At 38.6% G+C, this 61,757-nt stretch overlaps 4 protein-coding genes across 10 annotated transcripts; 2 read left to right on the plus strand and 2 right to left on the minus strand.

The window, feature by feature from the left end:
• Window positions 1-5,915: 5,915 nt before the first annotated feature.
• On the plus strand, window positions 5,916-30,133 carry LOC112455552 (transcription factor hamlet-like). Its single transcript, XM_025017558.1, has 2 exons — window positions 5,916-6,874; window positions 27,515-30,133. The coding sequence occupies exon 2, from the start codon at window positions 27,565-27,567 to the stop codon at window positions 28,924-28,926; it is 1,362 nt and encodes a 453-aa protein (XP_024873326.1). The 5' UTR covers window positions 5,916-6,874; window positions 27,515-27,564; the 3' UTR covers window positions 28,927-30,133.
• A 12,477-nt stretch (window positions 30,134-42,610) lies between these two features.
• Window positions 42,611-46,829, minus strand: LOC112455550 (polypeptide N-acetylgalactosaminyltransferase 3-like). Of its 5 annotated transcripts, none has more exons than XM_025017551.1 (12): window positions 46,698-46,827; window positions 46,450-46,608; window positions 45,361-45,721; window positions 45,173-45,282; window positions 44,922-45,102; window positions 44,652-44,821; window positions 44,389-44,556; window positions 44,201-44,300; window positions 43,668-44,077; window positions 43,411-43,553; window positions 43,054-43,320; window positions 42,611-42,973 (listed from the first exon to the last, which is right to left on the minus strand). In XM_025017551.1, exons 3-12 carry the CDS (start codon window positions 45,486-45,488, stop codon window positions 42,842-42,844), a joined length of 1,809 nt encoding a protein of 602 aa, XP_024873319.1. In that variant the 5' UTR covers window positions 45,489-45,721; window positions 46,450-46,608; window positions 46,698-46,827; the 3' UTR covers window positions 42,611-42,841. The 5 variants fall into 5 exon arrangements, with proteins under 5 accessions (XP_024873319.1, XP_024873320.1, XP_024873321.1 ...); XM_025017552.1 differs by having other exon boundaries at window positions 46,712-46,826; XM_025017553.1 differs by lacking the exon at window positions 46,450-46,608.
• A 73-nt stretch (window positions 46,830-46,902) lies between these two features.
• LOC112455548 (protein transport protein Sec31A) lies at window positions 46,903-53,093 on the plus strand. Of its 2 annotated transcripts, XM_025017547.1 has the most exons (15): window positions 46,903-47,036; window positions 47,318-47,520; window positions 47,590-47,909; window positions 48,013-48,116; window positions 48,214-48,459; window positions 48,529-48,807; window positions 48,911-49,282; window positions 49,394-49,514; window positions 49,606-49,914; window positions 50,000-51,111; window positions 51,250-51,339; window positions 51,795-51,863; window positions 51,942-52,175; window positions 52,293-52,364; window positions 52,426-53,093. In XM_025017547.1, the coding sequence occupies exons 2-15, from the start codon at window positions 47,318-47,320 to the stop codon at window positions 52,612-52,614; spliced, it is 3,720 nt and encodes a 1,239-aa protein (XP_024873315.1). In that variant the 5' UTR covers window positions 46,903-47,036; the 3' UTR covers window positions 52,615-53,093. The 2 variants fall into 2 exon arrangements, with proteins under 2 accessions (XP_024873315.1, XP_024873316.1); XM_025017548.1 differs by lacking the exon at window positions 51,250-51,339 and having other exon boundaries at window positions 46,904-47,036.
• A 108-nt stretch (window positions 53,094-53,201) lies between these two features.
• Window positions 53,202-56,213, minus strand: LOC112455549 (integrator complex subunit 10). 2 transcript variants are annotated; one of them, XM_025017550.1, is made up of 8 exons: window positions 55,920-56,213; window positions 55,649-55,716; window positions 55,331-55,574; window positions 54,751-55,258; window positions 54,365-54,678; window positions 54,095-54,259; window positions 53,766-54,024; window positions 53,202-53,515 (listed from the first exon to the last, which is right to left on the minus strand). In XM_025017550.1, the coding sequence occupies exons 1-8, from the start codon at window positions 56,115-56,117 to the stop codon at window positions 53,376-53,378; spliced, it is 1,896 nt and encodes a 631-aa protein (XP_024873318.1). In that variant the 5' UTR covers window positions 56,118-56,213; the 3' UTR covers window positions 53,202-53,375. The 2 variants fall into 2 exon arrangements, with proteins under 2 accessions (XP_024873318.1, XP_024873317.1); XM_025017549.1 differs by having other exon boundaries at window positions 53,202-53,542.
• Between the last annotated feature and the right edge of the window lie 5,544 nt (window positions 56,214-61,757).

Below are 61,757 nucleotides of genomic sequence, written 5' to 3' on the forward strand. Positions count from 1 at the left end.
ATCAAGTATTTTGTAACTCACAGTTCCCGCATTTTAATATTATTCAAATATATGTACATTCATAAACACGCTCGATAACTGCCGAAATGTAAATGGTCTATAAATCTAAACCAATGCAATGGTCGAAACGTCGTGATGATTATAATTAATAAAGGTGGCCAGTTAGATCGAATAAAACATCTTTATTGTTAATTATTTATTGGCAAAGCAACGTTTCTGATTTGCTCTATAAATTTATTTTCGCAGAGAGAGAGAGAGAGAGAGAGAAGAAAGAAACACAAAAGTGTCGTCTTGAAATAAATAGTTAGTAAGCATGCGGTAAACATTTTGCGGGTCATTCCCGTCCAGTTCCGAGATCCTTATCGAATCGGTGGACATGCCTCGATTCATCATCCGGCCGCCAGAAGTACAATCCGTGCGCGCGCGAATCGCACAAAGAAGCGTGATTGCGTGCCGCGTAACGCGAAGAGGTGTAACGAAGCCGCCCGCGGACGCCCGCTGTATCGCTGACAGTTACGTAGGCATGCATTATGCATTTTCGCTCTACGCGCGGCCGTGCAGCGTTCGTACACAACGCGCTCCTCCCACTGAAAACGCGACGGTGTGGTGACCAATCCAGAGAGAACAGAAATCGCGTCGCCCCTTCCGCGTCAATATCTTACCGCGGTGCATAATAAATGCACTTGCTCGTCGAACACACGCGGACGAATCCTCGCGCTCGCCAGCTTAGAGATGCGCTGTTTTGCGTATCCTTACTACGGCGCCGCGAACACGATTTTACACATCAAAAAACGGTATATTTCGAGGAAAGGTTTTTATTAAAAATTGAATTTAAAAATATTAAATTATATTTTGCTGCAATGCGGAAGCAAGCAGCCTGGTATCAATAACGAATAACGAATAGTCCAAAAAGAAAGAAAGACAAAACATACCTACGATGTCATTGTACGCTTTCGATAATTAATATATACCGATATTATATTCAGATTCAGGATTTGTACAGATATTATTGCGAGCATTAATAATTACGATTGAATTTTGCACAAAGCTTCTCTCTTCGCCCTCGTCTTTTTGTAATTTCCCTGGAAGCATCGGTAGAATTTAGATCGAAAATTGTGCAAGTGGCAGGATTTCACCAACAATGCCCGGACGAACCAAGTGAGATCTTTGTACTTTTAACTTATCTGGAACGTCGTTAAAGTAAGATTTAAAGCAAGCCGGTTACAGCGTTGCGCCCACGGGAAGTAAATTGGCACGAAAATTACAACGAGCTGACGAGGATTCGAACAGGATTCGAGCATCGACAATAAAGACGAGTTTGCGGCCGTCGAGATGCCCCATAGTCGATGAAAGTCGAGAAGGCGTTACGATATCTCTATTAGCACATCGAGATTTAAGTTGCTTGCTACAATAAAGCCTTAAATCTGCTGCTACAAGAATTATCCTAGTGCCCAGGGCTCATTTCTAGATTTGATCGTGTATTATACGTTTATTGCACGATACGTTCTATGTGAAAATTATTTTTTTAAAATGCATTTAAATGATAAAATACACATAAAATACTGATATTTTTTCAACTATTTTTGTAATATATAATTTTTAATGTAATTTTTCGTGCTGCTCTATTCAATCCTTGTATGATCGCATCTCGAGGTTCGCTTTTTACAAATATTTCAAGAAATAGAAAATTTTCGACGTAACAACACTCCCAGGTTGGTAACGTAACGAGACGCTGGAGCGATCCTCGCTCGGTGGATCCCGGATGATGGGGCTAATCTCTCGGGAGAAGAGCGTTTAGGATGATTAACTTTCACCGCGACCGGCGCGGCGGTGAGCGAGGCTTCCGGTGCGCGCACGCCATTGTCAACGACGTTCTTACTGGGGCGACGGCTATTCCGCGTGCGTTTGTCGCGGCCTTTATCGCGACATGCACGACACCATCAGCCACATCATGTCGTGCCGTCCTCGCCGATATTCGTCCGCGTAGGCGTTTAATGATGGGTTCCGCGGCGAGCGCCGTGGTGTGCGTGCCCGCGTGCATGCACGCCGTCAACCCCGTGGTGAAGAGGTGTCGTCGTATGAGAATAGAATGCCTCAACGGGGAGCAAGAGGGGAGGGGAGGAGAATCCGTCGCGACGCGGTCGCGAATTCCGACCCGCCTCCATAAGCCTCAAATATCACGATCGACGACCCTGAAGTGACACCAACACGGTGAACCTCCGTCGTTCATCCGGTTCTCTCCGGAGAGGCCTCGTTGAGCAACGAACCGGGCGCGAATGAACGTCGCGAATAAATTTCGAACGCAGAAAATCGATACAATACGCGTGACACAACAAAAGATTCTGATAAATGGTAAATCGGTTACTTCTTTTTCTTTTTTTTCACGAGAGAATGCGACGAAGGTACGGCTACATTATGCGCGATTTTGTGACTATGCAGAATCGCAAGAAGATCCATTGTCGGTGCAATTCGTTGTAACGGCGGTCATTCAAAGCGACATTCGAGCATTGTGACGTTGTGCGAGCGGGGCCGGCTTTTAACGTCATCAACGACATGATGACGGCGGCCGCGTGCCGAGTTGAAGGCCAAAATTTGTGCAGGTTGCAACACGTCGCCAGCGAGAGAGAGAGAGAGAGAGAGAGAGAGAGAGAGAGAGAGAGAGAGAGAGAGAGAGAGAGAGAATCGCCGACGAAACGGACGAAACGGCACGACATTTAACGGAGAAAAGCTGCGGCGAGGGATCAGAGAGCGTCTTTTTGTCCGGCAACAAGAGGTCGCAAAAAAAGTCATCAAACCGTGAAACCGGGGAAGGCTCTCCGAGAGCGGCTCACGTTTCTCCGCTTCTTCCTCTTCTTTTTTTCCCTCTCTTCGTTCTTTTTAATCCCGTCGTAACGCCCTGACCAGGTAACTGTGTCAGGACCGTTGTGCCCGAGATCACCGACAGTTGCGCAACAAGGCGGAGCGTGGAGATCCACGAGGATCCGATGATCTAAGGTCTCGGGGCGTATACACCGGCCTCCTCGATTTACTCGCCGTGCTTGGTTTCTCGGGCAACCTAAAGCTAAGAAGCTAACTAGAGATTGACCCAGAAAGTTGCAACTTGAATAAAGTTGCCGTCAAGTACGCCGTAGCAATGATGTATAGAAGTGACTAGAATGAGTGAATGCAGAAGCTTGAAAAGTTACACCTGATTAAATCTGATTAAATTATATATTATAGAAGTCGAGAAAGTATATTTCAAGAAAAATTCTAGAAGAACGCGAGCATCACAATTAGCAAGAATCTATTCCGTGATCAATGACAAGAAATCAACCTCGTAAAATTAAAATCTAAAAAATTTTAAATAAATTATAACATTAAAATTATAGAATGTACTTGTTTTATCTTTTTTTTTTATCTGTAGTAAAACATTTCCACTCTATTTTAAATAGAAAAATCTTGCTTTATAGGAAAAGTTTTGTGACAAATATGACGAAGCTAAATAGGATGAAAAATGTGTAAAAAATGTTTCCCCGAAGTATGACGGAACGAAGATGAATAACTTAGTAAGATTAATCAGGTCATTAATACTCTCATTTGCATAAAATCTTGATTTACTGCGCTCTCATGACAGAATTGCACGATCTAATCGCGCGATTAAAACGAAATTTCAAAAAAATTCCATAAACATAGGATAATACAGCGATTACAACCGATAAACTGTTTGAACCGTCAAGAAACATCTTTTATAAATTATAATTTATTAATCATACCTTATAACTTTATTCGGGCTGTAAAGTTTTTATCGCAACTTTTTACCATACATATTGTATATTAATCTCTAAATATTTTTACTGTCAGTGCAGAGTCAATACTAATCATAGCATTAGTTTGGAATAATCATTATTTTTTATCAATCTCGGTATTTCATCAAAGACTTCCAAGAGTTACGACACTGATCGAAGAGAAAGAGTTGAAGGCATTTAAACCAAGCAGGGTACGATACGGTAACGAGTTGATCCGGTCCTAGGATAACCAGATCGTCATCGTGGAAAACTGGAGAGTACCGGAGCAAAATATCACGTGGTGGGGTACTACTACACAATTCCAGAAGTGAATTAGCGTCAGGAGGTGAAGAACGAAACGGGAATACCGCTAGTACTGCGATGATGAACGATGAGAAACGGTTTCCATCTTTAATGGTAAACTTACGTCAATGGAAATGGAAATACCGACACACTCGTGATACAATTGCGACAATACCAAAATCGAAACGCAGCGGACTGAGCAGGAAGTCAATAGATAACGCGACGACAGGACAACGAAGTAAAACGCGTAATCAAACCAAAGAAATATACTTGGAAGCTAACGATACAATGCAAGAGGAGTCTCAGGCCTATCGAATGTCCTTTATCCACAGACAGTGCCATAAATTCGGAGCCGATTTTACCTTAACAGAGATAACTTCACTGGTAGATCATTATTCGCTGATATTTGTTAGTTGTGACATCACGAATTTAAAGACAATTTTTTGATATCACTCAGGCAAAATTTAAATAAAATTAACGGATACTTAAATGAGATAATTAAGCACACACACATCAACAAAAATTCTCGACAATAATCCATTTTTTTATACAAATGTAAAATTTACATTGCCTGAATATGAGAGTATTTTTAATACCATGTGAAGAAAATATCAAAATATGAAATTGTCTAACAATTGCTAAAAATCATAATTGTCTAATTAAATATTTGTATGTATGTATGTATGTATCTGTATGTATTTTGTCTTTTAATCCTATTATAAATCGCTCAAGTTTTATCGAGACGAATGCGGATGAAGAAAAAAAAGAGGAGGCAACCGAAAGAACGAATATATTCGCGAGCGATGGAGCGGTAGGGTGTCGATACAGTTGCAAAGGTGAATTAGTTGCCTGGGAGGTTGCATCGCGAGTAACGATAGAGAAGAGATAGTGACTGTGTTCGATACTCTTCGTCCCATCCCTCCTTCCTGCCTACCTCTCTCTCTCTCTCCCTCTCTTCTTCTTACTCTTTTTTACCCGTTCTCTCCTTCTCGCTCCTGCGAGAGCACGTCGGCTGGCTGGGAGGATTCCGGTGTGTCGGTGACCATCGGGTGGGAGTGGTGCACCAACACCATCCACCTCCTCTCTTCGGGGTCCAGATCGGGGCGCACGGGGAGTGGGAAGGACAGTCAGAAGAGTGCCGGAGGAACCTAGCTAGGAGGAAACGTTGGCTAGAGGGAGAGACGTCCTTCGCCGATGAAGTAGGAAAAGGAACACAATGAGAGCGAAGGGGGAAGGAGGGGGGCAGAAAGAGGAGAAGGGGGGAGGGCAGGTCGCGTGCCGGCGTGGTGCTACTCCGGAGCTGAAAGAGAGGAGAGCACTTACCTTACCGACGTCTCTCACGGTTAACACGCAGGGGAGCTCCTTCGCTATATTTCTCCGCGTGCGTTCTCACACACACAGGGAACGGGCGCTTCAATATACGTATACATGCGCGCGCGCGCTCGCACACAACGGCGCGGTTTCCCCTCCCACCCTACCCCGCGTGTGCGGACGTCTCTTCGGTGTGTTTCCCCGGTGTGTGGCTCACCTACCTACCTACCTACCTACCTACTTACTAACCTACCCGCACCGCAGCCTACGGATTCAGTCTCCCCGCCCAATCGACGGTACCCACGACGGTACGTACTCGCGTGTTTGTGTACGTCGCGGTTGTACGGTGTGTGCGCAAGACGTTTGTACGCGGCATCGCCCGCTTCACACATCGGCACACGGCTTACTCACCACCGTACGGACCACTCCGCTCTCGTCGCGTCTCACGAATCTCCTCCGAGAGCGCTCACGGTTTCTCGCTGATATTCCGCCTCGTCCGCGGCGCGAAGGAAAGAGAGAGATAGAGAGAGAGGAGGGGAAGGGGGAGGGGAGGGAGATATCACACGCCTCGAGAGAGGACCTGGACAACGGAGCACGGGTACCAAACGATCACCGGACGGTGGTGAGCAACGTGGTTGGCTCCTTCCGTCGCTCCTCCCGTGAGAGAAATCAACAGTCAGGACTCGACTGTCCTGTCGACACGACACTCGCGCGTTTCGATACACATCCGGGCTCGGCACCGAGGATTGACAGTGTGATCCCACAGGAATCGATCATCCTGTAGAACAATCACCACGAGGGAACCGTTAATAAGGTCGATTGTCGCCCTTTGGCGTCTGATCGGAGCACGAGACCAGAACGAACTCTAGTCAGAAAGAATAAGGAGAGAGAGAAAGAGAGAGAGAGAGAGGAGAGAGGAGAGAGGAGAGAACTGTCTCTCTGAGAAAACGGAAGGCTGTCTGGTGCGGTGTGTGATATACTAAAAAAAGGGACACGCGTCGTACATTCGCCGGAGCGGGAACGATCGAAACCGTTATCCGAGCACGTGGTTGCGGTACCACGAGGTGCAAGAAACGAGAGGCTTCCGGTTGGGATCCTGGATGTATTATCGTTGAGGAACGATCCGGTACGGCTTGGCGGAATGTTCGTGCGGACGTTCCAGTATCTCGTATTCTCGTAAGGGCCGACGTCTCGCGCACGTGGAAGGGCCCCTTCCACGAGGGGAAAAAGGGAGAGTGATCACGAGTGTGAAGATAGTGTGTTGTTATAAAACAAGTGTGTTCCTTCTACATCCATCACCCTTTCTTTCACCACTCCTCCCCCGGCGCAGTCTGACTTTCTCCCTTTCCTCTTCTTTTCCTTTTCTATTTCTTTTATCTCTCTTTTTCGTTCGGATTGCCTTATGAGCAGAGCAAAGGTGGAAAAGTGCCGCGAGTCAACGGAAGTACAGGAACCGCTGTCACCCTCGGCTTCAAGGTCGTGGCATGACGTATAAGGTAAAGCGATTTACGATTTTCTCTCTTCCCGTTTGTCGTCACGACGCCGGGATGCGGTGTATTGTTATGGTATTCCGAGCAGTGCTGCTTCTGAATATTTATGAGTGACGCGCGATCGGTATTTTCCAGAGGAGAACGAGAGCGTTTATAAACCATTTCTATTAATATTCCCGACATGATAATCTAATCGTATGCCAAATTGCGTCAATAATAATCTTTAAAAACCAGTTTGAATGTGAAATAAGATAGAACTTAGCAAACATCAAGTAACATGCAACTTCCAATTTCCTACTCAAACAATATAAATGCAGTATAACACATAAACACAATAATTAAGTATTGAAGAAGTTATAGAAAAACATACAATATTTTTTGGAAAAATTTAAAATGGTGCGATGGTTTACGTAAATTTATAATTCGCAAAATTTAAAGCATTTAATCTATCTATAAAATTAATTTGATGAATCTAGTTTTATAAGTTGAAATCACAATCTCGTATTCCTGTCTTCTTCTCTAGATAATATTGTAAAATGAACATTTCACGTTAATTTATAACTGTTTTTAAAAGTTTACAAACGGAATTTCAACGTTCGCAGTATTTGGATTCTGAATATTAAAAAAAATCTTTACGCTAATCGAAACGTTAACTCTCTCGGTTTTTTCTCGGTTGGTTCGGCCGTGCGTCCAACGTCGTCGACGAAATCTCGATTCGTACTCCTGGCGCCTGCGTCCCTCGCTCCCGGTAATTACAGAGTTCCTGTGAAATGCAGACACGGTGTCGCGTGCGCAGCAATCTGCGAACAGGAATATTGAATAGTAATATAGGCGAAGACACGGAGAGGTTTTCATTTGAATGAAAACAATCGAACGCTCACGAGTATGACCGCGGAAGTTGTCCGATAATTTGTCGACGTACGTTTATCGTCTGACAAGTGTGCACATTTTGCAAAAGTAAAATATGATAATAACTCAAATTAATTAATAGAATACATTAATACATAAATATTTATCTCTTACTATTTTTAGTGCCTTATACCATATATTTGTACATGCCTCGATATTTTTATAAAAATTATTAAGAAATCAATTAATCACCAATATTATACTTTGTAATATTTAGATATACAGATTTTTCGGACATTATCTAGATATCCTTTCGGATTATTTCCCGCAACTTTAGTAGCTAATTAATAACCATGAATTCAAATAGTAACTGACAGCACTAGAATTTACTAAAATACTTGTAATTATGAATCACGCTCGCATATTTTCTTACACGCGTAACCATTGCAGATTGACACCGAGAAAATCTTAGGTAACGCAATTAAAAGGGACACAAAGTCACGCCCATAAATTCGCGCTCTTCATAAGGTTCCGCGCGAAAATGCGTTGGTCGTCTAATTCGTTTCGAGACCAGTTCTGAAGCTGCGCTTGCGATTCCGCGCAAGAGCGAATCGCCCACGCTCGTCCTTATATCACCGAACGGTTCGTTTTGCCGCCCAAGAAAGCAGACGTTGCAAAAGCTATGTTCCTGCGTCATCCCTGCCGTTTCCTCGTTCATAAATTTACGTGCCTCCAGGCGCGCGCGACTGCGCCCATTCGAAGGATAGAGAACACGTGAGATTATCCGATACGCAAGACACGAGAGACCCCGATAAATATGTTTACGTTGAACTGGTCAAAACAACGAAAGCCACCATAATGCAAACGCAAAAGTGGCGGATGTCGAATCACGCGACATTCACATTAGTTACGAAATCTCCTCTGTACAAACATATCTGAGATATTTAATTATTAAGTGCCAAAAATAGCTATTACAAATTAAAGCTCTTACAAATTGTAGTCGCTGTGAATATCGCAATTGGAGAAAAAAAAAGAATATTCCTCGATGAAAACTAAAATCAGATTTCGCAAAGTTGATTTAATTTTATTTCTCTCTCGTCAAAAATCTCTCTCGGAGAATAAAGACGCGAGTCAGAATATTCGACTAAGTGGCACACGAGATATATACCAGCGATGCATTATTCATAGCGCACAGCTTGCGTCGATAACACACGCAATGGACGCGCTACCGAGCGTACGTACATTAACAGTTAATTGATAACAGGTAAGTCGAGTGCGGGACGCGGTGATTTTTGTTGCCGCCGAGCGATGCCGATCTCGATATAGACCGACCGACAACGCCGTTAACAGTTATGTGAAACCAATGCGGCCGAGAGCGGCAGGCCGCTCTTGTCCCGTGGCCCATTATTTTCCTCTCCCTTACTCCGTTGCTCGTGCTGTTGTCCGATCCATCTCTGCCTCGCTATCGGCAATTTGTTAGAATCGGCTTCGTACGTGCGCCGACGCACCCATGACTATCCGTACGCGATAAATCGCAAATTACGACGGGCGAGAACATCGCGCATCGCACGAAAGTAATTGTAAATAATACGCGCTGGATCTCCTCCTTTCGCCTATGGGAATAACGATAATTTGTACGACTGCGCGGCCAGAAAATTTGAAGAGGTAAATCTACGCGAGTATAACGAGTAAGATCTTCCAGACGTAGATCTTTCCCTCGCCGCGAAATAGATTGGCTACTTATACGAGATCGATCAGAGGAAAATAAATTCAGAGCTACAACTAATAATAAGAGATCGTGATAATAAGAGTCGCATTCATAGTCAGCGCGTCGTGAATTGAAATCGGATTTTGCATAAAACCGCTAAAATTTCGTTCGTTTTCATCAATTTACGTAATCGTATATTATTTTATGTATGAAAAAGTGACTTCATTATGTGTGAAAAAGCAATTAAATGTAGAGTCGAATAGAGCCAGAGATATCGAGTCAGATATGGTTTAATACACAAGCCATACATAATGACTCCGTTTTTCTCTTCAATCCCATCCTTGCAAAACCGAACGGAACATGGCAGTGTCAAGCGATATTACGCGAACGACATCGGGGGATCCTACTTCCTTTTTTTCCATTTCGTTACTCAACAATCCGGGCAAACGTATACAAGCGGTAGGCCGGTATTTGAATACGCGGCTATTACGGAGAGCACGACAATCATGAGAGATTCCCAGACGTTCGAACAATGTCCTCACCTCGATCCTGGACTGGCGCAAACGGCAATAAAACGGGCCTCGAACGACATTACCGTCACCGAGTACCGGCCATTAAGAACTTCTCTGCCGCGGTGATTCTATCAACCGGTGTCTTCCATAATCTGCAGTGATATATATACACACTGTCTTTATATTAAATAGTTATCACACATACATCGCAGGGTGATATTTAGTGCGTAATTAAATTATTTTTTTTTAACATTTATATGTGTTCTTAGTTTAATATTTACATAAAATCTGATAGTTTTTATTTTATATTTATAAATTAATTTATTCTTTCTTGAATTCTCCAGAAGAAAATTTAATGGAAGCTTTATATATTAGTACTACTGTTAAAAACAATTTATCCTTTTTTATTCTCTGTTAATTTTATTCTTAAAATACCTTCTTATCGCTGATTATACTTCAATATTTTTGACAAAGCCCTCTTTCGAGGTAAGGCTTCAATTTAAAGTTTCTCCATTGTTCATATATGCATATCCTCACTATAAACAATTCTTCACTTTTATAAAATTAAACAAAATATTTCAAGTCTAAAAAGATTATAATAATTTGATTTAATATTTTTATTAATGCTAAGGATAAAGGATAAATTGTTTTTAACAGTAGTCAACTGCATGTCGGCAAATAAAATTATTGGAGTAAGCGCAATTTTTTTACGACGTAAACAGATTCACTTTGTGATGCAAAATGAGCGTTAAAGAACGAACTTACATAAGAAGTCGTTTAAGAGGGGAAAATTGAAATAACTTTAATCGTCTTTTTACCTATGGCTATAAATGTAAATTTGTTTCGCGAGGAGGACGGGATCTTCGGTGGCATAAAGCTGATGCGTGGGCTCGCATGCCGAGTCTATTTATACATTCTCGCGCGTACAATGGACTCGCTGCCTTTAAATTAAATTCGAGCAGTACCGCAATGCCATTGTTAAATTTCATTGCCGTCCAGAAACTCTATCTCGTACTATACAAACAATCCACGTGGACCGAGAAAATTCCGGTTAAACGAAATTTATGATTCACGATCGAATGACAGTATACGTTTCCGTAATGAGCAATCACGATAAGCCGTTTTACATATAGCATCCGCATCTCATTAATAATAGCTAACGATAGGGTCGATAAATTTAACGTTATCTCACGATGTGCTCGCTCGCAGGAAAATAAGCAAACATTATAAATATATGTGTGTTATGCAAACCAGTTTATGAAGAAAATTATGCGCGTAATCCGCTAAAAATATCAGACTGCGCCAAAATCCTCATAAGAGATCGATCATAAAAGGCATTTATGCTCCGGCGGTTTAGTCGACTGCGTAACGGTTCTTAAACGCTCCTAAAGATTCAAGATAGAGCCGAGTCCTCTGTCTCTATTAATGTTGATTCTGCAAATTACGAATTAGCAATTAAATGTCCACTCGTGACGAAAATGAAAATTTACAAACTGATTCGACGTGAAAGATATGCAAAAACACGGGGAATCCGTTGCGAGCACGCGTTGCATCTCGCCGAAAGATCCTTCAGCGGCGGCCCAAAACACGAAGCTGACGCTTTTACGACCAAGCGGCAATCGTTGAAGATTACTGCGAACGTGTGATTTTTTTTATTTCGGCCTTGATTTATGTCTTGCGTCGAAAAGACGAAGTGCATCATTTAAGCAAACTGCATATCAATTAGCCGTTCTCGCCGAAAAAAAAACATGCAAATTATAGGCCGAGCCGTGCCGGCGATCTTCTTAACTCACGAAAGCACAAACAAAACACGCAACTTTGTGCAATGAATTTTTCATCCAATTTTACGCGAGGTACGTTGTAGTACTACAAAAAACGCATTGTCCGTTATTTAATTGTAGTGAACGGACGCGACGCCGCGACGTTAGCCTTGTGGCATGATAAAACTGCTGCATCGACTGCATCTTCGAGTGGACAATATGCGGTGACCTTGTCGGTGTGGAAAGATAATTGTAGCGCCTCGAGATGGAAGCTTAAATTTGAGGCCACAGCCTACATTCGTGATGTAAGAACGACGAGATAACATCGTGCGGTGCGTAAAGTGGCAAACGGAGATGTAAAAAAGGGCCGGACAGTACCTACGTGCTTTATTATTCAACGCGTATGTATGCGCGCCACCACTTATCCCATACACGCTGACCCTCTTATTTCATCTCGCGATTCACCACGGCCTCCTCGCCTTGCTATCTCGCTTAATCGAACATCTTAAATCGTATCATACAACTAAATAAACATTTAGCAATACCATCGATTGTGATATATAATTCAATCTCGTGCAATTAAATTGCGCGGAAAGTACGAATACAACTTGTACCAAAATTAATGCGAGAATTAATTTAATTTAATTGCTCGGTGACAATTTGCGACTGTATTTGCTGATTATGACCGAATTTTATGAGTCATTTAATTATCGATAATTAGGCTGCAGTAATCGAGCAATAATTCATTCGATGCGTACACGATGTTAGTTTCACTTTGGATGAATAATCAAATATATTTATATATTGCATTTACATTTTCTAATAAAAGATTGAGACACAAAATTCATTCAATAAGAATATAAGGCCAAAATTATAATAAATATAAAAGGTAGAAAAATATACAATTATATATAGATTAAATAATCTAAAGCTATAGTAGCCAATTAAATGAAAGCATTACGTAAATTTTGGCGGAAAAATAAAAATTAAAACAGATCAATATTAAAATCCAAAATTCAATCATACAATGGTGAGCAGATTCGATCGCGTGCGCATCATGTACGCATGTTTCTGAGTTTGCTTAATCAGCCCTCCATCATCGCTGAAGGTTGCGCACACTTGTTACTTCTTGCTCGTCATTGCGAGACGAGCCGCCTTCTGCCTTCGCATTGTTACATGCGAACATAATCATGAATTGAAATCGAAACCAGCATCTTAAGACGGTCAGTCATCTGACAAATTGAAGAGGGTATGATCGTGTACGCTACAATTTCGGTCGCTTGCTCATTAGTGATCTTTTACAATCATTATGTTGAACACGATAAACTTCAGTTAAATACAAATCTGAGAATATGAAAGACAATCGTCTTAAATATAAGTAAAAGTTTATTTACCACCTTGAGATATTGTAACTCATTTCATTTGCCTATCTATCGACGCACATAGGAATGTAGTGGACGTTACGAGAGCGCCGATTTATCAGGCTGGAAACGAAAATGTTCTCACGATCGATGCGGTCTATTAACGATCTACCTGCTCATTAAAAGCGCAGAAAATCTTTGCGAACGTCACGGCACCCTTCAGAGAGGCTGTGTTAGCCCACGCATCCTTTCACCAATTTTCGTTTCGTGCATCATTAGGCGGCGGCGACCTTGTGATGCTATACGAATACCATTTCGTTCCAAGGTTGCAAGGGCACTAGTAATTTAGGCATTGATTAGACCTAGGCGTGTCATGTAATATTTTACTATCGAGCACCTTGCTATCACGGCAACTTTTGACAAATTCTACGAAAAATTATGGCTAGTGGCATTAATATAATGACCAGGAAATACGTTTTGCTTTTAATACAAGAACAAGATTTATCTTTTAGTTTTGCACGATAAAATTTTAATCAGCATCTTTCTATATTTAAATTTTTTATTTAAAAAAATCGTAGATTTGTACGAATCTAAATACGAATATAAATGCTAATCAAGTATGTATTGATAATATCAAGTATGTATTTGATAATAATTTTAACGTATTGAATATCTCTAATCCAGATTCTTTTAAGTACGACAAGTACAAGTTAATTTTTTCAAGTAGAAATTAGTTATTAAACATAAATTTGTATAAAAACAAACTTTTAGTTTAATAAATTTTACTATAACTAACTTTTAAGTAACTTTAATCTTAAATCTCAGTTTTATCAATGTTTTACTAATACACTAAGTTCCTAATTATATATAATTACAACATGATTATGCCATTGTTCATTATTGCTTAAATTTATTTTTATATCCTTGCCAGTTTTTCTTTCGGCGTTTTACGTTCTTCATAAAATTCTTTTTTTCACAAACCTAGAAGAGAAACTTCAAATTTCTTCAATAAATTGCAAGATGTTCGATTTAAAATATATAAAAAAGCATTTTTTTATATCTAAAATGTATTTTCTACTCGCAAATGCATCGCGAGAAAAGAAACGTGACGATAACTAAAAGGTCGTCGGAGCGCAGAAAGAAATGGGCCACGAACAACGAGGCTGACAATGCCCGACAGTGTAAGGTCCTCGCGCTCTCGTCAGAGAGAAGGAAAGAGAAGGAGGAGAAAAAAGACGAAGAGATGGTGTTGACTAACAAACGATGATTTCGTCGTACTGCGTGAATATTTCATGAGGAAACGGTCGGAGATGCCGCGTAGAAGTTGGGCGGTACGGTGAACGAGATCGGCGGATCGGCAGACGATCGAGCGTGGAGAGGAGACGAGATAGATGCGTTACGACGAAGGGGACGACAAGAGGGAACGGTACCGATCGCGGAAGAGGACGGAAGACAGATCAGGGAAGGAGGTGGAAGTGGAAGGGAGGTTAAAGAAAGGGAATCAGGCCAACGGCTGGGCAATAACCGGCCCCAGAGGAAAATTCATGAAAATCTATTCCTGATTTCGTGGCCGATCGTTGTATATATTTATGCGCAATATGGAAGAGTCCGTGTAATCCTGTTGGCGATTTCAAGCGATCGAGGAGGGAGATTCCTCGGTTTTCCTTGTACGCCTAGCAAAAAGTTGCGCACCCCGACCGATGTGGCTCGTTTCAACGAAACGATTTCGCGTAATTTAAAAACGCGATAATTATTTAATTACAAACCGAGAGTAATTCGCTTATATTTAGTTTAACGAATGAAAGCATACGCGCCACCGTAAATGTATATTTTAAACGTTATAAGTGTTCGGATTTGATAAATGTTAAAATAATTTTTAGTAATCGTTGTAAATAACATTTCTTGATGCGAGAATAACAGAAATTTATATTATTATATTTATTTTATATTTATTATTATTATTTTATTAATTTATTATTATAACTTCAAAAATTAACACAATGTTTTGATGAAACTTGGATGATCCTATATATATGCTTCTCGAACTGAGAGAACATATTAATGAATCTATAATACATAAACCATCGAAGGGAGTTTATGTTAATTAAGAAGATCTTTTCTCATTAGTAATCATTATGGAAGGCAGTACTGAAGCAATATTAAATTAAATGTTTAATTACGCGACCGCTTCCTGATTCGCACTCGTCCGATACAAGAACTAATAATGTGCTAATCGATTAATTAGGAAGACACTTTCTAGAGCGTCCAATTAAATTACGTTCAGTCCACTCGGTCCCCATGTGCCATCACTCACGGGCGTTCCCCGTTTATTTTCTATACTGTCGTGCTTCTCGTTTTCTTATTCGCGGTCGATTTCACTCCTTTTAAATCACAATTGCTCGTTAAAGATGAAACTTTATTTTCTCAATTGCAAACCGGATCGATCGTTCGTGAAACGCTTAAAACAAAATTCGAACCTTGCGCAAGCTATATAATATTACGTTACCGTATAATAACAGTATAACACTTTATCGATGCGAATTATATATGTTTTCAAGAATTGTTATCATCAATTTAGCATATTTACATTACATAAGAAGGTAAACATTATTAATATTATAAGGACGTAGTAGAAAAATAACGTAATAAAAAGAACTTTAAATGTTTTTCTAAAATAATAATTTAATTTCAACAAATTATTATACAATATGTTAAAATTCCAGAACAATTTATCTTTGAATTATATTGCAATTATTCGATATAAACTTGTTGATATAAACATTAGCAATTTAAATCTGACATTTTCTCAAAAAAGTTAAATATCCAAAAAGAACTACTAAGATTTTATAAAAATAAATTTTCCGCTTTAATGTACAAAAATTTATTTAATTGCGTCTTTCTAAGTAAAAATTCTGATTATAATTTGAGAGAGAGAGAGAGAGAGAGAGAGAGAGAGATTTTATGAAATAATCTAGCTGGATATCAAAATAAAGATTTAATAAACCTGAGTCAAATTAACTATAAATTCCTAAGAGTATTATTCTGATAACAGAAACCCAATGCTGCTGAAACTGTTAATAGCTCCAATCAGCAAATGCTCGACGAGAGTCGTCGCGGACGAAATAGCGAGCGATTTTGTGTACTCATTGCGTTCGCTTTCCATCGGCTGCACTAACGGCCAGTTTCGCAAACTCGGATATCCGCCAGCGGGTAGAAACCATTTTCAGCGTGGCTAACAGAACTGAGAAAATTATTGTGCCTGATGATGATCGTGTTTAATGGCGGAACCAATTGTCTAATATCTCTGTTACGCCAGAACCCTTATTCATCGTCCTCTTCTCCCCGACCTCGCCCCTCCCCTCCTCGCCATCCTTCCTCCATACTTCTTCACCCTAATCCGCGATTTCCTGACGAAAGGCCAAACACGGTGGAAAGACGCTGCGGAATTCATGAGAAAGGCTCGTGTACTATTCGCGACGAATCTTGATGTTGCACCTGGCTCTTATATGTAGCCGCGGGTTGTACTAATACTTTCACAGTCGACTTTTATCGTGTGCAGCTTTTTATCAAATGTGAAACTATGTTATAAGCGAAACGAGGCAGATATCTATATAGCACCTGAATATTTACATATCCGTCTTTATAAGAATTTGTACAAATATATGCGAACACAATAAAATACTTATACTAGAAAATATATTTTATGATGTTAGCTGCATTTAATACCGTTCTATATATAAGATAATATGGTAACTACTTGTTAAAATTTCTCACTCTTCTTTCTATTTCGCGGTTTATAAAAGCAGTTAAATTACTGCATTTATTAAAAAAATAAATATTATTGTCTCTATTCCTCACAAAAAATTTTACGAAAAGTTGCTCCAAATAATAGAAACTGTTATAATTAATATTATTGAAAATAAATACGTTAAGAGTGTAAGAACTTTCAATTTTAGTGTCCTGCAAATTCCGTCCGATTGTCGGATCGACATCTGCGTCGAGAGAGAAGTGAAATCTCAATAAAATCAAGACGAGACACGAAACGAGAGCAACAAATTAAATGAGCAAAAGCGAGACGCGCGCACGAGTTTATTGAAATCTCAAGGAGGCGATTTAAAATCGTAATACGATACGCCGAGTTATTTCTTCCGTTTGCCATAACATAAACATTTTTCTCTATTTATAATACAAATATCCACGTCAAATTTTAATCTCGAAACTGGTCCATAAAAGTAACAAATTAAATCTCTTTAAAATCTATAACCATGTAAAAATTATTGAAGATTCGCGCAATATTGGAGGGATTAACATCGTGATCGTTCTTTTTATATAATCGGCTTCACTTATGAGTTACGCGGAATTCAACGGGGTTGTTAGTTTTACGGTGAGAGCGCGGATCGGGATTCCAGCGGCTCGCTTTACACCTCGGTTTCATAAGGAAACGTCCGAAGCGAGTCGCTATTTAACTAAATCACAGCGTGCTCGCATATAGAGAAAACTATCGAACAGTATAACCGCGCGTCTTGCCAAGATATGTCCGTGCATCTGAACGATTTAAAATTCCGCGGATACGCCATAAAAAAGAAAATCCCTGGTGAAGAGTCGCTTTCCGCGCGATCGCGATCTCCGCATTAAAATCGTTGGCAAATCCGAAATGCCGATCAATTTTCTTGCTTCCCCCACTACCCCCGCGAACGTTATCGGCCAATTGTCGGGTTCGCCGGGCCGGAAAAGCAAGTAAAAAAACTACGAGGTGGAAGTTAGTTTCGCTTGGGCAGATCCGAACACCGTCACGTTGCTCAATTCTGAAACAACCGATCTCGATGTAACAGTGACGGAATTGTATACCGATTACGCAACATTTCCCGACAGTTTTTGCGAGATGATAATAAATTGCCGGCTATACTTTCGATGTACCTCACAATTCGTCGCGAACGTGAACGTCTTAGCGTTTCTCGAAAATAGCGCGAGGAAGGATATGTGTAACACTCTTAATGACAGTGTCAATAATAATCACTTGATCGATTTTACCAATTTTTGATCCTATTAGAGTCACCGACTGTATATAAAAGTATAACCAATCTACTGAATCTTAATTCTTCCGTCTCAGCTCGAAGAAGCGAGAGAGATAGCCTTATTTAGTCGATAAGACCGTTGATGCGTTTCACGAGCGCGCTTCCGAGTAAATGAGACGACAGATCCCGAAGATTAATGATCGCGATCGGTTGCGAAGTCTCCGCGGAGACGTGATGAACCATGAAATTCGAAATGTTTTTCAACAAGTCACAATATCATCTTATTGCTTAGCTGCCATTTGACTCCTCAATTAAGGAAGATTGTTTTCGCGTTAATCGATTCGGAAAGGTGGGTTTTAATTTCCTATTGAGATAACATCGGAGAGACAAAAAGTGGAGTGGGAAAAGAAAAATACTCGCGTTACATGGAAATGTTTGGAGGATATATATACTGTGAAATGTCTCGCGTAAAAGTAGGCAAGTTACTTCCAAACGTGTCTGACCCGAGCCTGCCGGTTTCCACTTCCAAGAAGTGGCCGCGCGATTAGAACCGATTTACACGGATTGACTGCGATCTCGCGCTGTCTCTCAACTGTCGGTTTACGCGTAACGTCAGCTAGTGAATTAAAGAGCCATTAATTTACTTTCATAGGAAAAAGAATCCTCCGCAATACAACGCGTAAATAATTCATTCTAACACGATGGAACATCTACAAATCTCGCCAAGACCGGAACACATAAAAAAGATACAAGACTTTTAACTGCCTATTAAATGGCACTCTATTAACTGTATCGGAGAATACGCTTGAGGTTATACGTGCAATCGTAAATGATCAATTACTAAAATTAATAATGTGTTTGTCATTGCGATAGAGGTGCACTTATATCTTATTATTTATTACTTCAATTTCTAGTTATATTGAAAAAATCATTGTATTAAAATATCTATTAATATATTTTGTAAAAATTTATTAAAAATGATAACTACACAGATCTATAGACATATGTACAATTTGTTGGGTCCATAAATCTGCAGATTTTTAGACTGTTTATAACCGTTATAAAACCAAAATCGTTATAATTGTAAAATCATAAATCTGTTAATTATGAATATTTTGTCCATTGCGCGTTTTTGAACAAGTTATGTCCAAATCGTAAAAAAATCTTATAAAATCGCGTTATATCATGCAAATCTTATAGAGAAATATCTTTTCGAAACAGTCGCCTCTGAGTGATTCGATCGAGAAAAACGATCGCCATACGAAGAAAGATCGATTGCGTGCAAAAAGTCGAGTCTCGATCTGCGGTGCGAGTGATGCGGGATCCTCCGAGAGAGATAAATCGTCACCGAAGGAGGAGCGTATTTATGGGCAGACATATACCGAATGACAATGCCGACGTTTGCACGCGTTATTGGCAAGACTACCGGCTACGATAATGTCTATGAAGGAACGAGAACCAGAGGAGGGGACGCGCGTGGGCGCCGCACATGTCGGCTCCCGCGTACAACCCGGGACAGCATTCAGCCTTTTACGTCGCGATGCCAAGCGGAATCATAAATAATAATCGTCGGATTATCGGCGGATGCACGCGCGCGTACCTCTCGACGTAATGTTGTCGGCGAATTAATTCTCGCGGCGCGGCACGGTGCTGCGCCACGCTGCGCCGCGCTGCGCTTTATAGCGTGCGCGCGAGATCCATAAATAATGACCGACGACTGCCAACCGAACTGAGAAAGCGACGTTTAAAAGCTGAAACACTACGCACCGACTTCGATGCGTGGCGTCTTTGAAAGCACATCGCGACCTTTCACCATCCGTTCCCTCTTCGCGGATTATTTACTACCTGTTACTCGTTGGACGCATTAATCCAGGCCGAGGACTCAAAACGAAGACATCGGAAGCGGTGGCCTTCCCTTTAAAAGTATTCAGGTTGATCTTCGTAAAGAGTGATACATTCTTCTTTAAAGTCGTCACAGTCATCTACAGTCCTTTAACAATATAGTCCTTTCGTATATATATTTCTGAGTCGGTAACATTTTCTTCTGTTTAAAACACATCATAAAAATATCTTCAAATATGTGGAGGATTTATATTAAAAATTTCAGTCAATTTTTGAAACTCTATGTTGTGATGTATAATAGATTTATCTTACGATTCTTACGCTAGCGCCACAAATATTCTAAGAATTAAAATTGGTTACGTAAAATTACTGAGTGGTTTTTGCGATTATTCGCTGGAAGATATTCTCAATTTGTTCTCGGCTTTAATAGCGGTAAAATGGTTCGCGATCCGCGTGCGTATCTCCTTTGTATCCTTTGTTTACATCCTTTCACCGAGAGACGCTGAATGATGCGTCGCGCACACGTTCCGATGAATCATAGCGGCTAATGAGCCCGATAAACTTCGCGTAGTAACAATTTTTCTTTACGACGAAGAAGACGTTCTGCGCGTTACGTGATCGCGCGCCACGTCATATCTCCGGTCTTTATAATGTAGCCAGAGGGGCAACGCTCGTCGCCACTAACACGATAATGAGACAGACGCGGGATGGAGCGGAGGGAAACTATTTGCTTGTACCTCGCTCTCTTTCAGCGTAATGAATACATTTCTTTGGAGCCGAGCAGTTTTTCGCATTACGCGCGTCGTTACACGCTGTATTTCCCAAGCTTATAAAGAATCGATATACGCATTTCTAGTAATATAGTAATAAGGTAATTGGACAAGAGAATCTCGGTAACATGAACGCCAGTAGCGAGTGCGAAAGAAACGCGCTTGCACCCTTCTGTGACTTCTCATGAGAAGAGGAACATGCGGTTAAAGTGTACTCTTCTTCTGACAATGAGTACACGTTTTATGAAATAAAAAAACTCTCTCTTTCCTTTCTGTCAATTAATACTCATTACAAATCAAAAGAATTGTGATATTTTTATTTAACGAATGAATATTCTTTTCGTGCGGGCCGAGGGCCAAGTCGCGAGATGTGATACCGATTGCCCTCTCGTCCCCGAAAAGGATCGATGATGCGCAATACATCATATTCATCTTAGTTGCAGTTAGAATCTGATGATTTATAGAGTTGTTTTAAAAATTCTATTTATTTTTTGGGGTGCAGGGGAGTCACGAGAATATTCAAATGCGCCCAGAACTACCACAAGAAATTTCGTGACTGTGTCGCACACGGCGAGTAATATTTTCGCGTCGCGCAATGTATCAATTTAGCGACGTATGGCGCACTTTATCTCCGACAAGGTTGTGTTTAAAGCGGCGCGCGTCGTAATTAAATACCGGCACTTCTTGGTTGGCTTATCGGTAGGAGCGATCGCGGACCCCATACGCGGGTCCCACGCGTGGAGAGCGAGGAAGGACACGCGGCCGCGTGGATCGATGATACTCTTATTTTTTTCCCTTCCTTAACTCCATCCCCCCCTCCCCCGCGACATCCTTAGAGCGTAGACGGAAGAGACTGCAGAGAGAAATTGTGTCAGCCGAAAAAAAACGGTCGATTGAAATCTCGCGCGCGATCCGACAACGCGACCAAGTAACTCATTGTCGGTAGGATAACGAGTGACGAATTCGTTGAACGCACTGTAAATTTCGAAGCAAGTACTTACGAGCACATGCGCGTGAATATATCGCGCGCGCTTGTGCGAAATATGAATCTTTCTCAAAGACATCTTGAAAAGCATGAAAGGCACGCTCATTCATTAAATTTATTTGTTATTCTGAGGAATATTACTTGAGTGTTATTTGAATATAGTATAAAAATATTATTTAAATATTATTTAAAGTTCCTGCAAATTATAAATAATTTAACAATGTTGTGACCGAAGCGGACATTGCATTTGTAAAAAGAAGAAAAAAACCAGCGACAAATCGCAACGCGGAAATTAAGATCGCACAATACTTCAGTAATCTAAGGATGTTGGAGGGGAGTGATTCAATGAAGATTTCGCTGCCGCGAAGTGTATTAAGATCCGCCTATTATGCACGCGAAGAAAATTGGCGCTTCCTTCTTTTGGTCCCGCTCGGCTCTCTTTTTTTCTTTGCGAACGAAGAAAGAGGAATTACGTCACGCGAGAAAAAACGGCCGATTAAAATCGTCTTCGTGCTCGACAAGCGACCAGGGATGTCTCTTTTGGATAACAAGTAGTGAATAAATATGCGTTACATGACCATCGTTTATGGTATGTTACACACGCGGGAATTAATTAAAGTGAAAATAATCGTCACCTGCCTGCGATTCGCAAAAGCCCGATCTTATATTGGTATCTGTGAGACGGCACCTACTTATCATAAATTGATAAAAAAATAAGCGTGGCTCGGGGAAAATTACAATAAATTAAATGCTAAAGATTGTGTTTGTATATGCGTATGTGTAGATTCTTATATATAAAACATATGTAAAAAACCGAAGAGATTTAAATATTTATAGACAAAATGTGACATTTGTATATAACTTTTTTTAAATTATTTCTACCCGAATCTCATTTATTCTGATAGATAGAAAAACCGTATTATATACATATAATAAAATGATAAAGAGCATTCGTATCGAGAGATGTATTCAATAGAGTATCGCGCAATATCAAGATGCATGCGGCCCTGGAGAAGCACTTATCGTACACGTAGGTGAATGTCGGCAGAGAAATCATACCAGCAAGGACGACGTAGCGAGAGAAAGAGCAGGACAGGGTGAGCGGACTGAGCGGGAAAGAGATACAAACCACGCCCGGGCTCATCCCGACTTTCTAGAAACCGAAAACTGGATCGCGGCTACCAACATCTCGGGAGATCTCGAGAAACGTCAGTCCCGGTTGATTCACGTAACAGACGTCAGTCCTCGCCAACCGCGCTCCTCTTTCTTTCGCTCTTCTTATTTCTCCTCCTGTTCCGCGTAACCGGCTACCATTTCCCGTGGACATTACTCACTCTCGGCCGCTCAGAGAAACTCCGCTCGGCGCAGAAAAAAATCCGAGATTTTTAAAACAAATTTAATCAAGCCGATCGGAGAATGCGCTGCATTAGAATCGATAATATATTTTATTTCTGGCTTATTCCATTGCGCACTATTTTTTAATAAAAGTCAAATTTGATATTTAGATTATAAATCTTCGATTTTTATATCAAATAACTAAATGTACAAAATTTTTTAAAATAAAAACAATTTACAAACTTTGAATTTTTGAATTAACCTATCTATCTTTATCTATCTATATTCTATGTACATAAAAACAAATGTCCTGATTGACTGACTGACTGACTGACTCATCAACGCTCAACCCAAACCTCTAAACCTAGAAACATGAAATTCGGGGAGTATATTCCTTCCATGACGTAAGCACCCACTAAGAATTAAGGGATTATTTTCATGGATTCCTATCTCTTAGACCCGATGAAATATCGATTTGGTTTTTCATTTAAAGTAGTTCATACCGTAGTGAAACACTAGTATCAAGCTAGTGTACTATATTTTGATATAGTATTATATAGCAATGCATTTAAAAATGATATCGCTTAAAAATGATATCGATTCCTTCGCTATAACATGTTACCCAAAAGTTTAAACAACTCGATCCAAGCACAGATCGCTAGGTTCTCATCTTCTTAAATTCGACAGGGCGTCGCCCGAGGATGCGTCCGCACTCGAGTCGCGCGAAAGTTTCTCCTCGCGGAGTATTATTACGGGGAACAAGGGAAAGTACATGTAAATCGAGCTTAATCGACCGCATCTCTCGCCGGACAACACACACGTTCTACTACTATCACTTTCTTGCGCGCGAGGCAGCGACGGCGACAGCAAGCGACAATACAGAAAAATCGACCGCCGCGATCGGTGTCGCGTCGCGCGTACTTTCGACTTCGAAACCCAAGTCTCAAGGAATCCCTCTTAACGCCCATAATTAACGCTTTTCACTATTATCGTCGGACGAGCGATATTTTTGCGCTCGTCCGCTCTTTTTCCGCCTCGCCCTCTCGGCCGCGCTGATGGCACAACGAGCAGATTTCTCTTTCGCCGAAGTGGACAACCGAAGAGCGGATTAGAGTTTCTGGTTTGTAACTGGATCAGTCCAAGCGCAACGATACACAGACAGAGCCATCGATCGCTAAACGATCGCGATCTCCATCGAGATATATATATAGATATGTTTACGACTTGGTGATGAAACCCATTAAATCATTGCATTAATTGCTTATATCTGCGACGGTGAGAGATTTTCCAGATCGTGTTAGCATATTTAAAGCTCATGAGTAAATTTAACATGCACTGAGAAAAATGGCCAGCAACTTTAAAACTATTTTATCTGACCAAGCTTAACATCCAATGCAATACGTTATATTCAATCAAAAAATATTTTGACAAAATATAATAACCGATGAAATCGAGTGACATCTGATGAAAAGTTATCCGATTATGTCAATGAGCTGAAATTGTTATCCGATATATCACATTTAATACCCGATTAAATATGCTTTATCCAACATTGTATAAAAATATTCACACAATGAAATGTAATAACTTGTAGTTTATCTATTTGTTCTACTATTAAAAAATATATTTGATTTGTCCCATAAACTTACTCTGTGTACGTGTAATGCATTACATATACAAAGAGAAGAAAATTAAGTTTCTTTAGATTTACATTTCTTTAAATTTGATTTTTAATCGTTTTTAACTTTGATTTGATTATATATTTTATATTTCTCTGTTGTACTGTTGGAAAAATCAACAAATATGTATATAGTCACGGTGAGATATGTTTGCGATATACTTAATAAAAGCTTCTCGCGTTTCTACGTTTAGCTCGGTAGCACGTGGCGATTGAAGATAAAATATACTCGCCTTCTCGCCATGCGCGGATAGAGACATCAATGCTTGCAAGAACACGCGGAAAGCAGTGATCTCGACATAGCTGCGTCACTTTCAGCCGACGAATCGACTTATCACGGCGATCTCTCCGCAGTATATGACAAACAAAAAACATTATTTTTCTTTCTTCAGAAACTGAATATTCCGTGCGGGAACGCCGGGAACGTGTCGATAATTATTGCAGCTGGCAAATAAACATGACAGAATGGTAAAACGGAAGATAAAAAATGTGAAATATTCCTTGCGTTCATGACTTATGAAATTACATGTGTTGAATTAATTCCTCCATCATGTTTACATTTTAAATTTCATATCTGTATTCTAGCAATTTAAATGTAACAATCAATATTCATGATTATACACATTCAAAACATTTTCTATTTCTTCTTTCCTATTGTATCGTTTGCGTAGGCCGAGACAAAAGAAAAGAATTTATCGTTATTAAATTAGTTATTAATTGGTTATTAATTGGTTATTAACTTATTAATTGGTCACAAGCATAGCTTCGCGGATACGCGTGCGAAAATTACGTTTTTGGAATTGTCTTCGGTTTATTTACCTTATGTTTCTTTAAGACGTGAACTAATTGACAGCATGTTTATATTTAACCGACAAGTTGTTCAAACAGACCTTTCGAATTGTTACAGATATCGTTACTTCGTTACATCGCGGAAGAACTTACGGTATCCTATTCGCTGACGAGCGAGACGGAAAAAATTCGAGCAAAATTAACTGCGCGTATGATCGCGATCCATTAATAAAATTCTGTCAATTAGCGGGCGCTACGGAGTCCGAAGCACGTGCCAGAGTGAAACGGTGAAGCATTTAGAAACAGGGCATAAAACGAGAGGAAGAGAGAGACAGAGAGAAAGGCTCGACTGAATGATCCATAATACGGGATCGTAAAAATCTGATAGACACATCTTACATATCTGGCAGGTGTTCCTACTTCATCTATATTTTCTTTTTCTATCCCCGACGTCTGACGTCGAACGGTAAAAATGCGAGCAGGTCGATTTGCCCGGGAGATCGATTTCTTCGGCTTCTAAAATCTTCGACGTAGCCTCGGGCCGAAGACACATTTATCACAACGCGATTGATGCCTTGATTTATCGAGTCCCGTTGCGTTCCCTCTCTTTGCCTTTCTCTCTTTTTTCACTCTCTCTTTCTCTACCCTGTCTCTCCCTGCCTGTTTCGCGCTACGATTCACGATGATGTCGAGAAAGGAGAGAGAGAAGGAGATCCTTTCACTAATGTTTCCAAATAGCGTCGTTTCCTAGCGATTCTATAACGCTTATCCATTCTTCTCGACTCGACGTAATCTGGTTCTATTACGAGCGACAGAAAGAAAGTCTGGCACGATGAGTTTTTGATTTATGAAACACAAGCGGTGAGGCTCGCTTGTCAACCGGCCGATGTTACGCGATACGTATATCTAATAATCGGTTGTGTCTATCTAGAGATGCCACAGATTGGTATATTCAATTACTTTTGATTGATGTTTCGAGTGTTGTAATCGGACGTGACCTTAAAATTTATCTAACACCACACGTCTACGTTGCTCAACAACATATTTTTTATTTTCGCTATTGTCTTGTCAACTTCAAATTTTGCTATTACTTAAGAGATTAATATTTTAACATAATATTCCAAATATATATAAAGTGTAAGCCTAGACAAAAGAAAATAATTTATCTTTGTTAAAGCTCTTTATTAATTAGTCATAGTAGGCATGACTCCGCGAATACTTACGCGCGCGAGAACAATTACCTTTTCGGAATTGTTTTCGGTTTATCTAGCTGCTGGTACAATAAAGCAATCTTATTCTAAATCTTTACGTAGCCGCCCTATTAACATATTAGAAGCCGTTGTCTCCTCGGCTTCCATGAAAAATACAAATACCTAAATTAATATGGAACGTTTCTCAATATTTCTAAAAATTTCGCTTACAAAAAAATATATTTAATGTTAATAAGTTAATAAGTTTTGTAATTTCTAACGTGTAAATTGCTTTATGATTCACATGTTTAACAATTTTCTATGTAATTACCTTCCTCCATATGGCTAGATATTTTCAATTTAATAGCCAAAAGTAAAAGATATAATTCCCTTTAAAAATATAAATTGGAAGAGGCTGTAAGGGTCACGCGCGGTTTTTAGTGCGTAGTATCAATATCACTGATTTATTGTTCAATTACATCCATCTGTACGTTTCGGCTCTAATTTGAGCCATCTTCAGCGGTATATTAAAAAGTATAAAATAATAAAACTATTCTTCTTTACAACATGGTGAGTTTACTGATTGGAAATTTCACAGAAACATAATAAGACTAAAAGATCCATATCTGGAAAAGTAATTAAGATGTTACAATAGGGTTTATTTAAACAATGCTACAATTAAACAATAAATCAGTGATATTGATACTACGCACTAAGAACCGCGTGTGACCCTTTTACAGCCTCTTCCAATTTATATTTTTAATTTTGAGGGTCCTTATACTATTTTTATTTAATTCCTTTTAGTTTATTATTTATTAGCTAATTAAACGTGTCATACATTCCACGTTTTAGATTACCGCAAGCGGAGAGCAGGAGCAAGGCCGAGTGATAGAGGCAGTGTGATGAGCGGATACCTCGGTAGCATCACCCTGCCCCCGACGTTGCTGCACGACCCGAAGTACCCTCCAGCCATGCGGGAGAAAGACTCGAGTCCGAGAAAGATGCCGGGCCACATAAGCCCAAAGCAAGCTAGCATTTATCCTCTGAGCGTCCGCGTGCCGGACGTAGAGGAGCTGCCATACGATCTCAGCCACGGTCACGGCCGCGGCATGTCGAGCCCGACGAATCAGCAACAGCAGCAGCCGCACATGAGTCCCGCGGCCCGACCGCCCCAGCCGCATAATCAGGACGAGCTCGACTGCGAGCCGCTTGATCTTCGTGTCGATCACAAGAAGGAGCGGCTCAGGGATGAGAACCAAAACGAGATCGAGGTGCTGAATCAGAACAGCCTGGGCGGTAGTAGTCTGCCCTACCACACGGTGCTCTTTCCACAGCATCACGCGATGCACCCGCTCGTTCTGGAAGCGATGTACAGGTCACATCATCACAGCTCGCCAGTGCCCGATCTGCCAAAGATCCAAGTCAGAGCGCTACCGACAATGGTACCCCTGCCGCCCAACAGATTTTCCTCGACCTCGTCATCCACGTCCTCCTCGTCCTCGTCGCAGCCGACCGCGAGAGCTGTCAGTCCGGCCGTTGGTCAACAATCCCAGCATCAGCAGAATCATCCCTCGCAACAGCAGCAACAGCAGCAGCAACAACAGCCGCAACAACAGAGCTCGAGTTTGCCGCCCTATTCGATCAGCATGCAAGCGGGTCTCAAGCCCAAGGACAGATACTCCTGCAAATTCTGCGGTAAGGTCTTCCCTAGATCGGCGAACCTGACGAGACACCTGAGGACGCATACCGGCGAACAACCGTATAAGTGCAAATACTGCGAGAGGAGCTTCAGCATCTCCAGCAACCTTCAGCGTCACGTCAGAAACATCCACAACAAGGAAAAGCCGTTTAAGTGTCCGCTTTGCGAGAGATGCTTCGGCCAACAAACCAATCTGGATCGTCATCTGAAGAAGCACGACGCGGATGGGCCGACGATACTGGATGAGGTCAGATCGAGGTATCACGGTCAACTTCCGCGAGCCGACGATTCCTACTTCGAGGAGATCCGCAGCTTCATGGGAAAGATCACCTCGCAACGACAGAGCATACCGTACTTCCCTGGTCTACTAGGTCACGCAACTGATGACTTCAGAAACGACAAGCAGCAACTGCAGCTGGAGGAAAAGCGAGGCGACTCGTCGTACTTCAGCGACCGGGACAATCTCAGTTCGAGGTCGAGCAGTACGGCCAGCAGGCCGGAGAGCGTCCAGGAGGAACAAAGGGAAGTGAACTCGCCGCCACTCTCTCCCGGCAATAATACCTGAATCCTGGGGCGCGATTATCAGCATGATAATCCAGTTAAGAAAGGTTTTCGTCGGTTCATCAAAGCGCGATAGAGTTCGAGAATAAGAGAAAATTCGATATTTTGAACCGTCGGAATTGACTAAAAGCGAAAGACTTGAAAAAATTAAACTTTTAACAAAATTCCATAAGATATTGCTACGAAGAACTATATTATTTACAGTGATCTTAGATTAATTCGAAACTACATTATGAGGTAAATTATTTCATTTCCTCGTAGAAATTCCTATAAGCCGAAACGTAAAGGTAAACCGGCGGAATCTGTGAAGAAAAAGAAAGTGATCTATAGATATTGATAAAGATAAATCCTAAAGATCGGCGACGAATTCCTTGCTCGAACTAGCGAGCAACAGTCGAATCAGTTTTTTTATTCTAGGTTTTAATAATTACGGACTTTAAAACGAATTCGCAGAATGTTAACCTGAAGGATTAATACGTAGATTCAATTTACTGTGAGAGATAAATTAAAACGTGGTGCCTTGAAGAAACATGTGCCTAACTAGGATGTATCGTCCTTCAATCCTGAAGAATACGATCCAACCGGATCAATATAAAAAGCCTTAATAATAAAGTTAGATAAACAATTAACCTACACTAAATATCGTACAATATTAGAATATTAGACTTAAACGCGTGCTTGAGTGAGCCGGAAAGTCATAGAAAAATAGCCGGAGTTGATCGTAATCTATAGGACCGATTTGTGAAGATGGAAAAGATGAAGTCTATATTTAATATAGACTTTTACTTTATAAGAGAAGATGTAAATATATCTCTTGCGTTTTTTGGTCTGTAAAATTTAATATTTAATTTTATTCATTTTTATTACATCCATCTTTTTAATTTGATTGGAGAATTGCAATTCTAAGTGATATAATCTATATAAAGTATAGAGATTATTATACGTGTTAAATTTTTATGTTTTTTTGTGAAACGAGATGAAAGTTGCACTTGGTATTACACTTAATAAATTTCGATCTTACATAAATTTTACCTTAAATATATTTGTGTCTTCTCTTTCATATTTCTCACATACAAGCTCAATATTAATGATAAGGAGCATTTTGTTCATTCTACTCCCTTCGTAGGCACAATTGTAGAATCATCAACAGAATGATGTGTACAAGACATAATTAATTTATGCTTACAGGCTGTCGCAATATTTTTATTCTTACTTAAGGGGATCCTGCAGTGACTGGCGAACTTCCTCGATGTCGATAATGTCAACCTTTCTAATTTTGTTTTCCCTATATCTGTCTTTGTCTAACGAAATGACATCTGTCCTTTTTTCGATTGCTCGCCATCTCTCGCAAGATCCGGCAACTACTGTTGCTGCTCTTCTTGTCATTTGCATCCGTATTTGCATTACTAAAATAATTTTTCGATGGATCTTTTTTTGTACGCATTGAATCTTACTTCTACTTGCACGATATTATTCCTACATGTTTTCCCAAGGGCAGATGATAAAAATTATGTATGTATAAACTGCAGAATTTTTGTTTTAAGCAAATATTGTCGTCAGGTGACAGCTGCGTATGTGCCCAAATAAGTAACATTTTTAATTTTTTGGCGTTTTTGATATAAAATCGCGTTTTCTGCCCTAGATTTTTGTGCGTACTTTAATTCTAGACCAAAAACTTGCAATTCTGTAAAGCCAATTAAAAGATCCATCGAAAAACGATAATGTCGGTAAATCATACGGCTGCAGGATCCCCTTAACGAGAATTGTCATAGATGAATTTAATCGCCACTTTTAATCACCGTAAGTTTGAATCGCTATAATACAAAGTTTTTCATTAATACCGGGAAAAAAAATATAAATTACATCAGCCGGCCAATATTACTCGCAAATGGTAAGAAATTCCTGTGAAAAAAACGACATTGTTCTTAAATTACGTTAAGCCGCGTCGCAAATTATAACGGCATAATGCATGACTAATTTGCAAAGAAGAAAGGATAGCACGGAAAAAAGCGCCGGCACTGTAATTAAGGCCGTTGCAATCCTTTCGATCGTCCCTACACTTTTCTACCTTTCACGACGCATTCCTTTCGCGCGACGGGTTCAGCTCGAAGTTGATGCAGATGTCCGATTTCGAGATCAACGCGAAGTATCATCCGAAGAAATTGCGGGCCATTTAATCATAGAATAAACGACGTGTGTATCGGTTCTTCCAAATACCAACAAATTTATATGTATATGATAAATATAAAAAATTGCAATGGCAATAATAATTTTGCTATAGGCTGATGCACAAGCCTTGTTAATAATATCTTTATTGCTAATTAAAAATCAAGAACAAGTCACGTAGCTACAAGAAACGTGAGAGGAAAAGTTAAGTAATATGTGCATACTAGAATGTCCAGTTAAATATTCGTTGCTCGCGTAGTGTCGCTGGGCGTAATTTCCAAATACGTTGCTAAATTTGCATAATCCGATGAGCATCTCAGCTTAAAATTTGAAAAATTATCACGTCACGTGTCACAAGATTCGCAAATATCGAACGTTTGTCGAAAGAATTCGTAACCCCGGGCAGACGAAGAAAATTAATGGAAGAAAAAGTTCAAGAACAAGGGACGATTTGTTGCGGCAGAAAGCGCTGATGGGTGATCACTCGATTTTACGACCTAGAAAGTGAATTTCAGCGCTCGGGCAACTCGGGCGCCTTCGAGCGTAATCCGCGGATCGCGGAATTGTCGGGACCAATGATCCGCTGAGGAAGCCGGATAATAAAATAGTGTTTAGAAATCGATGGGCGGATCTCCGTGCGCCGATCGGTCTTGCTGCGTTGGGAAATCGGAAGAGCTCGGAAAGTTCGTCGCACTCCGCGCGCACCTCGGATCATTAAGTTTTCAATCGAGGAAGCCGGTGACGTGTCGCGGAGATATGCCAGAAATTATCGCCGCGAAATGAAACGCGAATACCTAGCGCAACGTTTCTCAATCTTCTTTCAATGGAATACAAATACACTTCGCTGGAATACACTTTGATACACAAATCACTCGAACATCCAGAAACGCATATAATTATCGTCATTGATCCAATAAAAATATAATTAAAGTTTATTTCAAGAATTGTCAAAGAGATAATTACGTTTACTTTTCAATCGAAATTCCGCGAAACACCTGAATGAAGACTGATCGCGACACGTCGCTGCTCCGAAGAAGCGGAAAAGAACGACTCTACACTTCTTCGTCTCTGAAACCAATTCACGCCGCGGAAAGAAATCCGTAACAGCAGTCATTAAATATATAATTATCAGGTCGGCAGAAAAACGTAATAGCGACGCGATCCTCTCCATCGCGAACTTAACGAACTCCATGGTACTCGTATACACGGTTTGAGATCGTAATCGGTAATCGGTATACTATATTATGCGGTTTTTTGAATTACCTAATCTTGCAGCTCGGAAATTAAATAAGAAGACAAGTGACAATTTATTGATATTAATTTCCGCAATATCGTTTTCTTTATTACGCATTAAGCATCTAAAAGCTCTGGAAGAAATTAACGGGAAGTACTGTCGTATAATATCTGATCTCGCATCTCTGATAGATTGCACTAACGCGGATAGCTGCTGACACATCTCGTTAGGCGGCTTTTTTTTATTCGCGGTTGGGCAAATGACAGCGGGATGTAGCGAGGCATTTCTGCTCCGCTTGTTCGACCGTGATGCTTTGTTTGCGATTAACGTCGAGAAACGATATCCGCGCCGATATGCAACGTGTTTCGCGGGGCCGAGCAAAAACTTACGGCGGTAAACTGGTATCATTCCGGCCGGCACTTCTTGGCAACGAACGGCGAACGGTGCGAAATATCTCTCGAGGTTCTCATCGAACCGCGGAAACGTCTACGGTGAAGAAAGAGGACCCGATCTGAAACCGACGCGGCGTGGCATACGCGGAATCTCTGCGGCGTGGAAAAGCCGCGTGCTTCCTGCCGGCGATGATCGGGCAAGAAGAAGCGAGTAAACGAGCGGAGTGCCTGGTAAATCCCACCGCGGGCAATCCCACACGGGATGATGATATATCCCCTCGTTTCCTGCGGACGGTCGCTGAAGACCGTACCTTGGGTAAAACGATGTAATCGTCTTCCGCTCCTTGAGTCAGGTGCAAATTTATCGGCACTTTCTAGCGAATGCATTCGCTCGATACGCGAACGCCGTAGTATCCGCAGGTGCGGATCCGTTGATCCTCGGGATTAACCCAATCAATTCCTGGTAGCAGGAGCGTAACGCGGGAGGTCAAAGGCATAATGGAAGCTAAAGCGTAAGGGGGAACGGTATGACCGTCTATCCGTCTTGCGTGTGCACAAGGTAGATTTATGCGCGAGAGCTTCGTGTGAGGGCAGATCTTAAGGACCTCACGTGTCCAGTATCTTTCACGTAGAGAAAATACGAGATCTTGTGTGCGTGAATGCCTCGCGTGAATACCAGGACCTTACGTGTGTATTATCATCGTGCGCGCAAAGATCTCCGCGTGTGGACGATTGTGGAAGATTAAACGTGCAACCTCCGCGAAATCATATTGCTAAATTAGAAGGCTTGCGGCTTGAGTGACAGATAGATATATATTCTGTCTTAGAGTCATCATTAAGTACGTGGCGCTTCTTTATCAAAATTGCCTATTCTTATTCTATTATCTTTCTAACGCGCGCGATCTTTCTAACGAAAAAAGGCTGTCTACTTCATTATGATTAACTTTCTAGCTTTATTACTTTCTTTTTCTCTTACACATCAAATCTAAAATTAAAAATATATATCCTATATAGAAAATCTTAAATAAGAGATATTTCTTTGGTATGTTAAATTATTAAAAATCAAGTCTTACTGGATACCAAACGTAAGTCTGCGAGCAGATTTAAGACTAGAACTATCAAAGTCAAAATAATTAATTTGTATAAACTTTTCAACAGTACCTACATTTTCCGTAATTTTTTTTGCAATATATAAATGATTAAATTGATCAATTTGTTTTCACTTTTTATCCTTTAGTATAATTAAGTAGTAGAAATAATCATATACATTTATCATCGATAATTCTATAATTCTAGTATTAAAGCTTCACAGTTTCACTGGCTCTATGAAAATTTTTGGTGTGAATCATGCGCATTTAAATGTTATTTCTAGTATTCCGATTATTAAAGTCGTAGAGTGGAATTGACCGAGAAATATTTATAATTACGAATTGCTCTCGTCATTGAAATAATTCCGCGACACGCGATACCACTATTATAAGCGCGCGATCGGTTTTCTCGAGTTCTATGGAACGCAGTTGAAAATCCCGACCGGTGAGCCTTAAAAACGAATTAATCGCTTCCCGACTCCTCGGGCGCGAGTTTACTGCGCTTTCTAGATCGTGCCGACACCATCGAAGCAGAAAACAAACACCACGTCAGTTTCGTGACTGAAAGTGTTATCTCGAGCGACTCCGATTAATTGCGAGACTCACATCTACGCGCAGCTGTGATGCCGATATAATATATCGTTTATCCGAGCTGTTTCACCGATCCCCATTCGTCCCAAGAATCAATCGATCGTTATTATGAAGTCACGATGACGCAAAAATCAACGCAAAAATGTGTAAATATCGAAACGTTTCGATCCCAAATTTTTAATTTATCGTACTGATTTTAATCTCTAGATCATACAAAAAAAATCTGTAATAAGTATATGTTTGTAAATAATAATGAAAATATAACAACCAACGCGCGCGAGAAATGCATTAATATATTAGACGCATTACTTCTATTCGGAGTTCTTGCTTATCTTTTATTGCAATTCAATGGTTGCCTTATAAATTGCTTTAGATCAACTAAGGACGTTATATCGCAAACCTCGTCCGATTACAGTGGTAATCTCGGCGAGTAAGTCGTCGCGTGGGTTCGCTCGCCGTAAAGTGATTTTAATCGTTGCTTCCGGTACGATATTGGGTGCAAATTTATCAGCGCTTTCTAAGCGCGTGGCGCGGAGGTGGTGCGCGTAAATCCGACCTTGATTAACCCGATCAGTGATTCGTAACATCGTAATGAGAGCCCGTGGGCTCTCTGGGCGCGGGGGGGAGGATGACGTGAGCTACGGAGTAGCTCAAGGTGCTCCCGCGGCGCATCTCGCATCTGTTGGATGCGAATTTTTTCCACGCCCTTCCCACTTGATCGCGCGAGCTCGGCGAAAAACGGTCCCGCACTTTCTATACGACGTGCGGATGCAAACGCGCGGAAAGATCCCGGCGTGCGATAGGGCCGACAATGACTCGTAAACCGCAACATTTTAACGGTGCGCTTCCCCGAAGCGATCTACTTTTGCATCGCGGCTCGCAGGGGGAAGGATCTAATAGATATCTTACCGGATTATTATTCGAATCGCCGCGGCGGAAAGTGCCGCCGTCCTCCCCGACGACGGCAATTTAATATCGCCGGATCAAAATTATTGCGCTTTCTAAACGATATTATCTACGCAACGCGGGTGCTTTCGAGATAGGAGCAATCTTGCGGGTGAGTCTCGTCTCACTGAACGGTAAAGGTCGAGGAATCACTGATGACGTTGAAATTAGATTTTGGTGCAATTTGAATTTTAAATTACGGTTATCTCGCAGATAAATATTTTTTACACCGAGAAAATATATTGAACGCTGTACGGGGAAAATTGAAATTCCATTTATGAATACTTGCCAATAAGTTTTCTAATATAATTTAATTCTTTCTTCGCCTGCTTCGTAGCACAATTAATTTAATTCAAATTCTTCAATAATCGATATTTTTTAAATTTTTCTTTTTAATATTTATTTTCTCTATATTTAATTGTCCTACTTTTATTTTCCGTTTTCCAGATTTTGGTACCTGTACCTGATTTAAAAATTCTCAATCTGTTTTCTGACGTATATTTGTTAACAATGGTATCAAAGGGACGCACATATTAACCCTTAAATGCCACCCGGGGTCCAGCGGACCCCAGACCCTTTACAATGATATATTTTCAAATGTTCTTGCCAAAAATGGAGCTCATGCTCCCATTGATGATAGTTGAGTGATTGACCTCCGTTTGTACATTTAGTAGTACTCAGTTTACTTAATTTTTTATACTATGTTGAAATTGAAATTTTAACAATATAAGCATTTTATTCTCTTTTCTAAGCCTTGAACAACATTGAAAAAAATTTTCATAACTAAAGATCAAAAAAATCAATGAGTAAGGAGACATTTTTCATGCTGGGGTCTTTTAGACCCCTCATGTCATTTACGAGATTCTTGAGAGGTGTGGCATTTAAGGATTAACATCTTCACTTTTTTCCCGAAGAAGATCAATATTACACATACCCAGCTTCCGATAATTCTACGCTCCCTCAAGTTTCTACTCTCATCATATTTTTATCTTCCCTCGTACCACCATCCCACCGTCGAATTCCTCATTTTACTCTTATTATTGGCGTTTCGTAACGCGGCCTTGCGAACGCGCGGTGACTAAGCTCGCACAATGCAGATCTCGGGTGAAGCCCTGGCGCGCACACGGGCCCTGTTTCTCTCCTTCACACGCGTACGATCGCAGCCGATGGCCTCGGACCTCTCTTGCGTTACACTTTTGCCACGCCCCGATCGAACGGGTAAGCTCATCGCGAAAGTGAAACGCAATAAAGGAGCCACGCCGAGCGAGAGTCTCAACAGTCCGCGTTCCGCGTGAAGGCGGAAGAGAGAAGGAAAAGGGGACTTGACGGGAGAGAGAAAGAGAGACAGGGTGAAGGAGAGAAAGAGAGAAAAAGAGAGATGTGAGATCCTATCGATCAGAACCTCGAGGCCTGGAAATCGGTTTTCTCGCAGCATCCCGTAGTCATCGGCGCGCAAAGAGATACTCTCTTGTAATCTTAAATTTTCTTTTAAATTACGCACATCTGGCGAATATAGTAATTTAACAACAATAATAATTTAACATAAATACAATAATTTAGCTATAAATCATGCATCCTACACTACGGTCATTCACATTTCATGAAAAAAGAGTTTGTGATAAGAAGGTGCTGATGAAGCTTCTTAAGAGTCTTTCAACAATTAACTACGCTTATTTTTTAACTGACAAGAGCTTATATCTCGGATTTTAAACGTATCCTAACATCTCGGAGGTAAGTATTTTAATAACAAGCCCCAGAAAACTTCTGACGAAGTGTTCGAACGTTTCGTCAAAGGCGACGCGGCTTGCGTGAAGATTGCACAGGAGATCCGTTCCCTTGTTCACCATCTAACCGGGGTACTTCTCGAGCGATTCCCGAGCTCTTTCATCTCCCGCATCGTTATCGTCGCCGCGTCTACTCGACTAAATTGCGTCAGGTACTCGCGGGACGAGACACGCCTCGCACTTTTCGATCTCATCTCGGAGGGCTTCGCGTTCCAGTTCGCGTGCGTGATTTCACCGGTCACTCATGTCCACTTGCGACACTCTCGGCCATCTGATCTCTACCGAATTGCGACAGTCGGCAAGCAGAGATAAAGAAAAAAAACACATACACACATATAGAAAAAGAAAGAGAATAGTGAAGGAGAGTAGAGGAGAGCGCGCTTGGTCGCCGTTAGGAAACTGTAACGTTTGTTCGAGCGTGCGTGAGCTGCGGTGCTCCTCAGCACGCGAGCCTTATGTTACCTTTCAGTCGCGAATCATAAATTCCGACGACTACACGTATAAGTGCGTATCGTAACAGCGACATTAATGATAAGGATATGTAGCATGTGTACGGCACTGTGCCTATATGCAAACGTTTTTTTCACATATAAGAGCGATGTACACATATACCTAGCTGTTAGAATTCGTATTCGAGGCTCAATCTTACAATTAGTTAGACAAAGCCGTAAGAGTAACGCTGCGATGTGCAATCAGTGCAATGAGCATCGGACTTTCGAGTATCTTATCTCCGAAATCTTTTTTGCAACAGAATTAGATATTTTCGCCACGATCGCGTCCCATGTCGCTGATATTACGCTGCTATTACACAATTTCATGAAAGATCGCTCACTTCGACAACGCGTCTAGATGTTATCTCGACGGTAAACGCTATTCGAGAAACGACATCTTTAAACGGACGTTTAAATAAAAATATAAGAGAGCAAATTTCGCGACACGTGGACTAAAGTTAATTAATCTCGCAGCGTATGCCATCACGACGTAACATCTTCGATTAATTTAAGTCCGGCTTAGATCCTTATTTTAGTTACGACTTAAGTCCTGTAGACACCTTTGGGCCCTACCGCGATCTCGATCGTCGCTACGTTGAATTCTAATGGAATTGTTGATCCGATTCGCACGAGTGTTCGTACCACCATCCTGTAATTATATATAGTCAACCGCGCGCGGTATGTATTAAGAGAACTGTAAAGAATTATCTCTAATTTTTATATGAGGTATATAGACACAAAAAATATATATATATATACACACAGATATATATATGTGAATATAGATAATATATATACATACAAATATAAATATAAATCGTACCACGATTGTGATTTGACCGAGGTTACCGTGTTATACGTACTTTAACTATTAGCCACGGAAACGGCGCCGTGTGCCGAGGAAGCTGTAAAGCGCTCGTTACCTTTAGAACAAGTAGTATTTAAGGACACACAAATTATACACGTACACAACACACACAAGTTTTCAAGCTCAGTTCAATCCCACAGATTCTCCTTATGTCTATAGTCAAATTGAAAAGCATGGAAAAGGCGCGAAGCGCTTCAATCAGATGAGCGATCGTAGTATTGTTTTATTGTTGCAAAGAAGACATGTTTTCTTTTAACAAACTGTATGTTGCGTGAAAGATGAACGACGCCTTCACATTTCAATGGTTCGTTCTTGTAGCTAAAAGTTGTTTTTTATGTAAAAAAGAAAATTTGTTCTGAACTTAAAGTTTTTTCAAACAGCTTTAATTATAAACATTTCGATTATTCTCATTTTAATCAATGTTCTTAAGAACATAATGATCTTATATATATATTAAAAAGAAATTATTTATATTATAATATATATTTATTTAATAATTATATATAAATCAAGATCTCCATCGAAAAGCAAATTATGTCCTTAATTCGCACTCTTGCTTGAATTGCTAATTGAAATTGCTTTCCGGAATGACCATTGAAGTGTTCAAATCCTTTCCAATGGTGTTGGCTCATCGAACGGGATGATCAAGTAAAGATGACGTCCGTGAACAATCCTATAATTGTTCGTCACTCCTATTTTCCATATGACATAGTTACGTAGTCACGCCTTTGTGTGTGCAGCACGATGATGACTGTATATATGTCAATATGTAATATTTGATGCAAAAAATATATATATAATGATTCAATATATATATATAAGGAAGACTTCTTTGTGTTTAGATTTACTCCACCAAATCCTTTCTGCGAAGCTTTCGACAGAAAAACAAGGTAACTTTATTATTAAAAGAACAACTAATGTATACGAAAATGATTTGTTGTAATTGTTCTTACGCAATGTACAACTATACATTGTATATTAATAAATTGCATAAATAATTTATTTTCTATATTTTTATACTATGTATACTATGTGTATACTTTTTATATACATATATATATATATATATATATATATATACATGTTTATCTATTCTAAAAATTGACAATGTGCATCGATCCTTCTATCATAAATCTTCAATTTTCTTCAACGATATTTACTCTTGGAATTTTTTTTAACTGCTATATCATTAATGTACACGGTCGTTTCGCAAAACAACATTGTAAACTAGAGGCCAGGCTTCGGCGTAAACTGGTGCGACGCTTTCTCTCGCGTTTAAATGCTTTTTAAAATCATCTCTTTCTTCTTTTTTATAGCTTCTTTTACAGCTATACGTCGAGGAGGTTAATAGCGAGTTCAACCGAAAATGATCCCGTTTTCAGAAAATTATGTTCTCTTTTCCCCACATTGAAAAGAAGAACCGCAAATTAATGTGAGAAACGACAACTTGACCAGGGTCATAGGTGTGTGAGAACCGGAACACTTGCACTGCCGGTGGACGAGTTGACGACGTGACTTGACGATGAATTTTGAAAATTATGAGACATCTTTGACAATCCTAAACTACATCCATTTATTCATGTGCTACAGTATTTACAACTTAAATTAAAATCAGAGTCCGCGATATATTATAAGAGGAATATTTAGAGAAATCTGGAGAATATCTGGAGTTAATCGCGGCATTAATAGCCTTCATCAAGTACAAAAAATCATGATTTCTTCTATAAAATCACGTACAGTCCCGGTTATAATAAGAGGAAGTAAAATACAAGCGCACATTTGAACAACTGACCAAGTAAATAATATTCCTGAAAAAATTTATTACAATTTTTCACAACTTATATAATTTTTCACAACTTTCACATACATTTTATAACTTTTTAGATTTTTTATACGAATTGGAACATTTTTCGAAAATGCTGAAAAAGTTTATATCTTTTCTAGAATTTTTTATATACATATATATAAATTCTGAAATATTTTAAAATTTTTTATTCTATATTTTTTTAAAAAATTTACAAAATTTAAAGAAAATTAAGATTTTTTCCAGAATTTTTCATAAATTTAAAATATAATAAAATATAAATAATTCTTAATAATATTATGAGCATTTTTACCGGAGAACATGTAAATAATATTAGACATATACGTACAAAATTTATTTCTAATTAAAAATAAGATTTAATTAGAGTTTTGCACATTGCAAGATGCATGGTGTGTAGTGTTTCAATTACCTTCGTCGACGGGAAAAAAAATTGTTCGTTTCGGAGACAACGCGAGTCCATAAATAAAGTCTCACTCATCTCGACCAAACTTGGCCTGGAGGTGATCAGATCCGAAGGCACGGACGGAATAGTGCGCTTCGGACTAAGTGCTTTCTCAGCCTCACCGAGGACGTGACTTTGACCCAGATATCGGTAAATTGTGCCAAGTAGCCCGCGGATGCAACTCGTATCGTCTGGATCGAAATCACGCCGAAATGATATGACAGAGATAGATCTCCTACCGCGCGTCATGATTTAACGAACATTCTTCCTTTCCAATCAATTCGCCAACCGACCTTGAGAGTTCAGATTTCGGCAGGTAATTTATCCAGAATTGTTATGGACAATGCACGTTTGTGATATTCATATACAAATGTTTTAAGATAATTGCGATTATATAATATGGCAAAGTAATGCGGTGCAAATGACTATAACACGCTGCTATATTTGTCTTTTAATGTAGTTTTATATATTGGTACATCAGTATTTAAAAAAATTTAACAGAAAAATTACATTTGAATATAATTTTATGATAGCAGAAATAATATTGTATAAAATATTTCTGTTAAAAACGTGTATACATATTGACCCAAGTCTTTATTATGCAATGCAGATTCTCGAAAAAAATCATCAAAAATGCAGAAATAATATCTTAAAAAATAAATGTTGCCGAGAAAACTTTGTAAATTATTATGTGTTAACCTTCGGCAAACGTATTTGCCTACTGTAGCTGATCAGGGTTGAAAGAAACCGCGATCCTTGAGACGTTACTTTTAATTAGGAATGTTGTACTGTAACGACGTATTTCAATTAAATTGGACGTTTAAAATAAAGACGGTGAATGCGTCAAATATGTAGATAAATTTAACGTAGAACTCATGCATAATCGTTGAGTTTAACAAGTTGAATATTTTTGAAAATCTGTTGTATTTATCCGTCTTTCTTTTGTACATATAAATGTATGACGTATGAAATATTCTCGGCGAAAGCATCATGCTTTAAACTTTAAAATATATAATTCCTGCTGTCGAGATAATATTTTTGCAAATCTAAAAATAAAATTTGTATGAATATATATAAGTCAAAAATATTTGAATAATACTAGGAGGAATATATCATAGAATAACTATTTCACGGAAAACAAAAAGGAGTTTGTAAATGACGTTTATCGTTAATGTTCCAAGATTATAGAACGACATAAAACTGAAGCATTTTCGATTCAGCCTTGACAACGATGACAATAAAGATGACTCGTCGGCGGGGCCTTAACTAGCAATGAATCACTAACAATACGTATCTTCTTCGGAATTGCGACAGCGGAGGATTACCTATTTAAGACAATACCAAATAGGTCGAAGGAACGTGTCCCCGTGATCCACGTGCATTTATTTAAGGCACTTCAAAACTAGTTATCCAACTTGGCGTTGATACGACGTTACTTTGAAGGGTAATGTCGATAGGAAGTCGTATAGCAAAACGATGCTCACGTACATGTATATACGATAATTATGGCATCGACGCACTCTTATTCTCGAAACGACCATTCATGTTCAGATTATTAACCGTGATCAAGCACAGTCATCTCATCCATTAGATTGCAAAACGAGATCCATTTACCAAGATGAAAAGACCGCACAAAGCAAAAAAATATGTTTTTGTGCTCTTTTTTAAATATATGGATTATCTGTTGTAAAATACTGAATACAATTTTATAAAAATACCGATTGCAATAAAGAGAAGGAAAGCAAGATCAAAATGAATAATAAACGAAATTAAGTTGCAAATTTAAAAGAATGAGAAAGTTTACAGGAAATTATAATTATAATAATTGAAGGATATGGAGAAAAAGTAATACAGATGATAAATAGTATCTATTATGTTTTATTACATAATTCAAGTCTTGTCATAGAACAAAGATATACGTCCTATTTAATTTCGTCAGTATAAAAGTAAAAAATATTAATTTTCCATTGAAATGACAATGAGAATTGCCGTGAAGTTGGTATAGCAGTAAAAACATACACTAGTTACTGATAGACTGATTACTCAGAAGGCATTGCCTTTTCTTTTCTTCGTTGCTAATAACATCGTGAATATCATTTCCAAGGAACTGGTTCTAAGATCCATTGTTGATCGAGATTCTTAGTACAAGCCGCTATTGTAGGCGTGTCATCGTCCGTTGTTGCCTGAAGACACATCTCGGAAGGCACGTGCAAAAATACTTTCGTCTAGAAATAATTATTGGTACTGTAAAAGTCGTTAAAAGAAGCATTATCGTAGCTGATACTTCATCAGAGAGATACGGTACTTGTTCATTATATTGCCATTTCTGCCTTTCACGACCGCTACATGCCATTATTTTCACTTTTGGCGTCTTTTGCTGCATATCTCGTTCCGGTGCGTCCAAACATACACTTTCATCAGTCATTATCACTCCGTTTTTGGTCATCACGAACATCTGACTGAGCATCGGCCGCGGTATGCATGAGTGTAGAACTGCGTTTCCTGAAGGTTGTGCATAAGAACCTTTCGCAGTCGGTCGCATAATGCATTTCTTTGTTGCAGCATGCACTATCTGACATGAATAAAATTATAACCGACTAATCTCATTTTAATTGAATGCTATTAAAAATATTATTACATTATACAATAAAATCAACAATACCCTGCCGAAGAATCGATCATCCGTAGGAAAGAAATGCTCCGGCCACACATTCTCCAAGTACCACTCGAAACTTTTACACTGCAGTTTCTCGCGTAAAGCTAGTCTCGAACGAATTTGCTGCTTATATCTTAATCTAGCCGCCTCTAATAAAATTCAAGGTATAAGAATCTATTCATCCATGAAATTAAAGATCTAACTGAATGGAAAAATAAATTCATAATGATGATAAAATGTATCATCCTTAATAATAATCTCACCAGGATTGAACTTGAAATAGAACTCCGCCCATTGATCCATCCATACCAAAGCGACTCTGGCGAGATTGCCATACAAGATATCTCCGACTCCGCCCGGAAAAGTGTAAGGAGAAGACTTCCGAAAGAGATGCCCGACATGGGAACATGGGGCAATCTCGATACTGCCTCCGCATTGCCAAGCTCGGAACGACAGTTCCAAATTCTCGCCACCCCAGATTCGCATCTGATCATCGTAACTGCCCAATTTAAAGAAGTAATCTTTGTTTATTGAAAACAGCCCACCTGCCATTGCGGGCGTTCGGAACGGTTCAACAATGTTATCGCGTCTTTCCTTCAATAGACGACCGTTCAAAGTTAGCCAGCGAAAGTGTAAGTCCCAGTTGAATGCACCCCAGTGAAGCTCAAACGATCTACAAAATTACTAATTCTTAGAATACTAACTAGAGAGTGAATAACAAAAGCAAAGTCTTAATCGTAAAAACTCTCTATCAAGATGTACTATCACAATGGTAAATATAAGAATGAATAATTACCTTGTATAACTGAAGGTATTATCGTTTATTATATCAATTACTGGAGCGACTATTCTTGTTGCATTTTTACTAACCACTTCAAGTAATGGCTCCAACCATCCTGCAAATATTATATCCAATAATAACATTGTGTATAACATCAAAAAGACTGTTTCAGAGGTTATTGTAAAATAATGGAGCTTACCTACCAACCGTACATTCGCAGTGAGCATCGAGAAAAGTGAGAACTTCACCTTTAGCATCGTCCGCACCCAAAATTCTCGCTTTTATCAATCCTATCCGTTCGTTAGATCGCAAAACTCTGGTGGGGACGTTCAAGTTTTTGACGTAATCATCCAAAGGATTTTTCAGGAATTCTAGCAATAAATGACAAGATTGTAGAAAGAAGATAAATTTGTTACAAATATGATAAAATTGAAATTATCTTGTAATTAATTTTATATTCACTTACCTCTTTCACTATTATCATCAACAAGAATAATCTCTTCTAACAGTTCTCTCGGAGATCTATTGATGACGCTATGTACTGTCCGTAATAGCGTACTCCAAGCTTCATTGTGAAATACTATAATGATTGATGTTTTTGGCAAATTACCTAAGTTTGCGTACCGTGAAATACACCTGTAAAATATTTTTAATAGAATTGTTTAAGACATTTTAAGACAATTAAATGGTATTAAATCTTTATCTGACAAAAAAATTAGACGATAAGCACTCTTACTTTTTCTTCCTAACATCGGGTAGAGATCGATTTAGTGGTATTTTATCGCTAGCCATTAAATTAAATCGGTTAATTTGGTATAATTGCTGCATCTTGTAAAAATCTTTTGGATGTATTACTACAGGTTCTCCATTTTTGCCTTCAAACGGCAGGGGGTTGAATAAATTTTGATTAATAACATCTAAAAGAAAAAGTTGTTTCTATTCAGATTTTAACATTTCAACAGATTTGAATATAATTATATTTATTACCTTTCGTGATGTTTGGCATTTTCAAGGAATCTACTGAGTCTCCTATGTAATGACCAACTACTACATGAATTCCTCGATGATCAATGTAATCTTTCTGGTTTCCATGTGATCTATAACAGTCAGAAGCATTCTAAATTAAATCAGTACTTAAATCAATTTAAATAAAAATTAATTATGTTAATTCATACCCCAAGTTATTTTGCAGATTGATGCTTTTCTCCCTGCTCCTAGACCAAATCAGAAACGTGCCTATGAATACAACGATCAAGAAAACGATCGTCGAAAGACGTCGTGATCGTCTTAATCTAGGCCACATTCTGCTGCTCCGTTAATCCATAATATCAATCTTGGTCATATCCTCGACGCGTACCGGCAGAGGATCAGTTCAAGCACTGATCAGTTTCGGGACGTTCCACTTCATTTTATTTTACCAAGCTGCCTGAAATTATCACTCAGATCCGGCCTCTGTTATCTCGAGTTCTTCGTGATCGGTATAGGTCGGGTCATTGCGACAAAAAAAGAAGATTCCAAGAATTTCTGAACTGGACTCTGGAAGAAAGATGGTTTGTTATTGTTTTGCTTTTCAGAACTAACAACATTTTCATTAATTCAGTTATATTTTTCATATCGATAAAATTTATATCAATTAAATTTACATAGCAAATTGAAGTTTGCATTGCATTAGTAGATATTATATATATATATATATATTTAAAATAACAAAAAATTAGCGTGCAGTTTACTGAGTGAGTTTGGAAAAAATATACAAAATTCACATAATATTATTATTAGACTACCAAAAAAGATCCAGCCCGGACTTTAAATAGCGATTTCTCTAATTGGTTGTATATTACACCGTGTCCTGTTTCACTTATTATTGAATATATATTTATTTTATTATACTAATAAAAATAATAAGTTTTTTATATTAATATAATTATGTTACAATAAAACAGTCAAGTTGCAAAGAACATCTATTATCTGAACATTTATTAGATAAATTTAGTATAGAAGGAAAAACAAAGCAAAAAGCTAATGTTATAACATTGAGAATAGATAATATAATGCGATATACATTTATACAATAATTGCTTTTGAGTCAAATCAATTCTGCAGCGTGTAAACAAATGCAAAAGCAAATAATTTGAAAATTTATACAACAAACAAAAGAAAAATTGCAGAATATACCACAATAATTGCTAACGATATCAATATCATACAGAACATCATTAAGTACAACTGTCTTGAACCCTTTAGTCAATTAAGTTGTAACTCACTTTTAAGTGAAAGTAGATGTTGAGACGATCTTGAGACAATCAACAATTTATCGCAACGCAGTGTGGAAACCGGTGATGCAATGTCAGTGCATCATGCAATACCATAAACGTAGAGCTTCGGAACGAGAGAAAGAACGCCCGTACCGAGTGCAATTTACGCTGAAAAACGATAGACAAGCGGACTTAAACGGATGCTCTATTAGCCAACAACGTCATGAAAAGCGAATAACTAACAATACTAATATTACCTTGCTAATATTACCTCGCAGTGTCCCGAAGAATGCTCTAGCTCCCGTCAGTAGTGTCAGTAGCGGAGGCGAGTGCTCCGACGCCCGACGTTCGACGCCGAGGGATGTCGCCATTCGCCATTCGCCGCTCGCAGCAGCCGACGCGCGGAAACACGGGCACGCGGACGTAATGCGCCGACGGTGCCGACGGAGGGCGGCACCGCCGACGGGCTCGCGTGCAGCACGCCACGTTGGAAGCTTGACGGGTCGTCGCATCTCGCCGGAGTTCACCGGACCTCCCCGTCTGTCGTTTTGCCCGAGGAACTTCCCTGTTTACGCTCGCCCGAATTACGAGCCAAGGTGAGAACGCCGTTCGTTCGATCTCGACGAACGTCCCGACGATCGTGTATCGCGCGAACGACGACGGACGCAAGTCCCTGATGCGATCACCGTAACGTCGGCCGCATTTTTTGACACTGCATTTACGTGCAATTAATAATTGCTGTCGCTCGGCTCTTCCTGCTTCAGTGCCACTGTGTCACTCACGAATGAACTTCTCCTTTACAACTTGTTAAGACGTCCCACAAAATGTATGGAACATTAAGAGCTTCATCAAGTTTCTTTCTGACATTTGTATACAGATGAAAGTCAAGGAACTGCTGAAGACAGTGAACGTAGCATGGTCCCCGTCAGCTCAGCATCCCATCATGCTGGCTGCTGGGACAGCGGCGCAGCAGTTGGACGCCAGTTTCAGCACTTCTGCCAGTTTGGATTTGTACTCGCTGAATCTACAGCAGCCAGGATACGAGATGGAGCTTCAGGCCAGTGTGCCTAGCGATCATAGGTCAGTGACTTGCGTAAAATTAAATTTAATATCTCAGGTTGACTAATCAAGTGACATTTGTCAATCTAGATTTCACAAAATCATCTGGGAATCCTATGGGAATAATCCAGCAGGCATAATTGTCGGTGGTTGTGAGGATGGGACCATAAAGATCTATTCTGCTACAAAGTTATTGGCCAGGGAGAGTAATTGCCTGATAAACAGTCCTCACAGACATGCCGGTCCTGTCAGGGCATTGGATTTTAATCCCTTTCGAGAAGAAAATCAGCTGGCTACAGGCGCGACGGAAAGCGAGATCTTTATTTGGGATATTAATACAAACACGCCAACAACCCTTTCTCGAAGCCAGCAGTCAGAAGACGTTCAGCATATTGCATGGAACAAACAAGGTCTTTATATCAAATTATGCTCAAGGAAATTGCACGCCGAAACTAATTATTTATACAAATCTGATCTATTGATAATCAATATAATTCTTATTTTATTTTACAGCACATTTAAAAGACATTCTTGCTTCCACATTTTCCCAGTGCTGCGTTATATGGAATGTGAAAGAAAAGAAGCCGATATTTAAACTGACAGATGCAAATACAAGGGTACAACTTTTTCCATTTTGATATTGCGATAGAATACGCGGTAAAATACTTCTCTGTTTAGAAAAGATCTCAATTGGTATGTTTGAATTATATGTAGGTACGCTGGAAAATTGCCCAATGGCACCCAGATATTGGAACGCAATTGTGTTTAGCATCTGAAGATGATCAAACACCTATCATTGAATTATGGGATGTAAGAGTTCCAACATCGCCTTTAAAAACTCTACAAGGTCATCAGCGTGGCGTTCTTTCAATCGCATGGAATCCACAGGATGCTGACTTACTCTTGAGTTGTGCTAAAGATAACAGAATCTTGTGTTGGAATCCCAACTCAAATGCATTGGTACATAATGTTTCCTACTACGCATTTCAACAAATTAGTGAAATTTTAAGTATTATTTTTTAATGACAGAATGGTGAGGTGATTTGTGAGTTAGCCCAAACAGCTCAATGGAACTTTGATGTGTCTTGGTGTCCAAGAAATCCAGGATTAATTGTTGGCAGTAGTTTTGATGGTCATGCTGTTGTCTATTCTTTATTAGGTGGACAACAGCAAGAGACAGCCAACAAAATAGCGGATTCATTCCCAGGAGTGGATCCTTTCACCCAATCTACAGTACAAACAGGAACGACGGCAGTATTAACGAAAGCTCCTAAGTGGTTGAAAAGGCCATTTGGAGCATCATTTGGAGTAAGTTTTTAATTTTGCTTTATATTATATTATATTTGTTAAACAGAAAATACTCTTTTGTAATAAAATACAAATTATTTTATAAAAATAATACCGTTTTCAGTTTGGTGGTAAATTAGTGATTTTCGAAAATCAGCCTGCTGATCCGAATATAGCAAACAAGAAAGCGAGTAGAAAGGTTATTATATCACAAGTAATTATACAACCCAGTCTTATTCAACGTTCCAACAAACTAAAAGCAACGCTGGAGACTAAGCAATTCAGTGACTTTTGTACGGAAAAGATGGATAAGTCTCCAGATGAACATACCAAGAAAATCTGGAGATGTGTACGTGCTTACTTTGATGAAAATGTGACAAAGAGTATATTGGAGTTGTTGGGTTACAATACCGAGACAATGAATAATAAGCTGAATCAGTTTGTGCCTCAGGATGATATAAATAATATTGTAGAGGGTGTCTCTAATCTTAATAATGTAAGGTTTTGACTGATTTACATCGCGCTTTTGCTTATGTCGTCTACCTTTGCTATAATATATTTTGGCTGTTAAACTATTTTAGTTTTAATTGTGTTTTTTATTTGACAGGTATTAAATGGTAATGTTATGGTCAGTAGTACTGCCTTTGATCCTATTGCACAACAGCAAAGTAAACAAGTACCGGCAAATAAGCCTGCAGATAGTACTTACATCATAAATACTTCTGATGGTAATTAACACATATATTGATGACATCAATACTGTGACAAAACAAATTTATAAACGATTTACGTTTGTATTGTTTTTTGTTTATTTTTTAGATGAAGATGGTCTTATCACTCAAGCCATTCTCTTAGGAAATATTGAGGCCGCTGTATCTTTGTGTTTTGCTAGCAAAAGGTACGCCGACGCTATAATTCTTTCGATGGCTGCTGGTCCTGATCTACTAGCACGTACCCAATACAAATACTTTTTGGAGCACTCTAGTGCATTAAATTCTCTCATCAATTCATTAGTTAGTGAAAATTGGGCTGAAGTTATTAAGAACAGTGATATAAAGTGTTGGAAGGAAGCACTAGTTGGTATATTTACACATTCCACTACTCAAGAAGAGCGATCTGCCTTGTGCGGTAAGAATACAATAAACTGTTACAACAATAATTTGTTATTATCATTTACTGTCTTCATGTTTACAATATGAATTGTGTATAACAGATATGCTTGGTGATCGCTTGGTACTATGTGAAAATCCCGTTCTTAAAAAGCAAGCACAAATTTGTTACATTTGCTCTGGCAATTTGAATAAATTAATTGAAGTGTCTGATGCTGATATTCAAGAAGTGGTAGAACTGATCGTAATAATGCAAAAAGCTTTGGAACTCCATCAAGGTATCAGAGAAGTTCCGATAGAGGATAAAATTGCCACTGTGCTGTCTCAGTACGCTGAGATGCTGGCGGCAGAAGGGGATCTAGAAGCTGCCTTGAATTATCTTGGGAACAGTCAAGAGCAAAGAATTTCGATGCTGCGAGATCGTTTGTGCAAAGCTTTAAGTTACATGCAAGAACAGAGGCATGTTACAAAACCTGCAGCTCAGAATTACTATTATGAACAGCCACGAAGAGTGTCGCAAGGTCTGCTGCAGCAGCCATTACAGCAAACAGCACCTTCAGTCCAGAATTGGAACACGACTCCACTAAAGCAAACTTATGGAGCTCCTACAAATCAGTTAACTCAGCCGTCTCAGCCATCTCAGCCGTATGGAATGCCCCCTCCTCCCCTTCCTCAAGCGCAATCTACAATTTACGATCAATATTCTACATCACACCCGTACAATCAAATCCCAGCTCAGCCTCTTCCTCCGCCTCCACCGACATCCAGTTCTAACTTGAGTGGCTCAAGACCATCCAGCGTTGGACCGCAATCGAGAACGAAATATTTGATAGATCCTTCTGTGCAATCCACTCCGTCATATGGTCAGAGCAATTTTCCATCGTCAAATCCATCGTACAATTCTCAGCAAGTCCCACCTGTTCCTGGTTACCCTCAGCAAAATTCGTATCAACCTCAGGTTCCTGTGCCGGGTAACGTCTATCCCAATCAACCGCCAAGTTTTATGAATACTCCTAAAGAACCGGAACCGTACAAGCCGCTTCAGCCGAACATAATGTCGCCGTTGCAAAATGTGCCACAGACCCAAATGTACGATCCTATTAGATCGCAGCCTACTTCACAAACGCAAACATACGGGAGTGAAAATGCGTATCAAATGCCGCCGCAATCGTCTGGATGGAACGATCCGCCCATTGCGAAAAGTTCCAGACCACAGGTAAATTATAATCTTGAGTTTACAACGTTTAGTTCCTATTAATAGCCCCTATTCGTGTTATTTCCTTGTCTTTCGATCGAATAAATCTCTTACGTTTAGATACTGATATATGTATATATTCGTTATAAAATCATATAGCCAGTACTAGCACTATACAACGAAATGTCTGCGGAACATTCTGGTACTAAGAAGTGGAAGGCAAAACATTCAAAGGGTGTAGACGTTAAGGTAGTCGGTTTCATATGTCGAGAATGCTATATCTACAATGTTTCGTGTAATTGTATAATATATTATCATTAGTGTTTACCTCTGCATTCCCATACTTAATAGAATTAATCTAACTGATTATGATGTAATCTTTTATTTGTGTGATATGAACTAATAAGCGTGTTATACGAAAGAAAAGATCAAACTGCTTTACATTTTGAAACTTGTATCACGCAGATTATTATTATTTATTTATATCTTACACGACATAAATTTTATAAACGTAAAGAACTTTTCATACATTTGATTGATGTTATCACTTTAAATATCAAAGTGAATTTGTGGAGCTTTATTGTCTGGAAGCTTTTATTTATTTCCATAGTGCCATAAATGCGTCATCAATCACCACTGCAAAGTGGCTGAAAAGTTTATAGTAAGAATGCATTACTAAAAATGAATTATTCATATTTTTCCAGCCGAAGACAGATTATCAACCACAAAATCCAATAATGCATCCATTGCAAACTAATCAACCAGAATCGAGTGTAAGCTTTACATATAATTTCTGTATACGCATTTGTATGGATGCATTTATGATTTATACTTTGACATATTTTTTTTAGCCATTACCTCAAGACAATTTCTATCAAGAACCTCCCCTTTATAATTCGCAATTCAGGCAAGGTGTGTCGAATACGGTACCATTTAACAAACCAATTGAACCGTTACAACCTGCAATGCCTGCGAGGGTGGCGGAACCTGAGAAACCTAAAGCACCTATACCCGAGCAACATATTCATTTAAAAACAATATTAGATGAATTAAAAAATCAATGCTATGAAACTGCGAAGAATCCGGTAAATACTTGATTTTAAAAATATTATATATGTAACAATATTTACATAATACATTATTTTATATATATAATTTTTTTTTTACTGTTTAAGACATTTGTATTCGTATTTTCTTTCTAGCAAATCAAAAGGAAGATAGAAGATGTGTCAAAGAAATTGGAAATGTTATACGATTGCCTTAGAGAGAATAAGGTAAGTCAGTTGTAACGTTATTGTACATTGTGTGCATCTGAAACAAATTATCTTTTTTCAGTTATCTCAGAATACCTTGCAAGGCTTACATCAGATATCACAGATGATTCAAAATGGCAATTATACAGGCGGATTAGACTTACATACGCAATTAGTGTCAGGACCAGATTTTAGTCAAATAGCTTCCTTTATGCCTGGAATTAAAGTATTACTTCTAAGTGCCCTTCAATTGAGCGTTTACATTAGATAGAATGCCCAAAAATCTAAATTGTTCATATATTCATTATGAATTTTTATAATTCTAAACAGCCTTAACAAGAGAATTATTTGTTATATTAACTTTGTATAATAATCTCGATAGTGAGTAATTAATAATGTAGCATATAATTATACCCATAATCAATTACACATTATTTGTTAATCAAATTTCATAAACCCTGCTTTGAAAATTATATTTTATCAATTATCAATTATAAGAGTAATTTTACATTATTTTTTTAGTTATTAATCTTATTATTAAAGATATATATTTGTAAGAAATTAAGATATTTACAGAAGACGTCCATATAAAAAGATTTAAAGGCAAAATGTTAAGACTTTTGGATACTCGCCGCTTCTATTTTTGTTTGATGACAACAGAAATGACGAGTACCCGGGAGCCTTAAGAAAAATCTTGTTTTAATCATATGTATATATAATTATAATATTAAAATCTATTATATGAGAAAATTGAATATTTGTTTTTTTATAAATCTTGAAAATTGTGGTCTTTGTGTTCAATATATATATTTAACATGTAAAATGGGATTTTGCAATAAATAAAAATAAACGTTCTTTAATTGTACAAACTTGTATATTATACTTTATAAAATCTGTATAAATAATTTATAAAGTATCACGTGATTATATTGAGTTAAATCAAATCTCAGGAACAAACTATGTTACGGGCGTTGGAAACTGTTTCAAAAAGTTTGATGTAAAAATATTGTTGTGTATAGTAAGACTCAAAATTTATTGGATGATTAAGCTATGTAGAATGGCGCCTTGCTCGTTAATGATAAATTTTTGTAACAATTCATCTAAAGGGTCGATACCATCCCGTGCGGCTTGTCGACGCATGGCTTGTTTTAATTCCTCGCGTACTCCTTTATCTGCACCGCGGGTTGTAATGCGGCGATCTAGAATAATTCTCATATACTACGTTTACGCGAGCGTTACTTTCGTAGTAACTTACGATAATTCCTTCGCGTAAACGGGATTTTGTAGTAACTTGTGATAATTTACTCCGCGTAAACGTGTGATATATCGTAAGTTACTACAGAAGTAACGCTTGCGTAAACGTAGTAATATACTCTTTTATTTCTATAGGTAAAGTATTATATTAAAGAAAGTTATATGTACTTTGAATAATCCCTGTTCCTGATGTTATGTCCAGCGATACCCCTCCGCCATGTTCAGTCCATAAATACGTTAATTCTTCCAAAATATCTACACATATTATATACCCTTGGAACAATGGATAAGAAAAATTTCCACGATTGAGAATTCGTTCTGTCACTGTAGTTAAAGTACTAGCTTCTTGTGGCCAATCTATCTGCATAAGGACCAATGCATGTCCAATAGCCAAGTCTCCAATATTTCCGGGCAAAGAAAAATTTTCCTGAAGCCAAATCAATCATATATTTACCAATATTATAGGATATTATGACCAAAAAAAAAAGAATGATTACCTTTATAGCTAAAAGAAGCAATCTGCAACAATATTGTAGAATAGGGAAACGGGCGAGAGTCAAATAATGTAAATGTCTCATGCTTGGAACTGTCAGATTGTGAGATACTTTGCCTGATGCAGTGGGTAACGAGTTTACAACCAGAATAATATAATCCAACATACTCTAGAAGAAAGATTATTTAATAGCTTCGGAAAAGAAAGATTGAAAATACTAGGGGACACCCTATATAATTGATTAAGGTTCAATGAAAATATAATCACAGCGCACCTTATAATCTTTCAAGAAGAAACATGTACTGGCTGAACGAAGATTAGAGGCTAAATTACCCCCTTCTGTTAATCTGGCCAATACTTCATGATGTAAACCTTTATACACTGCTAAATCCGTTAAGAAAAGATTCAGCCAATTATCTAGCCGTAATTGTTGATTCAATTTGGTTATCTCTCTTTGAAGATAGTCACTACTGTGTAACAAGTCCCATAATTTTACTGCCACTGCTAGGCCACTGCCATTGTAATCGCTGTCACTGGTTATTATTACGCCAGCATTATCATCTCGCTTTCGCTTTTTCAATTTGGATTCTGGTTCATGAAATTTAAGATATATAAGTATAAAATTTAATTATCCAAATAATCATAAACATAATATTTTACCTGCCGAGGAATATACTCCTTCCCCAAACGCTTCTACAAGACAATACGTTGTCTCTTCATTAGAAATAAGACCGTTATGCTCGTTCAGTATTCTTAATAATACTACAATTGTACACATCAATAATTGCCTGACAATAGGCTCGTCGCACAGACCAGTGCTATGTGCAATCGCATACTGTTGCAGTCTATCGCTGTATGTTTCGCGATTCCAAGGCATAGCAAATAAACTGCTCAATTCCCATCCTAATTTCTTGCCTATTAGCTCCACGATTTGGAAAAGTCTGTCCCATGGATTTTGAATTTGCGTGTCTTGTGGTTGCTGTATGTACGCTAAATAAAATTCTACAGCCTTACATAACAATCGTAAACTGAGACGAGCATTCAATTCTACTACAGCACCACCAAGCAGTGGCAATGCGTCGCATGCCAATAATCTTCTGAAACCATTCACAGCTCGGCCTGGATGACTGTGTTTCTCCGCAGTTAACAGAGTTTCCACCAAACGTGGCTAAAACAATAACGCAAATAAGTATCGCCTAAAAATCAAAGTATCCTCTCATTCATAATTCAAGATACATACTCCATGAGTCGCTATGGTTTGAGGAAACTTGCGCAGTAGTAATAGCAATAATTTGCAATGTTCCATCGTGTCTTCGCTATGATCCGCTGTCATTACGAGCAGCCTATGTTGTAGATCCTGCGGGATATGTTGAAACATCTGGCACAAAAATTCAGCCTCGCTGTCGCACTGTTCTAAGCGAAGACACGTCGTTATCGTTTCTATCTCTTTCCATATATCGCGATCGTCCGGAAAATTTTGGAATCTGTGCTTACGTTTAAGAAAAGATTAAAAGAAAGTCTTATATGTACATAAATTTCAATAGTGATCGATACTCACATCTCGCTGAAGCATTTCGCTGCCTCTTTCACATTTTTTGACAATTTCTCGATACGATATGCCTCAAACTGAAAGCAGAAAAGATTGAAATCAGTACCTATATGATCATTACAGAGACAAACCTTGATTCAAATCCAGTTATTGAAAATTATGACAATACTCTTCGGAAATTACTTCGTATAAAAAAAAGTAAAGGAAAAAAATATAAAGTAAACATATAAAATAAAGAAGCAAAGATCAAGTATATGTACAATGACGAGCCGGTACTAACCTGAACTTTCGCGCTATGCGGAAATAATGATTTTGCGGTAATTAGCCAAGATTTAGCGGCATAAATATCGCTCGGTAGTGCCTGCTTAGCTCTCATTATTAAATAATCTTCTTTGGATAACTGATTGTCCGTACTGGACGATACTGATTTTTCCAACATAATGCAATATGTATTGTATCTTTGACGTGCAATGTGCATACAGCTGGCATATCACACAGCTGTGTTTTTTCGCGTTCTCTGTTATTCTCTGCGTGCTGTGAGTGCGTGTCACTGCGTCAACGATGGCAGTAATGATTTATCAGCGAACGCTTGATTACGAAATGCCGAGCGAGCGTACCTACTGTTGTTAATTCTTAAATCTCCTTTAAAAAAAATACATGTTTAGTGTCCTTATTAAAGATTGTTTGTCATTTTATCGATACTGACAAGGATTGAAGATTAGTTATGTTCGAAATTGTTAACTCTACAGCTAAATTACGTGCGTAACTTGTGAAAACATATTCTCGGTGCACGATAACGCTACCTCGGCAGGCACACGTTATATTCCCAGGAAGATTTCCGTAGTCGGAAAAGCAGTATTCTGGGATATCGCCATTGCGTAACACGGCCAAGAAATCATTACATTCTTTTCTCTACAGAAATAAAATAACAGAAAAAAATGATCGTTTATTAATCGCCATCTATAAGAATATATCCTGTAAAATAATGTTTCTATATTAATATCATCCCTTATAGAAGTTTAATAGTGCGATTATTTGGCTAGTGATTATAATTACTTATTTTCAGCATTAAAAGCATTAAAAACAGTTCTTTTAATACTGAAAATAAGTAATTAATCACTAGCCAAATAATTACAGTAATTATATCTTTTATATATGTCACACTGTATAGTTAACAAATAAATATAACTAAAATCTAATCTAATCTAGTTTAAAACTATTTTTTATTTTTGTAGGATTATTTGCAAAAATATATACAGTTTAAAGAAATTAATCAATTTACCAAAATCAATCATCAATTTATATTAATTCACATTGATTATCTATGAAAAAGATTCGTGTAAACATAATTTATATTATAGGTGTAATCTTGAAATTTACCGCACAACTCTGCGATAAAGTGTCAATTACCGGAGTGTCATTACTCGCCAGGCGATCCGCGTCAATCTGACGGCTCAGAGACCAACGACAATTTTTCTTGAGATTTTCCAGTCGGGATCGGCGCGACCGGCAACAAAGGCGTAATTTTGCAAATCCTCTGAGCGATATGGAACGTCCGCGCTGGCGCGCGCGCGGACGGGAGCCCCCGAGTAGTTCCATTTATAAAGATATAACAGCGGCCAAATCCGCTTACTCCGCGATTCCGCTATGAACCACCCACGGTGGGCGAAAAGCTCCCTTAAGTGGTTATGGCGCTTTGGCTTTGTATCCGACGGCTTTCCGACGGCTCGGCTTAAGTACCGGAAATAAAGCCCCATCGGCCGCGGCCCGGCGCTCGATTTATGCGCGAGAATGGAGAACCGAGATCGAGCTCTCCTCCTCGCGCTGGGAGTCTGCGAGGGCCACGGTGATCCATCATATCGATCGTCCATCGAGGCCGGCCCCTGACGATGTTTCGCATGGTCGCGCGCTACTCCTTGGCGTAGAATTTTTAGAACGGGACGGCCCTTCGAACGAAACGCAAAACTTTTCGGGCGACTCTTACTTTACAGTTTGCACTGATTGCGAGAAAGAAAATAGTTCTGGCTATTAACTGTAATGTAACAATTCCGAAATATTATTTTTAAGTAGCCCCACAAATAGTTTTATAAAATCATAAGAGAATGAAAGTAGTACTGAGAACTATCAAGATATCACGGCAATAAATGTAACGTGACTTAATGTTTGAGTTTGTATTATAATTATGGTAAGAAATTATTAATAGAATTATGTTGATGTAGCTTGTTAGCATTCTATTAATTATATAGATAAACTATTAAATGAAATAATAACATAACGTAAAGTTATATAGACTCAATATAATAGATGCATGCCGATGTATCTGCAAGATATATATAACCGCGCGTATTATCATTCTTTTAAATATGATCGTAGAATTTTTTCACGTAAATCGAAATTGTAGTCAATCATATGAAGAAAAAAAATTTGTTTAATTATTTGAATACATTTACTTAATGACGAGAACAATAATGAGAAAAAATTCAATGGTTCGAATATGTTGATTTAATAATGAAAAGAAAAAGAAATATGAGCAGTTTTGTAAAATAATTTCGCAATTGCACCCTTCCTCTTAATCATCAGCGATTAAAACTTATAACAAACGATATTATCCCAGTAATAAACAAACTGCCTGCAATATATGACTACAGGCTGATAGCAGATATTTGTTCAGATATCGCAACGGATCCGGTATCATCTCTGTCTGCATTAAACTCGTGCTTTGTGCTGGAAGAATGTGCCCGTCATAATCTGACAGCAGATTGTCGGCAAAAATTCAACAGAATTTTTCATTTCATAAACATTATTCCTACATAGCCCGGCCCAAATATGTCAAGAATAGACTTTGAAAATATCTGCCGCAAATGTTGCCGATAGAATGCCAGCAGAAATATAACAACTCAAATTTTGCTAAAAGAATGTAATGGCAGTTTGATCGTAGAAAGTGAACAAAATCTACCATTAAAAATTTTAATGCTGTATTTTATTTAAATGTTTAACGAATGAACAGATTTTGCTCGGTTTTTGCCAACAATCTGCTGTCAGATTACATCGGGAGGCTCTATCGGCAAAACACGAGTTTAATGCGGACACAGGATACCGGATACCGGAACCGTTGCGATATCAGAACAAATATCTGCTATCATCCTGTAGTCATATATTGCAAAAATTAAAAAATACAGTTTTTGTAAAAAAAAAAATGGTAGTCAACGTTACCAGTTCAGCCAGCCCTGGTGCTGCAAGCACCTAAACCTAAACCATTACCTGACTTTTTAAATTATTACGTGATCGAGTATATTAGTTAGTATGTTAACCGTCGGGTAAAACCACCGACTTACTATTAAAATTGAGATCCTGGAAAGCTGAATTTACGTCGGGTAAAACCACCGACTTACCATTATTACTACTATAATAATATTAATTGAACACAATAATGGTGAATATAACTAGTGGAAATGGAACAAGGAAACTGCTTTTTCACTCGATTTTTGTATGTATAGAGTATAGTATTGCAATTGAGGATGATCGAGATTACAATACAATTATGATCAATACACAATATGGTCGGACCGACACAGAATTGTTACCAATATCTATGTCCAATTGTGATCGATACGTAATCGATTCAACAACGGTTGTCCTCAATGCTATGTTTGATTTCTTTTGAATATTATCACCGGATTTTATTTGTTTCACATAATGCATATTAATGCAGTAAAAACCGAATGAAGAAACAATTTCCTAATTATATAATGATGAATTATATGATTTTATTAGTCTTATAAGATACAGGTAAAGGTAAAGGTAAAGATGACACTTTTCTGACTAGTATCAGATTACCAGATCCTTAGAAACAATATTCACAGTCCGAGCGTATACTCAAGACCGTCCGAATGTCTGGACAGTCTTAAGACTACCATCCCCAGCAAGTAAAATGACCATACAACATTTCGAGTGTATGACGAGAACGATCTTGAGTACAAGATCGGATCATGAGTTCTGCCTTATAGGATCCAAAGTATCCATCTATGCCTCATCCTTATATAAGAATCATTACAAAACAACTGCTATCGAGAATTAAGGAAACTTTTTGTAAATTTTATTTTTCCGAAATGGAGCTAATAGTAAAATTAAACTAAATAATAAAACTTAGTTAATATTAAAGATATAAAGTTATCCAATTATTTGCAAGATTTTCGACTAAAATATTAGAAATTCTAATATAAATGTATAACATAAATTTTGCAAACAACTTAAATAATCGCAAAGATACAAGGTGAAAGGCACCAAGCGGCCGATAATTAAACTAAAGTGTGTGACTCTTCATAAGTTTGTATAACAATCTGATATCGCAACAGAGCAACAGATCTGGTATATTATAATGAATATAATGATATAATCTGTGTCCACATTAAGTTTTTTACACAGGTACAAGTTTTTGCGAGGCAATAGCGATAGCGATAGCGACAAAATTTTCAACCTATCGGAAGCCATGCATCAATGGCGTAGCTTTGTCGGCAATTTTATCGCTACCCAGGTAGCACATACACGTTTCAGAAATGTTTTATAAGCGTTTTTTCGAAACGTTTTATAACCGATTTCTAGAAACGTTTCTCATGAGTAAATATGTCCATTCGAAAAACGTTCAATGGAACGTTTCTTTTCCAATAAAATTTATTGGAAAATATATAGTTTAAATATAGTTAAATATATAGTTTAAAAACCTCTTATTATAAAAACGTTTTGTTTTAATAATAAAGACTTTTTCTCCCGACTGCTCCCTCACAACCTTCGGTTGGCGAAGACGAGGGAGTATGCGTTTCACCGGGCCGAACCTTTGTTACCTTAGTTCTCGATAACTACAACATACTTTGATATGTGCTTCCGTATATAAGTTTCTTATTGATCAAGCAAGGTTTATAGCGTATAATTATCATTAATCGTTGTGTTAAATAAAAAGAAAAAGCGAAAAAACAATATATTACATTTATATGTTCTCTTTATTGGCTATCGACTAAGTTACAAAGGAAATTGATTAACCAATGACATGCATCCGCATGGGGAATTTTAGTGATTTCTAGTTGCCTCTATGTTGGGCTCCGGCAGAACGTACAGCTTTTGTATTCATCGCTGCACGCTTATTGGATATCGCGCGTCATGTACGACGTTATCGCGCGCGCTAGCTGCTCTATTGGTCACCTGTCCATATTTGGCCGATAGTTAGGGCATAGTATAACTAGTCACATAGTATACTGTCACTTAACCCTTTTTTGTAGTTTGCGCATCGCCATTTTCGATGGTGCCACCAATCAGAGGATTTTTGTATATGTGGTAATGCAAAGTCGGTGTGATACCACAGCGCTCAAATTTTCGGTGAAATATAGTGGGTATTCTTACGTTTAGCAATCGGATTAATCACAAACATATCAACCGATTAGTATCGTAAAAATTAAAAATTCGTTAATCAGTGCAAATCAGTGTGTCGCCAAAATGAATAAAAGAAAAGTTATAAAATTTGCAGTGTTCGAGACTGTCAAACTACGAACAAAAACTCAAATTGTCATTTCTTTACTTTCCCTAAGAATGATGAAAGGTTTGTACATGTCAAGACTTTGTATGTACATACCAATTTACAACCAATTTATTTAATTTATATAAAACCTTTGTTAATCTAGTTGGTCGTATTCCGAATAGCCACACAAATTTGAAAATGCATCTGCGACTACAAAAATATAACGATATCTTTTTTTAGTTGAAGGTTCAAAATGATCCATGTTCAAAATGGTCCAAAATGATCAATATAATTTTCGATAGAATTGTAAGGAAAAGTAGTATATAACCGAGTACCCCACTTTTCTTATTTTTATTTTTCATTAAACTAAAGAAGGAGAATACATAGGCCAACCTAAGAACGCAGCCTATTGGTCGACCGGTACTTCTATTTCTTCGTGACAGGTGCTGCTATCCTTGGTTAAATCGTGTTATTAATTGTGTTAATGCCCACGTGCACACGATATTTTTTTTATAAAGAAACGTGTAAAGTTTTTGAACCAGATAATCGATATCGGGGCAACAATAAAACGAGCCGTCGTAGACTCTTTCTACACAGAGCATCTGTATA

This window comes from Temnothorax curvispinosus, unplaced genomic scaffold, assembly GCF_003070985.1.
Source record: "Temnothorax curvispinosus isolate PA1 unplaced genomic scaffold, ASM307098v1 QBEX01006175.1, whole genome shotgun sequence".
Taxonomy (NCBI): domain Eukaryota; kingdom Metazoa; phylum Arthropoda; class Insecta; order Hymenoptera; family Formicidae; genus Temnothorax; species Temnothorax curvispinosus.

Bases quoted from the DNA above. Each gene is read 5' to 3' on its own strand.
- LOC112455550 (XM_025017553.1), bottom strand. From the start codon at position 45,488: ATGTGGCCTAGATTAAGACGATCACGACGTCTTTCGACGATCGTTTTC. The intron at 45,103-45,172 runs GTAATAAATATA...TTTTTCTTTTAG, and splicing joins AATGCCAAACATCACGAAAG to ATGTTATTAATCAAAATTTA. The intron at 44,822-44,921 runs GTAAGAGTGCTT...AATATTTTACAG, and splicing joins CCCGATGTTAGGAAGAAAAA to GTGTATTTCACGGTACGCAA.
- LOC112455549 (XM_025017549.1), bottom strand. From the start codon at position 56,117: ATGCACATTGCACGTCAAAGATACAATACATATTGCATTATGTTGGAA. The intron at 55,717-55,919 runs GTTAGTACCGGC...TTCTGCTTTCAG, and splicing joins CGCATAGCGCGAAAGTTCAG to TTTGAGGCATATCGTATCGA. The intron at 53,543-53,765 runs GTACATATAACT...GAATTATTCTAG, and splicing joins AGGAACAGGGATTATTCAAA to ATCGCCGCATTACAACCCGC.
- LOC112455552 (XM_025017558.1), top strand. From the start codon at position 27,565: ATGAGCGGATACCTCGGTAGCATCACCCTGCCCCCGACGTTGCTGCAC.
- LOC112455548 (XM_025017547.1), top strand. From the start codon at position 47,318: ATGAAAGTCAAGGAACTGCTGAAGACAGTGAACGTAGCATGGTCCCCG. The intron at 48,117-48,213 runs GTACAACTTTTT...AATTATATGTAG, and splicing joins TGACAGATGCAAATACAAGG to GTACGCTGGAAAATTGCCCA. The intron at 49,915-49,999 runs GTAAGAATACAA...TGTGTATAACAG, and splicing joins AGAGCGATCTGCCTTGTGCG to ATATGCTTGGTGATCGCTTG.